Raw genomic sequence first — 72,089 nt, 5'->3', positions numbered from 1 at the left:
CCATCTCAATTCAGACAGCCACATTTCAGGTGCTCAACAGCCACATGCGACCAGTGGCACCATACTAAATGACACATAGCTAAACAGTCAATGAGGATATTTATCCTTTTTTATAATTTCCAAGGGAGAGACTGGAAAGATTTACTAGTGACTATTCTAATGCAAAATAATCTAAAATGCCCAAAAGTTCTCTCTTAGAATTTGTCTAAGAATGTGTCAATAGTTTTCAGAAAATTTTCTTTTTGCTGCTCTCTGTGGAACTCCACCTCCCATTTTGTCTTTTCCAACATTTCTTCTGCAATCTCATACTGTATCCTTGAAGAGTTTTTTGGCTGTGTGGCCTCATTGAGACTTTTTGGTATCCTATACCTTTCTCCGATATGTGGAATAGGCTAACTTCAAATCTGTAAACTGAATAGCCCCATTCCTTGGACTACATCTTGACTTTCTTCTCTCACTGTATAACCCTATTAGTTTCCTGAGTTGGCCGATGTCAGCCTTTCTACAATATGTCCTCCTTTTAATTTGGTTCATCAGAGGTAAAAGGAAATATAAACAATTGATAATGTAGGAAATGCATTAATGTCTTTGAAAATGTTACTGTCCTTTACTTAATTTTTTTAAGTATCTTTTATTTCAAAATGATTATTCTCTGTAGTTTTCTCCAGTGGGAGTTTTCATATTTCACGTGTAATATTATACACTGAGGTATTATTTCAGTCATCGCTCAGTGGCCAAAAGCAGTATTTTAGAAGTTTACCTTTTCTTTATTTCCAAAATATGCACCAAAAAATGTTAGTGGTACTGAAATTCCAAACCAAATTGTAAGGATATCTAGCAGAGTAGCAAAGGAGATGACAGCTGATGACCCTTCCATCCAGAGAATTTTCATCATAATAAAGAGATCAGCAAATACAATTCTGAAGGGAGAAAAAAGTCATTAGAAAACAAGGGGTAGGGAGAGATTTGTTAAAGGCCACAAAATTACAGCTAGATAAGAAAAATAAGTTCTAGCATTCTCTAACGCTGTAGGATGACAACAACTAATAATAGTATGTCATATAGTCTCAAATAGCTAGCTAGAAGGATATTGAATGTTCCCAACACAAAGAAATAATAAATTTTGAGATGATGGATATGCTAATTACCCTGATTTGATCACTATACTTTATACGCATTGAAATATCACTATGTACCCCAAGAATATGTACAAATATTATATGTCCATTAAATTTTTAAATTTTTAATTTAAAAATGTGTACAACAAAAGAAAACAATGTACTTTCAGGAAAATGTTATAAACATAACTTTTTTTTGAGATAATATCTTGCTCTGTCACCCAGGCTGGAGTGCAGCAGCACAATCATAGCTTACATGTAGCTTCAACCTCCTGGACTCAAGCAACCATCCCACTAAAGCTTCCTGAGCAGCTAGAACTACAGGTGTGTGCCACCAGGACTGGCTAACTTTTTTTGTAGAGAGGAAGTCTCACTACCTTGCCCAAGTTGTTCTCAAATTCCTGGGCTCAAGTGATCCTCCCATCTCAGCCTCTCAAAGCACTGGACTGGTGGGCAAGAGCCACCACACCTATGAATATCCAGACATTCTTTTCATAAGAAGGGTATAATAAATTACAATGTTAAATCCTAGAAGAATATTAAATCACAATGTGTATACCCAGTCATTGAGCTATGGCTTAAACTTAATACCATATAAGAAAGAAGATGGAAGTTTCTTATAGGATGTAATTTCCACAGCCTACTCATCCTTGCACCTTCAAAGTCTAGCAGAAGGTAAATAAGGTGTGAGTAATAGACTATGGAAAAAACTCGATATGCTATATAGTGAACACAATCAAGAAATAGCATACATGGAAAATAGATTTTCAAATCCTAGGCTGAAAGGGGCCATAAGATGCCTTCAAGTTAGACAGGTATTCACTTAAGGAGTTTTAAATTGGTTGCTCAAAATCAACAGGCCAACTTCTAAGTCTACTGGATACATTACCAAGCAAGCCTAGCTGCTGTGTCCCTACTTATTTGGTACACCAGACAAGTTTGACCAAAGCTACAAGTGGGGATGGGTATGGAGATGGATATGAGTGTTTCGGAAAGCCTAAAAAATAAGGTTGAAACAGTAGACAGAGGCTAGACTGTGGAAGACTTTGATTTTCTCCTTTTGGCATTAAGAAGCAACAGAAGAGTTTTTTACAATCAAAACTCTGATACACAGTGCAGTTGTTTGGGAAGATGAATCCACAACATTGTGGAAAACAGAGCTAAGGGACGAGATGATAGAGGAAAGGAGCCCAGATAGGAAGAGGTAAGAAGCTGCATAATGTGGTGATGGGTAAAATGAAAAGAGATGGATATAAAAGACATGAAGAGTTAAGAATACCCATGAAACAAGTGTGCACGTGTACCCCTGAAGGGAAAATAAAATAATTTTAAAAAACAAAAAAAGAATTAAGAGACTTTTGGTTAAAGATGGCAGATAATTTAACTCACACATTTAGCTCTCCTCCTTCCTCAAAACCCTGATAAAATTACAGTAAGGGAATTATAAAACGGCATAAACACACAAGGTAGGAGAATAGGGAGAGAAGACACTAGCAACAAATTTTGGAAACTAGATATAGCAGCTGAACAAATAGTAACTGAATTACCAGAACTGAGAAACATGCATCCCAAGTCATCAGTAGGGAAAGCTGAAACGCAAATCCACTTATACCACAGAATTCCAAAAGGGCTCAGGAACTTGTAGTACCAGGTACTCCTGTAAGTAGGCATGAAAGAGAGGTAATAACCAGGAGGACTGCTTGAAAGTCAGCCTAGGAAGCTGACTTGCAGATTCCTTGCCCTATTCTGCAGGGCCAAATAACTTCCCTTCCCCAAAACCAGCAGAAAACTGGAGGTCTGTTCTCTTGGGGAAGATCCCTGAAGCTCAGAAGGAAACTTTTAAAAAGAAAATCTATCATTGACATCCTCGGAGGGATTAGATGAGATATTGTGACCATAAAACAAGAACAAGAAATTTTAAAGTCTACTGAGAAAACAAAAGAGCTCTTGGGAATTAAAAATATGACAAGAGGAATTAAAACCTCAATAAAAGGGCTAGAAGATAGAGATGATAAAATGTCTTAGAAAGCAGCATTTAAAAAAATTGAAAACAGGCAAAAAATTATACGAAAATTAGATGAACAACCCAGACATCCGAAGAACAGGAGTTATGGAAGGGGACAGAGTTCCTTATTAATGTCTTTTAGGGATATTAAGTACTTTGCTCAAGGTCAAACAACTAAAAGAGGCAGAGCTGGGATTCTAAGTCAGGTGTGTCTGATTTTTTAAGTGCAAGTTTTTTCTCATTCCACTATGCTATAATAAAGCCTCTATGATGATAACTCTAGAATGTTAATATGTGTGCAACAAATCTGTAACTGTCCTCCAACTTCATGTTTTTACAGTCGAAATATTTCTTCCTGGGTGCAGTAGCTCATGCCTATGATCCTAGCACTTTAGGAAGCCAAAGTAGGCAGGTCACATGAGACCAGGAGTTCAAGACCAGCCTGACCAACATGGCGAAACCCAATCTCTACTAAAACTACAAAAATTAGCCAGGAGTGGTGGTGCATACCTGTAATCCCAGCTACTCGGGAGGCTGAGGCTAGAGAATCACTTGAACCCAGGAGACGGAGGTTGCAGTGAGCAGAGATTGCGCCACTGCACTCCAGCTTGGGCAATGTAGAGAGACTCTGTCTCAAAAACAAATAAATAAATAAGCCTCTATGATGAGAAAATTATCCCTGAACCCACTCCACCAATTACATCTGTCTTCTCCCCTCCTGGACATTTTGTCAGAGACCAGAGAGAGAGAATGTATTAATAGCCACTCTATGATATTACCAGTTTAGTCTTTGAGGTCTACTGTTCAGGGAATCTCTGGTTAGCTCTTTCGTTGTAAGTTCTCCCAAGGTCCGTTCCAAGTCTATCGTTTTAATTATGCCATCATATTTGTCATCTCTTCTCAATTTCTTATTTACGATCATTGTTTTGGATGGTTTTTCATCTCTCATTACAAGTGATTTGGCCTTTACTCAATCAACTTCAGTCATTTGTTCTTTCATTTTACTATTTCTACAATGTTTACATTGTAAATTGTGTTTATAATTTCTTCTGTCTACTAACAACTTTTTCAGTAGGTATAGCTATTCTGCTCTCCAAAGGCTCATACTTTGCTCCTGTTGGAGATGTAGCTTCAAGCTCTTTCAAACAAAACAAAACCTCCACCTTATGTCTCATCAGTTTCTGGCACCTTAATAAGGAAGCCTGGTTTTCCATGATTTAACTCCACTTCTCAAAATGTTTTTAATACCTTTCTGCTCTAATGAATTTGTTTAGCCACAATATTCCTCTGCCAAATTTCCTAGCTTTTAAGAGATTCGTTTCAGCTGTTATCATTCCTTGGCCAGAAAAATTACTTCTCACTTGACAAATCATAACCTCCCTTTTTATATATAAACTCAATTAACCCGTCTCAACAATTTCCCTTTTGAAAGTACACTCTAGAATGTTAATATGTGTTTAACAAATCTGTAACTGTCCTCCAAGTTCATATTTTCACATTCTAAATATTTCTTCCTATGTCAATCTCTAATTATTTCTAGACCTCTTCATGGAATCTTAAACAGCAAAACTAGAAGGAAACTTAATAGGTCATCTGAGTTCATCTCCGATGTGAAACATTTATTCACACATTCATCAAACATTTATTGAGTACCAGTGTGTTAGGCCCTGGTGTCCAAAGATAAATAAAAGAAAAATCTTAGCTCTGAAAAAAGCTCAATCTAGTGGGAGACAGATATAAACAAATAAATTACAATACAACATGGGAAGTGCTATAGCAGAATGATGAACACAGAGCAGTAAGAACCCAGAAGAAAAGAGTGACCAAAAATGCTTTGTAACTCACAAAACAATTTCACAATCCATTAGTTCATTTACTTCTCTAAATACCTCTGTGACATAGGCATTACATGCAAGGAAATGGGCAATCAGAAATGTTATAGGACATTCCCAAAGTCACTCACCTAATATTGAGTGCTGAAATTCAAACTTTCTTCTTTGTATTTTAAAGTTTCGATGCATACCCATCAAACTCTGCTGCCTCTTCCCTTCCCTACCTACCACTTTGGGGGTTACATGGAGGAAAAGTACATTGTTTAACAAACTTTACTGTCTTCACATTCTTGTAGGGAATATATATGTTCATTAGTCTAATCGCGTCTCCATCTGTAAGTTGGTGCGAAAGTAATTGCGATTTTGTAGCTGAAAAGAATTGCAAAAACCAAAATTACTTTTGCACCAACCTAATAAATCCAAATCCATTTATATGCTGTGAGGCACTGAAATTCTCTTTTAATCTACCACATTTTGAGAAATAAGAATCCAGTATCTTATGACTCTCTCTCCTATTCACCTGAGAAAGTCCATAAACCACTTAAGGGAAGTACATCCTTTGTATCATTCTTGGTTTATCGCTTTAAAATTGCATTCAGATCTACTAACAGAACTAGAAAACTCAATCTGTTTTGCATTTTTAAATTATTCACTTTATTCAGTGATACAGTAAACATTTACTGAGCACTTACTCCATTACAAGGCACTGAGTTACACACTGAAAAATACTGAGGTGAAGAAGACATAGTATTCACCCTCATGAGTTTTAAAATACAGAATGGGAGACAAGACATGTTACAAATAACTACAATCTAAGGAAGACTGTGATAAGTGTTGTAATAGTGATAATAGACACTGTACAAGTTAAGAGCATGGAAGTGGTGGTATTTGAGAATGAAAAAAAATTGTCATAGGGAAATTCGAAAGAAGAAATTACAAACAGGCCAGGCACCATGGCTCACGCCTGTAATCCCAACACTTTGGGAGGCCAAGGCAGGTGGATCACTTGAGGTCAGGAGTTTGAGACCAGCCTGGCCAACATGGTGAAACCTCGTTTGTACTAAAAATACAAAAATTAGCGGGGAATGATGGCGAACGCCTGTAATCCCAGCTACTCAGAATACTGAGGCATGAGAATCGCTTGAACCCAGGAGCCGGAGGTTGCAGTGAACTGAGATCACACCACTGAACTCCAGCCTGGGCAACAGAGTGAGACTCTGTCAAAAAAAAAAAAAAACCCGAAATTACAAATAGATGGAACATCATGAGCAAAGGCACGATGGTAAAAGAAAATAGTAACTAATAACCACAGCTACCATTTATGGAGTACTTATTCTGTGTTAGGCACTGTTCTAAATGCTTTACATACATTATCCCACTTAATCCTTGCAGCAACCATACAAGGTAAATAATATCATTATTTCCATACTGCAGATGAAGAAATCTAAGTTTAGAGAAGTTAAAGAACTTGCCCAAAGTTCCATGATTAGTAAACATTATTTGTTTGAAACTCCTTTGCTGCCTATCTAATTTAAAAGACAATTGCATAATGCAATAATTATGTATCCATATTGATGGGCATATGAAGTATAAAGATATAGTTTGTATGACAATGACAGCACAATGGAGGGGGAGGGAAAGGAGCTGTAGAGGAGCAAAGCTTTTGTATAATATTGAAATCAAATTGGTATTAATATGAGCTACATTGTTATAAATTAAGATATTAGCAATCCATAAAACAACCACTAAGAAAATAACTAAAAAAAAAAGTAAAAGAAATGACAAGGGAATAAAAATGGTACACTAGAAAATACCTACTTAACACAAAAAAAGGCAGTAATGAAGGAACAAAGGAACAGAAAAGACATAAAATATATAGAAAAAATAGCAAAATGACAGATGCAAATTCTACTTTATTGATAACTACATTAAATGTAAATTGATGAAATAACTACATTAAATGTAAATTGATAAAAATTAAAAAGAAGAGATTGGAAAAAGTGTTCAAAATATTATCCAAATATATGATGTCTACAAGAGGTATAATTTTGATTCAAAGGCACAAATTAAGTTGAAAGTAAAAGTATAAAATGTGTGTGTGTGTGTGTGTGTGTGTAGCAAACAGTAACCAAAAGAGAGCTGGAGTAGCTACACTTCTATCATGTAAAATAGACTTAAAGACAAAAAGTGTTATGAGAGAGAAAGGACATTCTGTGACAATATAAAAGTCAATACATCAAGAATAAATAGCAATTTATAAACATATGTGTACCTAACCACAAAGCCCCCAAATTATATGAAGCAAAAACTGACAGAATTGAAGGAAGAAACAGACAACTCTACAATAATAGTTGGCGATTTCAGTACCCCACTTTCAATAATGGATACAACAACTAGACAGAAGATCAACAAGAGAATGAAAGACTTGAACAACACTATAAACCTACTAGATCTAACAGACATCTACAGAACACTCCATCCAACAAGAGCAGAATATACATTCTGCTCAAGTACATATGGAACATTCTCCAGGGTAGACCACGTGTTAGGCCATAAAAAAGTCTCAATAAATTGAAAACAACTGAAATCATACAAAGTATAATGTCATTGAAATAAATTAAACAAGGCCAAACAAGTGGAAAGATACCCTGTGTGCACGAACTAGAAGACTTAATATTGCTAAGATGGCAATATTCTCCAAATTAATCCACAGATTCCATGCAATACCTATCAAAGTCACAGCTGGCTTTTTTGTTTTATTCTGTTTGGCTTTTATTTTTTTGAGATGGGGTCTTGCTGTTTTGCCCAGGCTGGCCTTAAACTTCCTGGGCTCAAGGGATTCTCCTGCCTCAGCCTTCTGTGTAGCTGGGACTACAGGCACATACCACTGCACCCAGCTTACAGTTGACTTTCTGAAGAAATTGAAAAGTTCTTCCTAAAATACATATGAAAATGCAAAATTCTAGCCAAAACAATCCTGAAAAGAAAAATGTTGGAGAACTCACACTTCCTAATTTGAAAATTTAATACAAAGCTACAGTAATCAAGATGTTGTGGTACTGGCATAAGGATTAACATATAAGGATAGGCCAATAAAATAGGATTGAGAGTCCAGAAAGAAACCCATAGATTTATGACCATTCGATTTTCACCAAGGAACTCCAGACAATTAAATAGGGGAAGAATAGTCTTTTCAGCGAATGGTGTCAAGACAAACTGGATATCCACATGCAAAGAATGAAATTAGACTCATCTTGTGCCATATACAAAAGTTAACTTGAAATGGATCAAACACTTAAATTTAAGACATAAAAATATAAAACTGTAAAACATAGAAATAAATTTTAGTGACGTTAGATTAGGCAATGGTTTCTTAAATGTGACACGAAATCCGCAAGCAACCAATGACAGACTTTATCAAAATTTAAATTTTGTGCTTCAAAGAATTCAGTCAAGAAACTGAGAAGACAGTCCATGGGATGCAAGAAAACATTTGCAAGTCACATACCTGATAAGGATTTAGTATCCAGAATATATTTTTAAAACTCTTAAAACTCAACAATAAAAAGAAAAATAATCCAGTTTTCAAATGGGGATTTTAATAGACATACTTCCAAAGAAGACATGAAAATGGTCAATAAGCACATGAAAAGATGCTCAATATCATTAGTCATCAGGGAAATGCAAATTAAAACTATAAAATAGGCGGTGCACCCTGGGATAGGGAGCGATCTCCAAGCGAGGCGGCAAGATGGACGCAGGATTCTTCCACCGATCAAGTGCAGAACAGTATAATCAGTTCAGCAACAAACAGAAGAAACTATTGAAGCAGCTGAAATTTGCAGAATGCCTAGAAAAAAAGGTGAACACGAGCAAAGTAAATTTGGAAGTTATAAAGCCCTGGATAACAAAAAGAGTAACGAAAATCCTTGGGTTTGAAGATGATGTTGTGATTGAGTTTATATTCAACCAGCTGTAAGTGAAGAATCCAGACTCCAAAATGATGTAAATCAACCTGACTGGATTTTCTAATGGAAAAAATGCTCGAGAATTTACGGGAGAACTGTGGCCCCTGCTGCTAAGTGCACAAGAAAACATCTCAGGAATGTCTTCTGCTTTCCTAGAACTGAAGAAAGAAGAAATAAAACAAAGACAGATTGAACAAGAAAAATTGGCATCTATGAAAAAGCAAGATGAAGACAAAGACAAAAGGCATAAGGAAGAAAAAGAAAGCAGCAGAGAAAAAAGGGAGAGGTCTCGTAGCCCAAGAAGATGCAAATCTCCTTCCCCTAAAAGACAATCTTCCCCTATTAGAAGAGAGAAAGTGCAGTCATTCTCATCTCCCCATCAAAGAACCAAGAGCCAGAGTCCTTTTCCTGCTCCAGAAAAGAAGGAAAAAACTCCAGAGCTCCCAGAACCTTCAGTGAAAGTAAAAGAACCTTCAGTACAACAGGCCACTTCTACTAGTGACATTCTGAAAGTTCCCAAACCTGAACCTGTACCAGAGCCTAAAGAACCTTCTCCAGAAAAAAGATTCCAAAAATGAAAAGCAGAAGGAGAAGACCCGACCACGATCTCGGTCACACTCCAAATCAAGATCTCAGACGCAGTCCCGCTCTCCTTCTCACACTCCACCTAGACAGCGCCATAGATCCCAATCAAGATCGTATTCACCTAGAAGGTGGCCAAGCCCAAGGTGGCGGCCATCTCCTTGAAGAAGAACTCCACCAAGAAGAATGCCCCCTCCACCAAAGCATAGAAGGAGTAGATCTCCAGTAAGATGAAGACGTTCATCAGCATCCTTGTCTGGGAGTAGCTCATCATCCTCTTCATCTCATTCCTGGTCACCACCAAAGAAGCCTCCCAAGAGGACATCCAGCCCCCCTCAAAAAACTCATAGGTTATCTCCTTCAGCAAGTCCTCCAAGGCAAAGGTACAGGCCATCTCCTCCTGCAACTCCACCACCCAAAACTCAGCATTCCCCAACACCCCAGCAGTCAAACTGTACAAGAAAAAGTCGTGTTTCCATGTCTCCAGGGAGAACTTCAGGTAGTAACAAAACATAAAGGTACTGAAAAAAGGGAGTGCCCTTCACCAGCACCGAAGCCTAGAAAAGTAGTTATCTGAATCGGAAGAAGATAAACGTGGTAAAATGGCTGCAGCAGATTCTGTGCAGCAGAGACACCAATACAGACAACAAAACCAGCAGTCTTCATCTAACTCTGGCTTCTCTTCCTCCTCAGAAGATGAACGATCCATGAGATCCCATGTGAAGAATGGTGAGGTTGGCAGGCGGCGGAGACATTTCCCTTCCCGGAGTGCCTCTCCATAACCACAGAAGCGCCAAAAAGAGACTTACCCTCATGGTAGACAGAGGAGAACTCCATCCCAACCACACACCAGAAGGCTATGATCTCCTTCTCCTGCCCCTCCTCCTCAAGGGCACAGTTCTCCCACGCCACCACCACGAAAACGAACTCCTTCTCCTCCCTCACATCGGTGCTCACCTTCTCCTAGAAGATACTCTCCTCCAATACAGAGGAGATACTCTCCTTCTCCACCTCCGAAGAGAAGAACGGCTTCTTCTCCTCCCCTTCCTGAACAAAGAGCATCACCATCTCCACCACCAAAGCATTGGATCTCCCATTCTCCACCTCCCAAACAAAGAAGCTCCTCAGTCACCAAGAGACGTTCACCTTCATTATCATCCAAGCATAGGAAAGGGTCTTCCCCAAGCCGCTCTACCCACGAGGCCTGATCACCACAACCAAACAAATGACATTCACCCTCACCATGGCCTCGAGCTCCTCAGACCTCAAGTCCTCCACCTGTTCGAAGAGCAGGGTCGTCATCACCCCAAAGAAGGCAGTCCCTGTCTCCAAATACTAGGCCCTTTAGGAGAGTCTCCAGGACTCTGGAACCTAAAAAGATAAAAAAGGCTGCTTCACCAAGCCCACAGTCTATAATGAGGGTCTCCTCATCCTGATCTGTCTCCGGGTCTCCAGAGCCAGCAGCTTAAAAGCTCCCAGCACCTCCATCCCCCGTCCAGTCTCAGTGACCATCTACAAACTGGACACCAGCTGTACCGGTCAAAAAAGCCAAAATCCCAACACCAAGAGCATCACTGCCAAGAAATCCAGATCAAGAAGGAGGTGGGAAGAAAAAGAAGAAAAAGAAGGACAAGAGGGGGCGGTTCCAAGATAGCCAAATAAGAACAGCTCCAGTCTACAGCTCCCAGCGTGAGCGACGCAGAAGACAGGTGATTTCTGCATTTCCAACTGAGGTACCGGGTTCATCTCACTGCGGATTGTCAGACAGTGGGTGCAGGATAGTGGGTGCAGTGCACCGAGCGTGAGCCGAAGCAGGGCGAGGCATCGCCTCACCTGGGAAGCACAAGGGGTCAGGGAATTTCCTTTCCTAGCCAAGGGAAGGGGGGACAAGCGGCACCTGGAAAATCGGGTCACTCCCACTCTAATACTGTGCTTTTCTGACAGTCTTAGCAAACGGCACACCAGGAGATTATATCCTGTGCCTGGCTTGGAGGGTCCTACGTCCACGGAGCCTCACTCATTGCTAGCACAGCAGTCTGAGATCGAACTGCAACGCAGCAGCAAGGCTGGGGGAGGGGCACCCGCCATTGCTGAGGCTTGAGTAGGTAAACAAAGCAGCCAGGAAGCTCGAACTCAGTGGAGCCTACCACAGCTCAAGGAGACCTGCCTGCCTCTGTAGACTCCACCACTGGGGGCAGGGCATAGCCAAACAAAAGGCAGCAGAAACCTCTGCAAACTTAAATGTCCGTGTCTGATAGCTTGGAAGAGAGTAGTGGTTCTCCCTGCACGGAGCTTGAGATCTGAGAACGGACAGACTGGCTCCTCAAGTGGTTCCCTGACCCCCGAGTAGCCTAACTGGGAGGCACCCCCAAACAGGGGCAGACTGACACCTCACACGGTCGGGTACCCCTCTGAGACAAAACTTCCAGAGGAACGATCAGGCAGCAACATTTGCTGTTCAGCAATATTCGCTGTTCTACAGCCTCCGCTGCTGATACCCAGGCAAACAGGGTCTGGAGTGGACCTCCAGCAAACTCCAACAGACCTGCAGCTGAGGGCCCTGACTGTTAGAAGGAAAACTAACAAACAGAAAGGACATCCACACCAAAACCCCATCTGTACGTCACCATCATCAAAGACCAAAGGTAGATAAAACCACAAAGATGGGGAAAAAACAGAGCAGAAAAACTGAAAATTCTAAAAATCAGAGCACCTCTCCTCCTTCACAGGAATACAGTTCCTCACCAGCAACAGAACAAAGGTGGAGAGAGAATGACTTTGACAAGTTGAGGGAAGAAGGCTACAGACAATCAAACTTCTCCGAGCTAAAGGAGGAAGTTCAAACCCATGGCAAAGAAGCTAAAAACCTTAAAAAAAGATTACACAAATGGCTAACTAGAATAACGAATGCAGAGAAGTCCTTAAAGGACCTGATGGAGCTGAAAACCATGGCACGAGAGCTACGTGATGAATGCACAAGCCTCAGTAGCCGATTAGATCAACTGGAAGAAAGGTTATCAGTGATGGAAGATCAAATGAATGAAATGAAGAGAGAAGAGAAGTTTAGAGAAAAAAGAATAAAAAGAAACGAACAAAGCCTCCAAGAAATATGGGACTATGTGAAAAGACCAAATCTACATCTGACTGGTGTACCTGAAAGTGACGGAGAGAATGGAACCAAGTTGGAAAACACTCTGCAGGATATTATCCAGGAGAACTTCCCGAACCTAGCAAGGCAGGCAAACATTCAAATTCAGGAAATACCGAGAACGCCACAAAGATACTCCTCGAGAAGAGCAACTCCAAGACACATAACTGTCAGATTCACCAAAGTTGAAATGAAGGAAAAAATGTTAAGGGCAGCCAGAGAGAAAGGTTGGTTTACCCACAAAGGGAAGCCCATCAGACTAACAGCAGATCTCTCAGCAGAAACTCTACAAGCCAGAAGAGAGTGGGGGCCAATATTCAACATTCTTAAAGAAAATAATTTTCAACCCAGAATTTCATATCCAGCCAAACTAAGCTTCATAAGTGAAAGAGAAATAAAATCCTTTACAGACAAGCAAATGCTGAGAGACTTTGTCACCACCAGACCTGCCCCAAAAGAGCTCCTGAAGGAAGCATTAAACATGGAAAGGAACAACCGGTACCAGCCACTGCAAAAACATACCAAATTGTAAAGACCATTGAGGCTAGGAAGAAACTGCATCAACTAACGAGGAAAATAACCAGCTAACATCATAATGACAGGATCAAATTCACACATAACAATATTAACCTTAAATGTAAATGGGCTAAATGCTCCAATTAAAAGACACAGACTGGCAAATTGGATAAAGAGTCAAGAACCATCAGTGTGCTGTATTCAGGAAACCCATCTCACGTGCAGAGACACACAGGCTCAAAATAAAGGGATGGAGGAAGATCAAGCAAATGGAAAACAAAAAAAGACAGGGGTTGCAATCCTGTTCTCTGATAGACATTAAACCAACAAAGATCAAAAGAGACAAAGAAGGCCATTACATAATGGTAAAGGGATCAATTCGACAAGAAGAGCTAACTACCTTAAATATATATGCACGCAATACAGGAGCACCCAGATTCAAAAAGCAAGTCCTTAGAGACCTACAAACAGACTTAGACTCCCACACAATAATAATGGGAGACTTTAACACCCCATTGTCAACATTAGACAGATCAATGAGACAGAAAGTTAAAAAGGATATCCAGGAATTGAACTCAGCTCTGCACCAAGCAGACCTAATAGACATCTACAGAACTCTCCACACCAAATCAACAGAATATACATTCTTCTCAGCACCACATCACACTTACTCCAAAATTGACCACATAGTTGGAAGTAAAGCACTCCTCAGCAAATGTAAAAGAACAGAAATTATAACAAACTGTCTCTCAGACCACAGTGCAATCAAACTAGAACTCAGGATTAAGAAACTCACTGAAAACCACACAACTACATGGAAACTGAACAGCCTGCTCCTGAATGACTACTGGGTACATAATGAAATGAAGGCAGAAATAAAGATGTTCTTTGAAACCAACAAGAACAAAGACACAACATACCAGAACCTCTGGGACACATTCAAAGCAGTGTGTAGAGGGAAATTTATAGCACTAAATGCCCACAAGAGAAAGCAGGAAAGATCTAAAATTGACACCCTAACATCACAATTAAAATAACTAGAGAAGCAAGAGCAAACACATTCAAAAGCTAGCAGAAGGCAAGAAATAACTTAGATCAGAGCAGAACTGAAGGAGATAGAGACAAAAAGAACCCTTCAAAAAATCAATGAATCCAGGAGCTGGTTTTTTGAAAAGATTAACAAAATTGATAGACCGCTAGCAAGATAACAAAGAAGAAAAGAGAGAAGAATCAAATAGACACAATAAAAAATGATAAAGGGGATATCACCACCAATCCCACAGAAATACAAACTACAATCAGAGAATACAATAAACACCTCTATGCAAATAAACTAGAAAATCTAGAAGAAATGGATAAATTCCTCGACACATACACTCTCCCAAGACTAAACCAGGAAGAAGTTGAATCTCTTAGTAGACCAATAACAGGCTCTGAAATTGAGGCAATAATTAATAGCTTACCAACCAAAAAAAGTCCAGGACCAGACGGATTCACAGCCAAATTCTACCAGAGGTACAAGGAGGAGCTGGTATCATTCCTTCTGAAACTATTCCAATCAATAGAAAAAGAGGGAATCCTCCCTAACTCATTTTATGAGGCCAGCATCATCCTGATACCAAAGCCTGGCAGAGACACAACAAAAAAAGAGAATTTTAGACCAATATCCCTGATGAACATTGATGCAAAAATCCTCAATACTGGCAAACCGAATCCAGCAGCACATCAAAAAGCTTACCCACCATGATCAAGTGGGCTTCATCCCTGGGATGCAAGGCTGGTTCAACATATGCAAATCAATAATCCAGCATATAAACAGAACCAAAGACAAAAACCACATGATTATCTCAATAGATGCAGAAAAGGCCTTTGACAAAATTCAACAGCTCTTCATGCTAAAAACTCTCAATAAATTAGGTATTGATGGGACGTATCTCAAAATAATAAGAGCTATCTACGACAAACCCACAGCCAATATCATACTGAATGGGCAAAAACTGGAAGCATTCCCTTTGAAAACTGGCACAAGACAGGGATGCCCTCTCTCACCACTCCTATTCAACATAGTGTTGGAAGTTCTGGCCAGGGCAATCAGGCAGGAGAAAGAAATAAAGGGTATTCAATTAGGAAAAGAGGAAGTCAAATTGTCCGTTTGCAGATGACATGATTGTATATCTAGAAAACCCCATCGTCTCAGCCCAAAATCTCCTTAAGCTGATAAGCAACTTCAGCAAAGTCTCAGGATACAAAATCAATGTGCAAAAATCATAAGTATTCTTATACATCAATAACAGACAAACAGAGAGCCAAATCATGAGTGAACTCCCATTCACAATTGCTTCAAAGAGAATAAAATACCTAGGAATCCAACTTACAAGGGATGTGAAGGACCTCTTCAAGGAGAACTACAAACCACTGCTCAAGGAAATAAAAGAGGATACAAACAAATGGAAGAACATTCCATGCTCATGGATAGGAAGAATCAATATCGTGAAAATGGCCATACTGCCCAAGGTAATTTATAGAGAAATGCAAATCAAAACCACAATGAGATACCATCTCATACCAGTCAGAATGGCGATCATTAAAAAGTCAGGAAACAACAAGTGCTGGAGAGGATGTGGAGAAATAGGAACACTTTTACACTGTTGGTGGGACTGTGAACTAGTTCAACCATTGTGGAAGACAGTGTGGCGATTCCACAGGGATCTAGAACTAGAAATACCATTTCACCCAGCCTTCCCATTACTGGGTATATACCCAAAGGACTATAAATCATGCTGCTATAAAGACACATGCACACGTATGTTTATTGCGGCACTATTCACAATAGCAAAGACTTGGAACCAACCCAAATGTCCAACAATGATAGACTGGATTAAGAAAATGTGGCACATATACACCATGGAATACTATGCAGCCATAAAAAATGATGAGTTCATGTCCTTTGTAGGGACATGGATGAAGCTGGAAACCATCATTCTCAGCAAACTATCACCAAGGACAAAAAACCAAACATCACATGTTCTCACTCATAGGTGGGAATTGAACAATGAGAACACATGGACACAGGAAGGGGGACATCACACACTGGGGACTGTTGTGGGGTGGTGGGAGGGGGGAGGGATAGCATTAGGAGATATACCTAATGTAAATGACGAGTTAATGGGTGCAGCACACCAACATGGCACATGTATACATATGTAACAAACCTGCACATTGTGCACATGTACCCTAGAACTTAAACAATTAAAAAAAAAAACTCCGATATCAAGCAGTTTAGCTCTTCCCAGCTCAGCTCAGCTGTTGAAATTTCATGGAAGAAATTGTTTTTATTGTTCTAAATTTTGTGTCATTTATATAGAGAAAAAGGTAATAAAATTGCATCATATATTAAAAAAAAAAAAAAGACAAGAAACACAAAAAGGATAAGCACAAGAAGCACAAAAAACACAAGGAAAAGGCTGTGGCTGCAGCCGCTGCGACCTCTGCAGCCACTGCAGCTGTCACAACCACATTAGCACAGGAAGAACCAGTGGCAGCGCCAGAGCTGAAGGAGGAGACTGAAAGTGAAGCTGAAGATAACCTTGATGACTTAGAAAAGCACCTGCGTTGGCCAGGCACGGTGGCTCATGCCTGTAATCCCAGTACTTTGGGAGGCCAAGGCGGGTGGATCACGAGGTCAGGAGATCGACACCATCCTGTCTAACACGGTGAAACCCCGTCTCTACTAAAAATACAAAAAAATTAGCCAGGCATGCTGGCGGGCACCTGTAGCCCCAGCTACTCAGGAGGCTGAGGCAGGAGAATGGCGTGAATCCCGGAGGCGAAGGTTGCAGTAAGCCGAGATCGCGCCACTGCCCTCCAGCCTGGGTGACAGAGTGAGACTCCGTCTCCGAAAAATAAAAATAAAAAAGAAAAGCACCTGCGTGAAAAGGCCCTGAGATCAATGAGGAAGGCCCAAGTGTCCCCACAGTCTTAGGCGGAAATGTTTGTTGTGATGTAAATTTTATTTGGTTTGTAGGCAATTCAATTTCAAAATTGCTAAAATGTGTTTGAGCTTTAGACTCTAACATTTGTTGTAATAATTGCTAGGTTGAAGTTCACCATGTAAAAACAAGGGGCATGTATTTACATTGCAAAAGTTGTCCACACTGTATTAGTGACATTCTTTCATTGACAGTTGACATAATTCATTTAGAGTGAAATATTTTAAGCCAAAAAAAATCCCCTTTTTAAAAAGGGAGGTTTAAATATTATTAGCATTTTTATGGTTCCTTTAAATACCCTGGCTATTCCCAGAGGGTTTTTTTTGTTTGTTTGGTTTGGTTTTGGTTTTCTTTTTGTTTTTTTCTTTACATTTTTTTCATTTGAGTCTTAGCACCCATTTAAGTTATGCTTCTGACCTGGTATGGTCTGTAAGCTTGCCCAGAAATAAGACCACCATTTTGAACTACCATAAAAGTATAAATGAATATTTCAATGCCATAATCTTTCCTGTTGCCTGTGGAGTCTCTGCTGAAATGAATCAGGATTCGAGCTCTAGGATGAGACAGAAAATGAAAGCATGCTGTTTGCCAGGACACTGTGGATTTATACTGATGTGTATCAAGTTCATTTGGAACACTGGACTCTCATTTTATTCTTCTGGTTTTGTGTTTTTGTTTTCTTTTATCTTTTGTAAAGGCAATGAGCTAGTCCCAGGAAGGATCCTTCAGTTACATACAATTTTGTTTAATGAAATGTCATGGCTCTGTTCATATTTTTCTCTTGTTCTTCCACAATCAGTATATACAACTTTCAGAGTTCTTGTATTTGGAAGGCTGGAAGGGTCCAGACTTTGGAATAGTGTCTTGGTTTCACTGTTTTTGTTTTGATTTTTTTTTCATTTTTTTTTTTAAACTAAAGCTATATAAAGTTTGTGGATTAAACAGAATAAATTTCTAAATTTTTTAAAAAACTAAAAACACTTCATACCCACTAGGTGGCTATAATAAAAAAAAGAAAGAAAAGAAAGGATAGTAACATGTGTTGGTGAGGGTACGGAGAAACTGGAACCCTAATACATTACTGATAGGGATTTAAATGGTGCAGCCAGGTTTGAAAACAGGCTGATAGTTTCTCAAAATAATAAACATAAAGTTACCATATGACCCAGTGATTTCACTCGTAGGTATATATGCAGTACAACTGAAAGCATATATTCACTCAAAACATTGTACAAAAATGTTTATAGGCTGGGCGCAGTGGCTCACTACTGTAATCCCAGCACTTTGAGAGGACAAGGTGGGCAGATCACGAGGTCAGGAGTTTGAGACCAGCCTGGCCAACATAGTGAATCCCTGTCTCTACTAAAAATACAAAAATTAGCCAGACATGATGGCATGTGCCTATAGTCCCAGCTATTCAGGAGGCTGAGGCAGGAGAATCACTTGAACCCAGGAGGCGGAGGTTGTGGTGAGCCGAGATTGCACCACTGCTCTCCAGCCTAGGCAAGAGCGAGACTCCGTCTCAAAAAAAAAAAAAAATGTTTATAGCAGTATAATTCAAAATATCCAAAACGTAAAAATAGCCCAGATGTCCATCAAACAAAAGGTGGTACATCCATACAAAGGAATATTATTCAATCATAAAAAGGAATGAAGTACTGATACATGCTACAGTATGAATGAACTTTGAAAACATTATCCTAAGTGAAAGAAGTCAGACACAAAATATCACATGCTTCATGATTCATTTATATTAAGTGTCCAGAATAGGCAAGTCCATAAAGATAGAAAATAGATTAGTAAATTCATAGCCAAGGGGATGGGAGAACGGGGAGTGTCTGCTAGTAAGAACAGGGTTTCTTTTTTTATTTTTATTTCAAGTTCCAGGGTATATGTGCAGGTTTGTTACATAAGTAAACCTGTGCCATGGTGGTTTGATGCACCTATCAGCCCATCACCTAGGTTTTAAACCCAGCATGCATTAGCTATTTTTCCTAATGCTCTCCCTCCCCCCACCCCACCCCCAACAGGCCCCAGTGTGTGTTGCTCCTTTTCCTGTGTCCATGTGTTCTCATGAACAGGGTTTCTTTTGAGGGTCATGAAATGTTCTCGAATTAGGATACTGGTGACAGTTTCGTAACTTTGTGACTATACTAAAAACCAATGAACTGTAGGCTTTTAAAGGGTGAATTTTATGGTATGTGAATGATATATAAATGTTCTAGAAGAATAAAGAGTAAGGGTAAAACTAAGAATGAATACGGTTTTTAGCCTACGTGACCAAAACAGTGGTGATAATATGAACAAAAACAAGAACTTCATGTGAGAGAACTTGTTTGATAAATAGAAATAAATAAATTCAGTTATAAAGACATAGTACTTGAAACTGATCATGAAAATGGATGCCATCACTCAAGGAGAGAGAATGCAGAAATCAAGAAAAAGAGGAAGAGGAGAGAGGAAGAAGGTGGAGGAAGAGAAGGAGAAAGAGAGGGAGAGGAAGGAAAGAGAAGAACCCACAGGTGAGGATATAACTAGGAAGAAGGTTCACATTTGATAGGAGGATGACAGAAGGGAGTTAACAGAAGGAAAAAAGAGGTAGAAGAACTAGAAGAGTACAATGACAAGAATAGCGAAAGAGAAGAACTTCTCATAAAGATGAGTGTAGCTGGCCAGGCACGGTGGCTCACGCCTGTAATCCCAGCACTTTGGGAGGCCAAGGCAGGCAGATCACCCGAGGTCAGGAATTCAAGACCAGCCTGACCAACATGGTGAAACCTCATCTCTACTAAAAATACAAAATTAGCCAGGCGTGGTGGTACATGCCTGTAATCCCAGCTACTCGGGAGACTGAGGCAGGAGAATCTCTTGAACCCGAGAGGCGGAGATTGCAGTGAACCAAAATCCCACCATTGCACTCCAGCCTGGGCAACAAGAGCAAAACTCCATCTCAAAAGAAAAAAAAAAATGAGTGTAGCTAATAGTCTGTCAAATGTTACAGACTGATCAAGGAGACTAGGAACGCATGCAATGAATTTGACAAGAAGAAAGGTCATCTGTCAACTTTCAGGAATGCTTTTCAAAAGAGAGATCCAAACCGCCAGTATTAAGAAGAATGGGTCATAAAAATAGAGAGAGATGATTGGGAAACGAAGAGATATGGGAGAGGAACACGAAAGGATGTAGAAGGACAATAGCAAATAAACTGAAGTGCACAAAACCTGACACAAAAAGACACTTGTCCAAGCATAATCTATAATTAACGTAAAATACAAACAACCTAAATTTCCTAACAATGCATAAAAAATAAATGATTGCACAAATATAGAAGCATTGTCTGGTATCATGATTAAGAGAACAGACACTCAAGCCAGACTGCTTAAATTTGAATTCTTATTTATTTATTTATTTATCTGAGACAAGGTCTCGCTCTTTCGCCCAAGCTGGAGTGCAGTGGCGCAGTCTCAGCTCACTGCAACCTCCCCCTCCTGTGCTCGAGCGACTGTCTTGCCTCAGCATCTCAAGTAGCTGGGACTATAGGCGCATGCCACCACACTCGGCTAATTTTTTTGTATTTTTTGTAAAGACAGGGTTTTGCCATGTTGCCCAGGCTGGTTTGAAACTTCTGGGCTCAATCCCTGATCCACCCACCTCAGCCTACCAAACTGCTGGGATTACAGGTGTGAGCCACCACGCCCAGCCGAATCTGAATTCTGACTCTACCACTTACTAGCTGAGTGACCATGGGCAAGTTACTATACTATTCTATGCCTTATTTCCTCATCTGCAAAATGGGATAATAACAATAATATCTACCTCATAGTGTTGATGGGAAGATTAAATATGTTAGTATTTGCAAAGCATTTAGAACAATATCTGACATATAGTTAAGTACTATATAAGGGTGAATTATTATTATCAATAAAATAGAATACATGTGGTTGTTAAAAATGATATCAGAGAATTTCCAATGATTACCTAAAATATTGAGACTTAACATTTAACAACACATTAAGTGAATAAAGCTGGAAAAAAAATGTATACATTATGTGACATCATAATTTACACACACAGAAAAAAAGACTGGAAACATAACAGAAGGTCAACACCAGTTCACTCAAAAAGATGGGACTGTAGGGGATTATTATTTTAATCTTTATGCTTTTCTGCATCTCTAAATGTTCTATCACAACAATTTATTATTATAGGTGGAAAAAATAATAGTGAATTCTAGGCTAACATGGCTGACTGAATACACATATCTTTAATCTTTCTTCTGAAACCAGAGGAAAATTATAAAAAGTATTTTTTTAAACAATCTTCAGACAGGGAGAACAGGAGAGCAGATAGCAGAAAAAAATAAAAGGAAGCCAGAAACTATTGCAGGCAGTGGAGAAAGCTGAGAGGCAACCCAATTTACACTAAAGAATCCACAAAAAGCTCAGAAACTGGCAGCAACAGGTAATCTGTGAGTAAAGTGTGGTGGGGTGACTAATGGAAGAGAATTCTGTGAAAGCTTTCTGAGAAGTAGATACATCTATCATCTCCCTCACTCTATAGCATATATCTGGAGGTTTATTCTCCAGGTTGGAGAACATCAGACATGATTAAGGGCTTGGGTACTATATGCAGCTACATGGCACATGTCAAGACACTTGGCTCCTTTCCCCTAGACACCTCCCAGAATGCTGACAGCCAGACATTAACCCTTCAGCCAGGAGATTAGAATTTCCAGGTTTTCTCTGGGAAAAGTTACTATCTCAAGGCTTAAACCCTAAAGATATTGACAGAAGAGGGTCCACTAAAAACAGTGCACCTAGATCAGCAAACAGTGAAGCTCCAAGTCTATAAACTTCCCTACACACTCATAACATTCATTTAGTATTTTATTCTCACACTTTTCATCATATGCGTACATATAACCAGCCATTGCCAGACCTTTGAGGAAATCCTGTAGCATGAAAGATAGAAATGAAAACAAAAAGGGAAAGTCAGTCTGAAGAAAATGATACTATTCATTGAGAAAAAATACTTATCATTAGTAACCCAAGAGAGGTATAATATGATACTACACTCATGGAACACTGACAAGATGCTTTTTTAAAGGAACATTAAGAAAACAAGGCCAGGCGCAGTGGCTCATGCCTGTAATCCCAGCACTTTGGGAGGCCGAGGTGGGCAGATCACTGGAGGCCAAGAGTTCGAGATCAGCCTGGACAACATAGTAAGACCCTGTCTCTATTAAAAATACAAAAAACTTAGCCAGGCATGGCGGCACAAGCCTGTAATCCCAGCTACTCCGGAGGCTGAGGCACAAGAATATCTTTAACCTGGGAGGTGGAGGTTTCAGTGAGCACAAATCACAACACTGCACTCCAGCCTGGGTGATGGGGCCAGACTCTGAAAATAAAAAAAAAAAAAAAAAAAAGAAGAAAGAAAGAAAGAAAGAGAGAGAGAGAGAAAGGAAGGAAGGAAGGAAGGAAGGAAGGAGGGAGGAAGGGAGGGAGAGAGGGAGGGAGGGAAGAAAGGAGATTTAAAAAGAGCTCTAGGGAGCTAAAATCTAATGGCAATAATGACAAAAATCAATATAAAAATTCAAAATCTAGAAAGTAGAGCAAAAATACAGAGATAAAAATTACAAGAGAAAAAAATTAGAAATTTAGAGGACAGGTCAGGAGTCCTCAACAAATACAGATGTTCCTTGATTTACAACTATGTTACATCCCAGTAAAGCCACTGTAAGTTGAAAATATCGTTAAGTTGAAAATGCATCTAATACACCTAACCTACCAAACATCATAGCTTTGACTAGCATAGGCATTTTGTAGACGTGATGGGATGCAAAAACACAAAACACAACATCCAAAAATGCTAGCAACACAGTACACTGTAGAGTGTCTGTTGCTTGCCCTCATGTTGTGTGGCTGACTGGAAGCCGCAGCTCGCTGCTATTGCCCAGCATTACAAGAGAGTATCATACAGCTTATTGCTAGCCCAGGAAAAGATCAAAATTCAAAACTCAAAGTACAATTTCTACTGTAAGCATATTGCTTTCACAATTTCTATTGTAAGCATATTGCTTTCACAGCATCATAATATTGAAAAACCGTAAGTCAAACCATCATAAGTCAGGGACTATGTGCATTAGCAAACCGTATCTAGCCATATATATAAAGAATAAAAACCATGACAAGGCTACTCAGAGCATTTTACTTGTATTTATATTATATTACATACCTTCAAGTACCACTTCTTGTAATATTAACTTTAGAGTTTTCTTGAAAATTTAATGATAACCAGCATTGAAATTAATCCTGGGAATGCACAACTGGTCAAAAATAGAAATCAAATCAATGTAATTCACCATATTAATAAACTAAAAAAAAAGAAAACCATATGATCATCTCAATAAATGCAGAAAAAGCATCTGACAAAATCCAAAATCTATTACTGATAAAAAGTTCTCAGCAAAGGAAGGATAGAAAGAAACATCCTCAACCTGACAGAGTTCATATATAAAAAACCCTCAGCTAACATACTTAGTTGTAAAAGACAAGATGCTTTCCCTCTGAGATCAGGAACAAGGCAAAGATATCCATTCTTACCACTTTTCAACATCATATTGGAGGTCTAGTCAGTGCTATATGGCAACATCAACAAAGGCATCCAGATTGGAAAGGATGAAATACAACAGTCTCCATTCACAGCTGACATAATTACATACACAGAAAATCACAAAGACTCTACAACAAAGCTCCTAGAACAAATCAGTGAGTTTAGCAAGGTGAGAAGATACAAGGGCAACATGTTGAAATCAATTATATTTCTATATGCCTGCAATGAATAACTGGAATTCGTTTTGTAAAATACCACTTACAGCACCAAAAAAACAAAAGAATGAAAAGGAAGAAAAAAATATGTAGGTATAAATCTAACAAAATATGTGCTGGAGCTACAAAACGCTGATGAAAGACACTAAAGAGGACCTAAATAAATGGAGAGAAATACTGTACTCATTGATTGGAAGACTTCATATTATGAAGCTATCAATAGTCCACAAATTGATCTATAGATTCAATGCAATCATAATCAAAATCCCAGCAGAACTTTTTGTACATATTAATAAGCTGATGCTAAAATTTATATGGAAAGGAAAATAAACAAGAATAGCCAAAACAATCTTAAAGAAAAATCAACAGAGTTAGAGGACTCACACCACCTAATTTCAAATTTTGTTACAAAAATTTAGTAATTAGTCTGGGCGCAGTGGCTCACACCTGTAATCCCAGCACTTTGGGAGGCCAAGGCGGGCAGATCACTTGAGGTCAGAAGTTTGAGACCAGCTTGGACAACATGGTGAAACCTCGTCTCTACTAAAAATACAAAAATTAGCCAGGTGTAGTAGTGGGCACCTGTAATCCCAGCTACTCGGGAGGCTGAGGCAGGAGAATGGCTTGAATCCGGGAGGTGGAGGTTGCAGTGAGCTGAGATCATGGCACTGCACTCCAGCCTGGGTGACAGAGTAAGACTCTGTCTCAAAAAACAAACAAAAAAAATTCAGCAATCAAGACACTCTGATATTTGTGAGCTGATAGACACATAGATCAATGTAACACAACAGAGTCCAGAAACTGGCCAAACATATATGGGCAATCGATTTTGACAATGTTGCCAAGGTAATTCAATGGAAAAAGAACAGTCTTTTCTACAATTAGTACTGAAACCACACGGCACCCATAAACAAAATAAAAAAAAACTTTGAGCCACAACTCACATATATCCAATAATTAAGTGAAAATGGATCAGAGGCCTAGACATAAAACATGAAACTATGCATCTTTTACAAGAAAACATAGAAAATTCTGTGATCTTGGATGAGGCAGCATTCTTAAATACAATACAAAAAGCATATCCATAAATGAAAAAAATTGATAAATAGGACTCATCCAAATTAAATCCCTTCATTCTGCAAAAGACCCTGTTAAGATATTAAGAAGATAAGCACTGAGAAAATATTTGCAAATCACATATCTCACAAAGGACTTGTCTAGAATATATAAAGAACTCTCAAAACTCAATAAGAAAACAAACTACCCAATTTAAAAACAAGCAAAAGATCTGAACAGACACTTCACCAAAGAAGAGACATGGATAGCAAATAAAAACATGCAAAGATGTTAAGCATCATTAGTCATTACAGAAATACAAATTCAAACCACAATTAAATAGCAGTACACACCTATTCGAATGAGTAAAAGAAAAACAAAACTGACAATACCAAGTGCTGACAATGATGTGAACAAACTAGCATTCTCATACATTGCTGGTAGAAATGTAAAATGGTAACCACTTTGAAAAACAATTGGACAGTTTGTTTCTTTCTTTCTTTCTTTTTTTAGATGGAGTTTTGCTCTTATCACCCAGGCTGGAGCACACAGTGGCACCATCTCAGTTCACTGCAATCTCCGCCTCTTGGATTCAAGCGATTCTTCTGCCACAGCCTCCCGAGTAGCTGGGATTACAGGCATGAGTCATCACGCCCAGCTAGTTTTTGTATTTTTAGTAGAGACAGGGTTTCACCATGTTGGCCAGGCTGGTCTGGAACTTCTGACTTCAGGTGATCCACCCGCCTCGGCCTCCCAAAGTGCTGGGATTACAGGCATGAGCCACCACGCTCAGCCTAGGCAATTTCTTATAAAGTCAAACATACTTTTCATATGACCGAGCAATTCCACTCCTAAGTATTTACCCAAGAGAAATGAAAACTTATGTTCACATAACAACCTGTTTTATAAATGTTTTACAGCAGTTATGGCATAACCATCAAAAACCATCAAAAACTGGAAATAACCATCAAAAACTGGTTATTTATTCATAACCATCAAAAACTGGAAATAACCTAAATGTTCTTCATCTGGTGAATACATAAACTGTGGCACATCCCATACAATGGAATACTACTCAGTAATTAAAAAGTAAGAAGTGAAATAAACCAGATCCAAAGGGCTCTATTTGACTCACTCTATGGCTTATTTATATGACATACTAAAAAAGGCAAAACTCCAGGGGTCGAGAACAGACTCATAGCTGCCAGGGTTTCAGGTCGGGGAAGGGGTTGACTACAAAGGGTTAGCACGAGGGAAGTTTTAGACTGATGGAATCTTTCAGCATCTGGATTGTGGTAGTGCTTCCACGACTCTATGCATTTGTCAAAACTCAAAGCATTGTACACTAAAAAGAATGAATTTTTGAAATAAGTATATATTTAAATAGCATGTCTGCGTGTGGTTCTTTGCATTATGTGATAACTGCAACATTATCTCAGGAATAAAATATATAATCATTTTTAAATTTACAAAAAAATTTCTAAAAAGCGTAAGTGGTGGGCCCAAGGGGTAGAAAAGGAAGAGCCAAATATATTTATAAGCAGAAAAAAGGGGCCTCAGTGGAGAGATAAAGTAGATATGCAAGAAAGGAGCAGTAATGAATTCAACAAGACTGTGAAAGAAATGGAAGGGAATAGAATCAAGCACAGAAGCGGCCAAGTTCTAAGTATCTTTCAAATCATAAATTAAGCATTATTACCTCCACAAAGCCTTCCCAGGAGCCCCAAAGTAGAAATTACCTTTTCCTCCCCTGAAACTCTACATCATTTTAAACATACTGTCTGATAACTCTTCCTAATTACTATGAAATAGAATTATTACTATTTTACATGTCTTATCTCCTGTTCCTGCCCCAACAACCCACTAGATTATAAATTATTTGAAAGCAAAGTTTCAGGAGCAATTTATACTTCTTTCCTCCACAGTGCTTTGGATTGTGCTTTAAATATAGTAAAAATAAAAACAAAACAAAACCGCAAAACCCACAATAAGGATGTTGAGTAAATAATGCAGACAGTAGTAGATGGTTTACTGATTGATTCTTGCATGTGATATTCTTTGTATTACAATCCAGTATAATGACTTTTGCACAATGGCACTCTTGTTGTCAAACGTATTCAGTTACGGATTCATCTGAGTCTTGAATTTGAAGCAATAAACGTTTGAAAAAATGTCAAGGACATCAGTTACTTACATAAATACATTAAAAAGTTCACCTCGGCTGGGCGCAGTGGCTCATGCCTGTAATCCCAGCACTTTGGGAGGCCGAGGCGAGTGGATCACCTGAGGCCAGGAGTTCAAGACCAGCCTGGCCAACATGGCAAAACCCCGCCTCTGCTAAAAACACAAAATTTTTATTAGCCAGGCGTGGTGGCACGCACCTGTAATCCCAGCTACTCGGGAGGCTGAGGTAGAAGAATCACTTGAACCTGGGAGGTGGATGTTGCAGTGAGCCGAGATTGCACCATTGCACTCCAGCCTGGGTGACAGAGCAAGACTCCGTCTCAAAAAAAAAAAAAAAAAAAAATCACCTCAGGTAAGACCACCTATTCTAATTCCCTTGAAAAGTTATAGAAAAAGCAGATGGCTCTACAAGATTGGGGGTGGTGGGTGCATTAGGTGCATTTTAAGTTAAGTCAAAAGCATAATTTTAAAAAAAAGGCCGGGTGCAGTGGCTCATGCCTGTAATCCCAGCACTTTGAGAGGCTGAGGCAGGTGGATCACGAGGTCAGGAGATCGAGACCACCCTGGCTAACACGGTGAAACCCCGTCTCTACTGAAAATACAAAAAAAAAAAAATAGCTGGGCGTGGTGGTGGGTGCCTGTAGTCCCAGCTACTTGGGAGGCTGAGGGAGGAGAACGGCATGAACCCGGGAGGTGGAGCTTGCAGTGAGCCGAGATTGTGCCACTGCGCTCCAGCCTGGGCAACAGAGCGAGACTCCATCACAAAAAAAAAAAAAATTCTGGCCAGGCATGGTGGTGTCATGTCTGTAATCCCAATATTTTGGAAGGCCAAGGCAGGAGAAGCACTTGAGGCCAGGAGTTCAAGACCAGCCTGGACAACACTGCAAGATGCTTTCTCTACAAAAACTTAAAAAATTAGCCAGGCATGGTGGTACACACCTGTAGTCTCAGCTATTTGGAAGGTTGAGATGGGAGGACCGCTTGAGCCCAGGAGGTCGAGGCTGCAATGAGCCATGGTTGGGCCACTGCTCTTCAGCCTGGGCAACAGTGAGACCCTGTCTCAAAAAAAATAAAAATTCTGAGGTACGTGTATTTAATGTGCAAGTTTGTAATGTTCAATTCTATCAATGACCTGTTTTTTTCTTTCTGTACATATGCTTACTCATCTTTCAATGATCTTATTTCCATGGAGTTTAGGGATAAATAAGCCACATGTAGATAAAATATTATCAGGTTACTGAATGTATCACTGAATTGCATCATTGATGGCATTATACTCAGTTACAGAGCATTATGAATTCATCTACTCTCATTTTGTCACTAATCAGTATATCATGTCCATGTAACTGAATTTACTCTGTAAAATTTTTAGTGTAGGACCTCTTTTCCTATTATGATACACTTCCATCATTAAGGACGTGGAAATTTTGTTACAAATAGTAAGTTAAGTACCACATAACAGTTAAGATATAATTCATTACTACTTCCTTAAAAACAAAACAAAAAGACGGTCCTTCAGAACATATCAAGGAGACAATTTTTTTCTTTCTATGAATGAATGAAACATGCTATGGAATGAATTGTGCACATCCCTCCCCCCCGCCGCAAATTCATATGTTGAAGCCCTAACCTCCAATGTGATTATACTTGGAGATGGGGCTTTTCAGACCTAAGTCGGTCCCTATGATGGGATAGTGCCCTTATAAGTAGAGACAGCTCTATCTCTATCTCTCTTCTCTTCTCTCTCTCTCTCTCTGTCTCTCTCTCCACCCTGCCATGTGAGGACACAGGGATAAAGGCAACCATCTGCAAGCCAGGAAGAGAGCTCTGACCAGAAGCCAACTATGCTAGCATCCTGTTTTTAAGCCACTCCGTCTATGGTGTTTTGTTATGGCAATCCAAGCTGACTAAGACAAAAACATATCAAGGAATTTGGAGACAAAACCCTAAGCAATTCAGCACTTTATCAGTCAAGTATTGCTGGAAGAGGAATGGATAGGATGCAGGAGAGGGGACACTGAGTTACATACAGCCTGGCCCTTTTACTGACTTCAAGTGAGACCCAGAACAAGTTGCTCTTTAGTTCGTAGTTTGGCTACAGATTCTGCATCTATATAATTACGACACTAGATAAGCTACTCTCACAGCCACTGCACAGCATCACTCCCACCCTCACTTTGACTATGACTGTACCTTGCAACTGCAGTCACTAACGACGCTGCAGTAACTAGGTGAGACAGGAAGAAATAATCACTGAAGGCAGCAACAAGGAGAATAACAAATGTCATGCATAAATTGCAAGTCTAGCATGACAGAATGCAAAATGTATAACTGAGATAAACATTTATAAAATCTGCTTCAAAAACAAAGATCAAAATTGAATACTGGCCAGGAGTGGTGGCTCATGTCTGTAAATCCCAGCACTTTGGGAGGCTGAAGCAGGTGAATCACCTGAGGTCAGGAGTTCGAGATCAGCCTGGGCCAACATGGCGAAACCGCATCTCTACCAAAAATACAAAAGTTAGTTGGGCATGGTGGTGTGCACCTGTAGTCCCAGCTACTAGGGAGGCTGAGGTGGGAGGACCACTTGAGACTGTGAGGCAGAGATTGCAGTGAACCGAGATTGTGCCACTGCACTCCAGCCTGGGTGACAGAGTGAGACCCTGTCTCAAAAAAAAAAAAAAAAATTGAATACTGCACCACCATCACCATCTCTTTGTACTAAAGCTTAAGACGTACAAAAAAATAAAAAGAATGCAGATACAACAGAAAGGGAATGCTGTGACTACACAAAGCACAATGGTCATTCATGTCCTTCCTACTTTTTGTTATAGTATACAACGATGTTTTTTTCCAAGATGAAGTATAAGGAAGCATATAATTGCACAAGGAAAAGAGAACGTGAGATACTAACCCCAGACATAATAGTGCTGTCAGCAAGGCATTTGTCTTCCACTTAACACCCCTAAATGCTAAGGAAGTAAAAAACAGAATAGTTACTTTACCAACTTGATTTAGTCCACTTTACAAATACTTTAGAGTAATCAAGGCACAATTAAATTTTCATAAGTCGGCTAAAATTCCCCCATGCAATTTTTTTTATTTTTTACTTCACAGCCTTTTAATTTCTACATTTCACACGACAACTTCCTGGAATAATAACAGTTGTAATGTTTACTCTTATACATTATAGCAGACACATATCTGGCAGGGGTTCCCAGAAGGACCCATAACACAATGGCACAGGTCATTAAAGCTCCTCCATTGGCAGGAGAAGGAAAACCAAGGCAGGCCAGACTTAAAGGCACAAAAATGAAATAGAAAACCAGCAACAATAATAGTCTCAAAAGTACATAGGACTTCATAAGAAATTAAGCACAACCTTATTAAGACATTATATGAAACAGCACACAAGGCAATTATCTAATGGGAGTACTACAAGCAAGGGATGCTACAAGCAAATGTTATTTGCTTGGCTAAGTACTTGACACTTTTTCTTAATGAAAAAGTCTGATTTTCCATTCAAGGTAAGTGGAAGTAAGTTTTCATAAGTTGAATTAGCCTTAATTTCACTGTCTAAATCAAAATTACACAAAGTATCTCCCCCTTTCCCACTTCGGTAGTCACTCCAAAAACAGCACTTCTTTTTTTCCCCAAAGAAATTTCCTTCTGTTTCCTTTTATTCAAGCTGAGGAATGAAAAAAAAATCAAAGTGAGAATTGGTCTCAGGAAAATATAACCCTAAAAGCTGATTTTTGAAATTATCATTGACATCTGAAACATCTAATGAGCCATTTTTTACAGCAGCTTTGTTTACGAAAATCACTACTCTGGCTATCAAAAACTGACAAGCTCAATTTTTAGTTTATAAATGAAGGCACTAGGGTTCATCAGCCATTGTGAGCCCACTACAGATGCCATTCCATTTATGCACTTAAAGACCAGCACTTAGGCTTGCTATAGCATTTCAAAATGTTAGCTTTTAAATCATGAACTCCCTTAGCCCACTTAAAATATGATTCTGCTCACGTACTGATTTTAAGAATGCGTTTATTTTGCAAAGCAAGGAATATACATATTGGAGTTTACAATAAACTATTCAGAACTAAAGAAGCTACGGAAGGTGCTTGATATAGGAAGATACTTAGACTAATATCCTTAATTTGAGAAGACAGAAATGTAAATATTATAAAACACAGATTTCCTTTAACTTTAGGGTATAATTTTCCAAGTCCCTTTGTACAAAGGAATCAAAGTTTAACATATGCCGGCAGCTTACTATGAATGTTTAAGACATATCTGAGTGTACTCATTTAAAGTAATAAAGGTAACAAACAAAATTTGTGTTCCTTGACCCAGGAAGGCTGACAGCAACATTGCGTTCTTTGGGGGCCTGAAAACAACTGCATGAATCATCTTCCAGCCAAACTCCTGCTGGGCATCCTCCCACACATAAGAAAGTCTCTAACAAACATACAAGATACTATGACAGAAAGTTACAAGAGCTCTGAAAGTTAGTTGAAACAGAATTTTCCTTTAAAGGCAGACTAACTGGAAACCAATGGCTCATTATGAATTTAGCAGGTCTCTGAAAGGTACATGATCCTGCCACACAAATGAATCACTCCCTTACTCGAAGTTTTGCATCCGAGGGAGTGTGTTAATTACATAAAACACACAACTGATTTACTTTTCATGAAGAAAGCAAAATGATTTAACCTACATAAGGAACTTGACCAATGTTATAGCAATTAAAAACTGACCAATACACAAGTGGTCACAAGAGTCAAAACAGTATAAACAGTATAACCTAAATTATAGTATTTTGCAATGTTTGATATTGCTATCTCATACTTCTAATCAATGAAAATCTTTAATAATGATATTTTGAGAGTTCAGAAACACATAAAAAGGGGTATAACCAAAAAGTTGATAACAAACAACTCTCTAATAAACCTCCCTGTTCTTTTAAAAAAATTTACTCAACTCTGTACTTTCTGATTTGGTATAACATACAAAATCACTAGGCATAAAAAATGTGTTGTATTCAAGGTGCAATACTCTAAGTAGAAATATAACATTGATGAAGACTGGGCAGAATAGGCACTTAAGTATTTGCTGAATCAAACATATGCATTTTTACTTATGGGAGAATTCATCTTATTATATCTGATAATATCTTTATGGAGAATCCTTAATATGATGATAGCCACCATTCCAGATAAGAAAAGAATAACAACAAAGGAATTCACAATACTAGAAAATTTAAGAAAGAAAAAAAGAGAAGTTAAATCTCAAAACTTCCTAATTGAGCACTGAAAAAAATGCACGTACATATAAAAGAAAGACATTCAAATTATCATTATGTAAATCAGTTTTCTAACGTTAAATTTAGATCAATGACTGAATGCATCAATATATTCAGTGAACTTAAAGTTATGTTACAAAAGAGTATTATAAATAAAGTAATAAAAGCAACACTATTCTTAAGGTTATTTTTAGAAAACTTTAAGAGTACCTTTCCAAAGAGAAATAAGTAAATAAGATCTGTAACACAAACTTAGTTTGGGAGCATGGAACTGACAACCTAAGTTCAGGAGACACAGGTTGAACTAATGGCTGACTGGCTTCTTAGCCAATGGATCAAGGCCATAGTCTTTAACTCTATTACTCTATCAGCTTCAGGGCAAAGATCCCAAGGACCACTTATCTACCAGCTCTTACTTACTGTTTCTAAAACTAAAACTTAAAAACTATCCCCAAAGCAAAGCCAATGCCTTCTGCCATCCCATCTCCCCAGCCAAACCCATACACACACAAAAAGTTTCACCAGAATCTATGAAAGGTCCAGCACTGTTTTAGTGAGATGCCAATAAGGCTACTGACGTCTAAATGTCTGTTAAATGTTGTAAGTAAATTAAGTCATGACAGAAACTAAAATACAGTACATTTGTTGTTACATTACTACTACTAGAAATTAGCCCTCATAATCTATCTAGAGGTCCTTCACTTTCACAACCCCTTTGGAGAAACCATTTAAAATAAATTGTATCTGAGGAGACTTCTGGGCCGTGACAAAATGGGATTGGAACTGTTGCCCAAACAGAAGCCTCTCTGAAAAAGCTACCATAGGAAGAAGCAAGAGGACAAGGAGCAGGAGGAGGAGGAGGAATAATAGGAACAAGGAAAGGAGAGGAAGGGTATTTTCATTTTAAAGTCAATGGGAGTATAAGGAGAATCATCACTCCAGAAGACCATACTCCTAGTATCACACCATTCCTTACTTTCACTTTTTGAATTTTTAATTTTAATTTTATTTTTAGAGACAGGGTCTCTCCATGTTGCCCAGGCTGGTCTTGAACTACTGTCCTTAAGTGATCCTCCCACTTTGGCCTCCCAAAGCCCTGGGATTACAGGTACGAGCCACCACACTGGGCCCTTACTTTCATTTTTACTTTTGTAATCTCCTTTGACCCATGATTGCTTTATTACAGGATATAAAGACAACAAGGAATAAAATACAATACAGATAAATTCACTTCTTTTTGACCAGCTTCTCTGTTCAGTCTCCTAAGTTACTAACTTCACATCCTACTCCCACTCTCAGCACTTTATCACAGCCCCAATCCATTATTATGTTCTCAGTCGGTCCATCCCTCACTGAGTCCATCCCATGTGAAACTACTCTTTCCATAGTCACAGGCTTCTAACTCTGTGGTTTCATCCTGTTGAAGATTCCTGAGGAATCAAGTCCTTTCACTCTGGATCCACTAGCATGTCCTCTGCCTTATTCACTGTTGAGCTCAGAGCCTACCATAGCATCACGATAGGGACTAAAAAGAGTAAATGGTCCTTCACTGGCAGACATTATCTCCATACGATCCTCTCCTCTATATGACCTGCCTTGATTACACAGCCACTTGAAGTTGTGGGTTTGTCATATGAAATCCTTTCACCCTTTTCTCATCCCTTCCCAGATTTTTATGACATCCCTACCTTCCTCTACACCAGCTGGTTACTATTTTTCCTAACTCTCTACTGTGCCTGAACTTTTTGAACTCACAAACAGAAGCTTCCATTCCATTTTATTTTTCATCTCTTGCACAGTGTCAACTTCCACAGTCATATCTCGCTGACTCCCCACCCCAATATTCATTCCATGCAGATGTAGTATCTCCATGACATTTCAGATTGCTCTTTCCCTTCAGCATAAATATTAACATATTTAAAACACATTTATCTTTTTTTTCATTGTGTATGTGGGGAGTGGAAGGGAGAAGAGGAGAGAGGAAACTACAGTCAAAGGAGAAGGAAAAAGATGTAACCCAAGATCATCTGTGATAACAAAATACGTTAATTTAAATATATATATTTACATTTCTACCTCAAAACTACTTACTTTTTACTTCATGAAGTGCTTACCTAAACCACTGAATATTAGTATGAGGCAGAGACTCCAAAATCTAATCCCACTTAGAAGCCCACTTGACAGTTTTGCTTTCCTAAAACAGGAATATAAAATCATATGACCAAATGTTAGTTGAGTTTTTGCTGGTTATAATCCTGAAACCAATGGAAAAACGATTCTGCATGTACTTTCTCCATTTCTTTACTTTTAACTTCATGGAATTATATATGATCTACTTTGACATTTTTTAATTTTCTTTTTTCTTTTTTGTTTTTGTTTTTGTTTTTGTTTTGAGATGGAGTCTCACTCTGTCACCCAGGCAGGAGTGCAGTGACACGATCTCAGCTCACTGCAGCCTCCGCCTCCCAGGTTCAAGCGATTCTCCTGCTTCAGCCTTCTGAGTAGCTAGGATTACAGACATGAGCCACACCTGGCTAATTTTTGTATTTTTAGTAGAAATGGGGTCTCGCCATGTTGGCCAGGTTGGTCTCGAACTCCTGACCTCAGGTGATCCACCCGCCTCGGCCTCCCAAGTGCTGGGATTACAGGCATGAGCCAACATGCCCAGCCTTCTTATTTTCATTTCCTAATATTCTACCTCATTTAAAAGAGACTAGGAGGAAATAATTTTAGCTTGCTGCTATTCACCAATAATACCATCTCTTTGCTACTACTTTTCTGTAACCCTAAATCCACCCCATACTTCATTTCATTTTGTCCCTTTTGTCCTGATCATATTTCCATCTGCAAAGGTACACAAAAGTATATATAATGAGAGTCACTGTAGCTTTGTCTGTAAATTTAAAAACCTAGAAACAACCAAATATGCCCATCACAATGAGAATAAACTATGGTAATCCATGCAAATAATATGCAACCATTAAAAAGAATGATGTGCATCTATAAGTGACAATATCTCTATGAAATAGCATTAAGTGAAAAAGAAAGGTGAAAAGTATGTGTGGCAAGATTCCACTTTTTCCCAAGAATATGATATACATATCTTGTAGGTACAAATATTTTTCTGGAAGGATAAATAAGAAAAAATAATGCTTATACTGTTAGATAGAGAGAGTAGGAATTGGAGGGTAAAGGAAGGGAGAGATTTACTTATACCTTGTCTATTTGGTTTGAAGTCTTCACCATATACAAATATACAAATGTTATTGATATTACTTAAATTCAACTAAAAGACAACTTGCTTCACTGCAACCCACCAACTCCACCCTCTGCAAATAGGTTTGTTATTAGAGTATTTTGTTTGATTATAAAACCTTGTTTAACTACTTAATCCATCATTTGTTTTTTGTTGTTGTTTTTTGGTTTTGGGTTGTTTTTGTTTCTGTTTTTGAGACAGAGTCTTGCTCTGTCGCCCAGGCTGGAGTGCAGTGGCATGATCACGGCTCACTGCAACCTCGACTTCCCTGGCTCAAGTGATCCTCCCACCTCAGACTCTCAAGTAGCTGGGACCACAGGTGTGCGCCACAATGCCCAGCTAATTTTTTAGTTTTTCGTAGAGATGAGATCTCACTATGTTGCCATGGCTGGTCTTAAATTCCTGGGCGCCGCCACACCTGTATAATTTTTTTTTTTTTTTTGTATTTTTAGTAGAGACGGGGTTTCACCATGTTGAGCAGGCTGGTCTCAAACCCCTGACTTCAAGTGATCCACTCGCCTCGGCCTCCCAAAGTGCTGGGATTACAGGCGTGAGCCACCGCTCCCAGACACAAGTTATTTTTAAGCCTATTTCCTCATTTTAAAAAAAGTGATAATGTCTGCTTCATAAAACTGTTATAAAGACTAAATGAGATAGTGGTACATAAAACACCTAGCAGAGTAATTGGCACATAGCAAAGTTCAATAAATGTTAGAATCCATCTCCTTTGCAAGTTACAATGAGATGTGGGAGCCAAAAAAGCCAGGTGTATTAGTCAGGGTTCTCTAGAGGGACAGAACTAATAGGAGATATATATACATACATATATTTGAGGGTTTATTAAGTAGTATTAACTCACATGATCACAAGGTCCCACAATAGGCCAAGGTAGTCAGTCCGAGTCCCAAAAGCTGAAGAACCTGGAGTCCGATGTTCTAGGGCAGGAAGCATCCAGCATGGGAGAAAGATGTAAGGCTAGGAGGTTAAGCCAGTCTAGCCTTTTCACGTTTTTCTGCCTGCTTTATATTCTGGAAGTGCTGGCAGCTGATTAGATGGCGCCCACCCAGATTAAGGGTGGGTCTGCCCAGCCCACTGTCTCAAATGTTAATCTGCTTTGGCAACACCCTCACAGACACACCCAGGATCAATACTTTGCATTGTTCAATCCGATCAAGTTGACACTCAGTATTAACCATCACGGCAGGTCTTATATATTATGTAGAAGGCTAAATGTTTATTTGAAGTCTCATGTTGCAGATTAATACTTTGCCATCTGACACTTAAGGGGTGGGTATCACTTGTCAGAAATCCAAATACTTTTTAATGCAATATGCCTTTGATAAGAAATAAAGCTCTATACACTAAAAAAAAAAAAAAAAAAAATTCCTGGGCGCAAGCAATTTGTCTACCTCAGCCTCCCAAAGTGCTGGGATTACAGGCACAAGTTATCACACCCTGCCCATTTCTTGTATTTTACATTTTTTGCATGTTAATTATTTTGGTGGTGAGTGCCTATTGTCCTAGACACCCAGGAAGCTGAGGTTGGAGGATCACCTGAGCCACGGAGTTTGTGGCTGCAGTGAGCTGTGACTGTGCCACTGAACTCCAGCCTGGGCAACAGAGTGAGACTTTGTTTCAAGAAAAAAAAAAAAGATTTTCTTTTATGTTGTAGTTTTCAGTACTGAATAAAACATGAGAAAACACAATTATGAATGAAGTTGTTTCTGCTGATGTGTGATCAAATTCAACTTGTCAAGAGCTTTAAGATATTGCCAATATATTATGATCTTAAATGATAATCCCCGGCCGGACACGGTGGCTCATGCCTGTAATCCCAGCACTTTGGGAGGCAGAGGCGGGCAGATCACCTGAGGTCAGGAGTTCAAGACCAGCCTGACCAACATGGAGAAACCCTGTCTCTACTAAAAATACAAAATTAGCCAGATGTGGTGGCACATGCCTGTAATCCCAGCTACTCGGGAGGCTCAGGCAGGAGAATAGCTTGAACCCAAGAGGCAAAGGTTGCAGTGAGCCAAGATCGCTCCATTGCACTCCAGCTTGGTCAACAAGAGCGAAACTCCATCTCAGAAAAAAAAAATTATAACCCCCAATAAATACTTAAGCCATTATTGCAGTGTTATTACCCCTCAAGTCCATGGCATGATCTTAGCAAAAGAAAAATACAGGCACAGATTGGCCAAGCTATGCTTGAAATATCTTTGGATTTTTTTTTATGAAGTTTGGGGCATATGAAGAAAGTCACTATATGTTGTTTTTTTAAAAAATAAAAACCCAAATGAAAGATTTTAATTAAAATGAGTTTTATATGAACGAAAAATAAGCCAGAAAAAAAAGATTAAAGAAACAAAAATTTGGAAAAAAATTACTACGAATGTTTTTATCTTTTTATTTTTCTTTTTTGTGACAGCGTCTTGGCTCTGTCACCCAGGCTGGAGTGCAGCAGCTCGACTTCCCCTGGCTCAAGTGGTCCTCCCACCTCAGCCTCCCAAGTAGCTGGGACTACAGCCATGTACCACCACTACTCTTAGATAATTTTTATATTGCCAGCGCTGGTCTTGAACTCTTGGCTCAAGCCATCCTCCCACCTCAGCCTCCCAAAGTGCTGGGATTACAGGCGGGAGCCATCGCACCCAGCCTAAACAAAAAAAAATAAAAACATAAGAAAAAGCTTTTTTAAAATGGGCTTTAATCCTACAATAGATTTGAGGTAAATCCTGATGACCACATGACCATTGTTAACACTACCAGTGACGGGACAGGTTAGCATCATGTGCCTCCTCAGGTATTCCTACCAAGAATGCAGATATCTGGTCATGAGGAAACATCCTTAAGACTCAAGATGATAGTCATCATACAGAACGTAATGTCTGTACCCTTTAAAAATTTCAAGGGTATGAAAGACTAACGAACTTAGTCTAGATCGCAGGAGACCAAAACCATAATCCTGGATAGGACTGTGAACCAGAAAGGGAAAGAGTGACACTGTTGACCACCTGGTAGAATCTGCATGGATGGATATGGATTGGACAGTATTGATTCCTGATTCAGAGGGTTGTATGCTGGTAGGAGAGTGACCTCGTTTTGAGGAAGTACCCTCTGGAGTGTTTAGGGGTGATTAGACAACCTCTAGCTCTCAGATTCAAAGACTAATGATAACAGACACCCACCCAGAAGAGTGAACAATGAAGCAAATGAGGTACAGTGTTAACAGTCGGGATATCTGGCTAAAGGGACTACTGGAATTCTTTGTACTATTCTGGCAATTCTTCTGTAAGTCTGAAACTGTTTCAAAATAAATTATTTTTTAAAAAATCCTATAAGAAAATCATAATTTATAGAACTGATAAATCAAAAGGTAAATACTTCATGAACGAACTTAGCCTTCTATTAAAATATTGTTGCATTTTTCTAGGAACTCCTTTAAAAAATATTTTTGCAACAGTAAAATGTAAGTTATTTTGTGAAAATTTGAATTACATGCATCTCTTTACCAGCCTATCCATTGGTTTAACTCAGTTAATTCGTATCATTTAAAAAAAAAAAAAAAAAGAGCAGTACTTTCAAACACGCACTATGAAGTTTGGATTTTAAGTACAAAGAGAGCCAGGGCAATCTGCAATTGCTATACAGTCATTTTTTGCACCAAACATTGCCATCTACTGGAAATAACAGACCACAACACACATTACTTTTCCGTAGGAAAGTAAAAAATTATTTAAAAATCCTAAGGCATATTTGAGAACAAAATGACAAATGCGAAAAGATAACTAAGTGGTAGAAACTATTTTTAACCCATTTAAAATGAATGAATTATCCTATATTCTTTACATTCTAGAGTTTCAAAATCTTTTATAAGACAGCAATTCTCATAGTATCATATGAGGTAAACAGGTCTCTAACGTTGGTAATAATGGAGGCACAAGAAGCAAATGTAGAAACATACAAGACTTCTTGATCCATGACACAGTACCCTATGATAGGTCTCATTCAATAAAAATTCATGAAGGGGCCGGACGCGGTGGCTCACGCCTGTAGTCCCAGCACTTTTGGAGGCCGAGGCGGGTGGATCACTCGAGTTTAGGAGTTCGAGACCAGCCTGGGAAACATGGCGAAACCCCGTTTCTACAAAAAATACAAAAATTAGCGGGGCATGGTGGCGCGTGCCTGTGCTCCCAGCTACTTGGGGGGCTGAGGTGGGAGGATGGCGTGAACTGGGAGGTCGAAGCTACAGTGAGCCGAGATCGCACCACTGCATTCCAGCCTGGGCGACAGAGTGAGACCCCGTCTAAAAAAATAAACAATAAAAATGTAAATTAAAAAAAAAATCATGCAGGGACTCAAAAAAGAAATCAAGCCGGCCGGCAATTCGATCTTCTAGTCCAGTTGTTCTCAACAAGAGGAGCAGCACCCTCTAGGGGGCACAATGAGAATGTGCAGCGACGCTGCTGGTATTGAGTAACAGAGATGTCCTGCAAGGCACAGGGAGATCCACACAATGGAGAACTGAGAACTGTACAGTGTCTTACAACTCTTTCAAATGCCCCACTCAACTTTCATGTGGGTGCAAAACTGCTTATGATTACCTGAGCCTAGATTCTAACTCAGCCACACCTTTATTTTATTTTATTTTGAGACAAGGCCTCTGTCTGTTGCCCAGGCTGGAGTGCAGTGGTGCAATCACTGCTCACTGCAGCCTCGACCTTCCAAGCTCAAACGATCCTCAAACCTCAGCCTCCTCAGTAGCTGGGACCACAGGCGTGCCACTACGCCTGGCTTTTTTTTTTTTTTTTTAATAGACAGGGTGTCACTCTGTTACCCAGGCTGGTCTTGAACTCCTGGGCTCAAGTAATCCTCCCACCTCAGCTTCCCAAAGTGCTGGGATTATAGGCGTGAGCCACTGCACCCAGCCCTAACTCCCTTTTACAGATAAAGTATTTTTACACGGTTTCAATATTCGCTGATATTTTTTCCCAAGAACACAACTACCATGTCAGTTGAAGGAAAATGGTACATGTTTGGCTTGGAATTTTGCCAAAATTAATCATTTCAGAAAATCATGGCATCATTTAGAGTTATGTGGTATTAGAGCCACCAGTGCATACTATTTTTATATGCATGTGTTGCCACATTTACAATAATTATACCCATGGGTGCAAGCATCTGACAACGACTGAAATATATACCTAAATACATATTTTATTAAAGGTTACCTCCCTTTTGTTTCTACTTTATATTGTAGTTAGGATGTTATATTGATGTTTATTGAAACTATGTATATAGAAAAGTTTCATTATCTCTTACATATTAGCATCATTTTAAAATAGTAAAAGGAGAGTTATAAACTACTTGTTAAACGAGGACATCGGCTGAGCGCGGTGGCTTACGCCTGTAATCCCAGCACTTTGGAGGCTGAGGAGGGTGGATCACGAGGTCAGGAGTTTGAGACCAGCCTGGCCAACATAGTAAACCCCATCTCTACTAAAAATACAAAAAAATTTGCTGGGCATGGTGGCAGGCGCCTGTAATCCCAGCTACTTGGGAGGCTGAAGCAAGAAGAATCACTTGAACCTGGGAGGCGGAGGTTGCAGTGAGCAGAGATCGCGCCACTGCACTCCAATCCAGGTGACAGGTGACAGTACGAGACTCTATCTCAAAAAAAAAAAAAAAAAAGAGGACATCACTGTGAAAGAGGACATCACTTTGATTTGGGTTGAAAATTACAAATCGAGTTCAACTCCCTCAATTTATTATGGTGAAACTGAGATCCAGAGGGGAAATTTTGGAATTCTCAATTCAGTTAATGGTCCATGCTTCCTGAAAATCAAAGCAATGCCATATATATATACACATATATATACATATACATACACATATATACATATATACATATATACACATATATACATATATACACATATATACATATATACACATATATACATATATACATATATACACATATATATACATATATACACATATATACATATATACATATATACACATATATATACATATATACACACACACACACACATTTTTTTTTTTTTTGAGACACAGTCTCACTCTGTCACCCGGGCTGGAGTGCAGTAGTGCAATCTTGGCTCACTGCAACCTCCACCTCCTGGGTTCAAGAGATTCTCCACCCTCAGCCTCCCGAGTAGCTGGGATTACAGGACCCTACCACCATGCTGGGCTAATTTTTGTATTTTTAGTAGAGATGGGGTTTTGCCATGTTGTACAGGCTGGTCTTGAACTCCTGACCTCAGGTGACCGTACCTGGACACAATGCTTTAAATTTAGCTAGGGTCCTAGGCTAGCCAACAAATGGAGCTTATGTAACTCAAATATATAGCTAACATTAATGTGATTACAACGAAACCAAAAAGCCTTTGTTTGGTGATATAAAAACAGTACATTTTTGGCCGGGCGCAGTGGCTCATGCCTGTAATCCCAGCACTTTGGGAGGCCCAGGCATGTGGATCACCTGAGGTCAGGAGTTCAAAACCAGCCTGGCCAACATGGTGAAACCCCACCTGTACTAAAAATACAAAATTAGCCGGGCATGGTGGTGCATGCCTGTAATCCCAGCTATTCGGGAGGCTGAGGCAGGAGAACCGCTTGAACCCAGGAGGCAGAGGATGCAGTGAGCCAAGATTGTGCCATTGCACTCCAGCCTGGGCAACAAGAGCAAAACTCTGTTTCAAAAAAAAAAAAAAAAAAGACAGTACATTTTTAAAGCAAAGTATTATGAATAGAAACACCTTATCATGGCATTCAATAATTCATAATAGGCCCTCAATGTTCATAATTCATAATAGGCATTCAATAAATTCATAATAGGAACTCAGTTCATAATAGGCACTCAAGAAACATACAAATTGATAAACAAAAGGTCTTCACTCAAACGTTAACCTTTATGACTCATCTCTCCTGAACAAATGTATTATAAATCCCAAATTTTACACCGGTTTGGGAACCTGTATTATTTTCTGAAAACATTAAAGTGCATTTTCATGACAGTTAATTAAAAAACAAAATAGGGCCGGGCGTGGTCGCTCACACCTGTAATCCCAACACTTTGGGAGGCCAAGGTGGGTGGATCACTTGAGGTCAGGAATTCGAGAGCAGCCTGGGATAGTGAAACCCTGTCTCTACTAAAAATACAAAAATTAGCTGGGTGTGGCAGACGGTACCTGTAATCCCAGCTACTCGGGAGGCTGAGGCAGAATTGCTTGAATCCGGGAGGCAGAGGTTGCAGTGAGTCAAGATCACGCCACTGCACTCCAGCCTGGGCAACACAGAGAGCCTCTATCTCAAAGAAAAGAAAAAAAAAAACAGGCCAGGTGCAGTGGTTCACACCTATAATCTCAGCACTTTGGGAGGCCAAGGCAGATGGATCACTTGAGGTCAGGAGCTCGAGACCATCATGGCCAACACGGTGAAACTCCGTCTCTACTAAAAATACAAAAATTAGCCAGGCATGGTGGCCCGTGCCTGTAGTCCCAGGTACTCGGGTGGCTAGGGCACAAGAATCACTTGAACCTGGGAGGCGGAGGTTGCAGTGAGCTGAGATCGTGCCACTGCACTCCAGTCTGGGTGACAGAGCAAGACACTGTCTCAGGAAAAAAAAAAAAAAAAAATTCAAACTAAAAATTATTATATTGCCTTTGAACTTCTCTGTGTCTAGGCTTGATCAGGGGCTCAGACCCACAAGCTCAGCTGATGATTACAGGCTCTGGGTCCAAACAGCAGTTTGCAGGTGGCTGCAGCAAGGTGGTAAGACAAGTACAGGAGAATGGAGATCGTGATCCAGGTGACTGAGGAGCCACAACTGTTGCATGGCTCTGACATCTGGAAGTGCTTCATCATGTGCATGGAGTTTAGCTTCCTGTCCATGTTCCCCAACCCCAACCCTGTGTCAGGATTGCATCTCCCCTCTCCAGTGGCCACATGAATGTCTTTGTGTGCCATAGCCGGGCATGGTGGTACATGCCTATAATCCCAGCTACTTGGGAGGCTGAGGCACCAGAATCACTTGAACCCGCGATGCGGAGGCTGCAGTGAGCCAAGATCACACCACTGCACTCCAGTCTAGGCGACAGAGTGAGACTCTGTCTCAAAAAAAATAAAATAAAAAGATGTCTTTGTGCACCAGACACATCTAAGACAGTGTGTTTCTCCCAGTCAAGGGCCTAGAATCAAACAGGATCTGGTGAAATTTTCTGTATTGCAAATGAGAAGCAGCAAAAGGGAGCGGGGGGGAAAGCATGTAGAAGCACAGAGGAAAGGAAACAGATGCTACACATGAGGTGGTTTAGATCCGTGCCAATATGGCAGCCACTGGTCCTATGTGGCTCTTCAGCACTTGAAATGTGTCTGGTCCTAAGGGGATGAGCTGTAAGTGTAAAATATACACCAGATAAGATATTTCTGTGCCCCCAAAATGCTATATAAACACTGTACTCCAGTGAATGAATACGTTTCTCACAAGGATATGTGTTAGCAGTTTTGAAACTACATGTACGCTAGGGTTGAATAAATAAGTCAGTGCATCATAGATGATGAGAGCCAGGTTTCTCACTTTCAGGTAAAGAAATTACAACTAAACCAGGGGGAAAAGGCTAGAAGAAATGCTGTGGTGCTGGATGAGGGTCTGAGATATCATATGAACTCATGTTTATTTACTTATTTGCCTTTATATTTTTCCATTAGCAGTTAGCAAGTAGTCTGTAGGGTGATACTATAGGCTGTAGGGTGTACAGTCTATAGAGTGATACCTTGCCACTGTTAAGAATAACCAGTTTCCCCAACACTCATTCACCTACAATTTTAACATTCATTGATCACATTGACCTGAATCAATATTTAATTGGAGGTTGAAAAACTAGTGATTTTCAAATTCTATCATTCCCTCTGAAACAATTCAATAAGTGATGACTAGGTAACTCAGCTAGTTGACAAAATCCTTCATAGCCCATAATGCAGGTTAAGTTCTTTTATACTTACAGTTACCAAGATATGAAGCTTTGCTTCTAATTTGAACACTGAAAGTTTCAGGTATGTTGCAGGTTCTGAGGATTTTGTGAGCTACTCTAAGACACAACCACCATGGGTACCTGGGGTAGCCAAAATGGCATCCATAGTGGGATCTAAATGCTACCCTAACCTAAGAGAGTACTCCAGGCAGGGCACAGTGGCTCACACCTGTAATCCCAACACTTTGGGAAACTGGGGTAGGTGGATCACTTTAGACCAGGAGTTTGAGACCAGCCTAGCCAAAATGGCAAAACCCCATCTCTACTAAAAATACGGGGGGGAAAAAAAAGCCAGGCGATCCCAACTACTTGGGAGGCTGAGGTGGGTGGATCACCAGAGGTCAGGAGTTTGAGACCAGCCTGGTCAACATAGTGAAACCCCATCTCTACTAAAAATACAAAAATTAGCCAGGCATGTTGGATCACGCCTGTAATCCTAGCCAGCTACTCAGGAGGCTGAGGCAGGAGAATCGCTGGAACCCAGGAGGCAGAGGTTGCAACCAGGCGAGATCCCATCACTGTGCTCCAGCGTGGGCAAGAGAGCGATACTCTGTCAAAAAAAAAAAAAAAAAAAAAGGAAGGGAAGGAAGAGAAGGAAGAGAAGGAAGGGAAGGAAAGGAAGGAAGGGAACTCCAGAGTCGAACACATTTGTAAAATGCTAAGTTAGGCTCAGTCAAGACATTTCTTTACTATGAATGAGATTAGGAGACTTTTAAACACTTTAATAATGTGTTTTGTAAAGCTGAGAAAGGAGGCAGTAGAAAGTAGCATTTTCCAAACTTATTTGACTAGACTAGTGTTCTACATAATGCACTTTGGGAAATGTTGATATGCACTATTATAATTTTTTTTTAATAAAAAAAAAAGCATTTCTCCGGCCTGCATAGTTCACCCACCTCCCTTTCTTTCTGCCTCTGCTGCCGCCACGGTGCCCATAAAGAAGCTTATGGCAAAGGAGGGTTTAAACAACAACAAAAAAAAAGCAGGTTCTGAAGTTCCCTCTTCATTGCATCCACTCTGTAGAAGATGGAATCATGATGCTGCCAATTTTGGGCAATTTTTGCAGGAAAGGATCAAAGTGAGCAGAAAAGCTGAGAGTCTCGGTGAAGGGGGTATGACCATCAAAATGAGCAAGAGCAAGATTACTGTGACTTCTGAGGTGCTTTTTACCAAAAGATATTTGAAATATCTCACCAAAAAATATCTGAAGAAGAATCACCTACTTGATTAGTTGCACATAGTTGCTAACAGCAGACAGTCAGGAATTACATTACTCCCAAATTAACCAGGATGCAGAAGAGGAGGAAGATGAGAATTAAAGTTCACTTATCTGGAATATTTTATATGACTTCTTGAATAAAACTTGGGAATCAAAAACAAAAATAAAGCATTTTTCAACCCAAGACAAGAAAATAAAGAAAGAGCACTATTAGAGATAAATGTCATTACTCTCCCTTGCACCCTCCCCCTAACTAGAACAGCCACGTTTTGGCACTCAGATAGAGAATATCGTGGCTTAGTATGTTCTCACTGCATAATCGTCTCTCTGCATGCATGAGCTATTGTTGTATGAGACATTTATAAATCAACTGCTCCCTAGGTCTGGGAGAACCTATATTGGAGAGAAGGAGGAATAGGAAACATAAAATGTGTACTACTTGCTAGGCACTGTGCTAAATATTTCATGTTAGCTCACTTCACCCTGATAGCAATCAAATGGGGTTAATATTTTATCTCCATTTTACAAATTCAGAAATACAGGCGCAAAGTAACTTAACCAAGTTCATACAGCAGTAAATGGCAGAGCCAAGATTCTAATTCAACTGTGTCTGGTTCTTTCCAGTGTAACACCTCTGGAAGCCAAGGGCCTTCTAGGTACACTAAATAAGTTTCAATGGGAAAAGAAAATTCCCTCTTCTGGAATTGCTTCCAGGATTAGACTTGACTGTTGAGGAACAAGGGGTTGAGACCTAACCTGAAATAATGGGATTTTCCAAATTTTCCCATTTGGTATGGCTTTTTTTATTTTTTGAGACGGAGTCTCGCTCTGTTGCCCAAGCTGGAGTGCAGTGGTACGATCTGGGCTCACTGCAACCTCCACCTCCTGGATTCAAGTGATTCTCCTGCCTCAGCCTCCCAAGTAGCTGGGATTACAGTCATGCGCCACCATGCCCGACTAATTTTTGTATGTTTAGTAGAGACGGGGTTTCGCCATGTCGGCCAGGCTGGTCTCAGGTGATCTGCCTGCCTCAGCCTCCCAAAGTGCTAGGATTACAAGCGTCAGCCACCACGCCCGGCCTGGTATGGCTTTTTTACAGTTGCTTCCTGACAGACCACTAGCACCATATTATGTAGGTTCCTGATATGAATCTGAACTTCAATTTAGATGTGCTTTCCTGTGGCTTTTACTATAAGAATAAAAGTCCTTACATTTAAATGTTTAATAACTCATTGATAACTGACAAAATTATATAAGGACCTCAGTTTTCAATCAACTTATGATAATAGCTTAGACTTTGAATAGTATTCTATTCTCAGTAGCTGAAAAAAGGTTTATTAAATGTCTTCAGAGTACATTTCACTTTTTTTTTTTTTTTTTTTTTTTGAGACAGAGTCTCACTCTGTCACCCAGGCTGGAGTACAATGGCATGATCTCGGCTCACTGCAACCTCTGTCTCCAAGGTTCAAGCGATTCTCCTGCCTCAACCTCCCGAGTAGCTGGGACTACAGGCACGTGCCACCATGCCTGGCTAAATTTTGTATTTTAAGTAGAGATGGGGTTTCACCATGTTGGTCAGGCTGGTCTCAAACCCCTGACCTCAGGTGATCCACCCGCCTCTGCCTCCCAAAGTGCTGGGATTACAGGTATGAGCCACAATGCCTGGCCCCTTCAGAGTGCATTTCATTCCTTTCCTCAGATTACACTTCTGTATTTCATCCAAAGATTAGAAGACTGGACTATATTTATTGGACTAGTAAATTGCCTGTTTTCACCAATTGTACTTTGGGTAAACTACAGGATGTAGGATCAAGTAATCCTGACCTCTAGCTAGATGATTCAAGGCACACACACACATTTCTAACACAAATGGTTCTCATTTTCTTTACAGTGACTCTGAGGCAGAAAATATAATAGACGCTTAAGAAAGAAAGCCAGAATGGTATAGTAGAAAAACTGAGTTTGGGGGCCAGACAGACATGGTTTTGAATATCACTTGCACCCCCTGCTAGCTGTGATCCTGAGAAAATTACTTCAGCTTGCTGGGCTTCAGTAGCCTCATTTATAAAATGGAGATAACCACTAAAGGTGATACATAGGGACAAAAGCGAGGTATTCCTAATGTGGAATTGCTTTCAGAATAAGATTAGGAAGAATCATTTTATAATGGCTGTCAGGCCATCTACAGAAATGACACAAACCAAGCACAATTTGTAAATGTTCGAGATTTGAGACTTAGCCCCAAATACAGTGATTAGGGTTTGGTCTCAGGAAAGAATATCTGAAGCTATAAAAAATAAGCCTTAGATGAAACTGAGTATAACAAAACCTGAATCAAAAATATGATATACAGCTGGGCACAACAGCTCACGCCTGTAATCCCAGCACTTTGGGAGGCTGAGGCGGGCGGATCCCCTGAAGTCAGGAGTTTGAGACCAGCCTGGCCAGCATGGTGAAACCCCATCTCTACTAAAAAAAAATACAAAAATTAGCCGGGCATGGTGGCAGGTGCCTGTAATCCCAGCTACTTGGGAAGCTGAGGCAGGATAATCATTTGAACCCAGAAGGCAGAGGTTGCACTGAGCTGAGATTATGCCATTGCACTCCAGCCTGGGCAACAGAGCGAGACTCCGTCTCAAAAAAAAAAAAATATATATATATATATACACATATATATATACACACACACATATATATACATATATATGATACACAGTCTAAAAAAGACTAAAAATGGAAATACATAGATCTACATAGTCACAAAACGTTTTCCCTATTAAAAGAATAGCCTGAAATCAGTCCTTTGGTGAAGCACCACTAATACAGTCCGGAGCTAAGAGTCACTGACCCATGAACACAAACATCTGGTCCAAGGGCAAGTAAAGCACTAGAGTGTCATGAATATCATCTTTTAATATGTCATTTCTGGTCGGGTGCAGTGGCTCATGCCTGTAATCCCAGCAGTTTGGGAGCCCGAGGGGGGCGGATCACCTAAGGTCAGGAGTTCAAGACCAGCCTGGCCAACTTGGTGAAACCCTGTCTCTACTAAAAATAGAAAAATTAGCCGGGTGTGGTGGTGCATGCCTGCAATCCCAGCTACTTGGGAGGCTGAGGCAGGATCGCTTGAATGGAGGCGGAGGTTGCAGTGAACCAAGATCTCGCCACTGCACTCCAGCCTGGGGGACAGAGCAAGACTTCGTCTCAAAAATAAAAAATAAAAATGAAATACCAAGCAAAAATAAAATAAGAGACAACTGGTTAACGGAAAACCCTTTGTGAAACACAGCCATCACAGAATATTCACTAGAATGTTTATAGTATATCTATCTATATCTATTTTTTTAACCAAAAATACACACCATCTTTGTAAAAAGAAAAACTATTTGTGAAAGAAAAAAGTCTAGACATACAAACAATGATGACTGCCACGTATTGGGAACCTACTCTGTGTCAGGTACCATGCTAAGGCCTTTACATATTCTGAAAATGAGAAGTAAATGACATGAGAAGAAACCGAGACTCAGACATCATGTGACTTACCTAAGCTCACGCAGCTAGTAAGTGGCAAAGGTGCAATTTGAATCACAGGTCAGTCTGCCATTGTCTGTGTTATTTTCTCTACATTATACTGTGTCTCTTCCATGTGATATTCTTCCTTTAAGGTCCCACTTGAGCAGCCAGCCAGCCTACCAACCCCAGAAGATGCCCCTCTGGCTCCCCATGTACCTCTTTCAAACCTCAAACCTTTAATATGAAGTAAGAGAAAGTAAAGTAGCTGGTACAGTATCTGAAATGTAGTAGATTTAGTACAGTAATTCCTGTAGTGACTGTCCACTAAATTGTTGGAACAGAAAGAATTTATGTGCTTTCTTGGGTTCTTAGCTGTGTTATACAACTTTAAATCAAGGAAAATTTATTATTTAATATTACGTACATGATATTTATATACTTGCTTTGGAAAAAAATTAAGATGATGGCAAGAAGTACTTACTTCAATCTCACAGAATAAGTGTAAGTCACATTCAACTTATCTGTATATTCTCCAGGAATTTCCACAGGGGGTCCATTACAAGTGACATGGTTTTCATCTGAATGCTTATAGCTAATAAAAGAAAAAAGAGAAGGGAAGAGAATTTTTACATGAAACTGACATTGTAAAATTTCCAATTCGTGGCTATTCAGGCATGTAATAGGCCAAAAAAATAGGCTTTCCATTATATTCTACATTTAAAACTCTTTAGGATTTAAAATTCTTTTGTATCCAAATGTCCTCAACACTCAAATGAGACTGAATATACTACCCCAAATTCAAAACTTAGGAACTTTCCCTGTGCCTAAAGGTAGAAAGAGGAAAAAAAAAAAAAAAAAAAAAACCTTCTGTCAGCAAATGGCTTTGTTTTTCATATTTCATATCATTCTTTTTCAATATACTAAGTAACCCATCCTGTAATCTTAACTGCATGTCTAGAGAATTAGATGAAGCAAAAATCATATTTATAAGCACCCAAAGATTTGAGGGCCTACTGTGTATAAAGCAGCATGCTTAGAAATGAAAGATACTGAAAATATAATCTACATGACCTTTTTGCCTGAAAAAAAGTATTAAAAATAGAAGATGGAAACAAACTAGAGAAGTTTGAAATTAGAGAGGAGTGATGCAGCTAGCAAATGCCTGGTCAGGGATGTGGAGACTTACTATTCAAAATGTAAAGAGGAATAAAGGAAAAATAGGAAAAAAATCAAAAGGAGAAACAGTGACGCTTCCCTTTTGATTTACTTACTCAGCATACAATTTATCCCTTGGCTTCTGTGTAATGAATAATAGGTAATCTTTATGGAATTGTCTATACATGTGTATGCATAATAAAACCATTCACTCACAGTTGGGAAAATTACTGATGTGCATCTCTTTCTATTCATTTTTGTAACCCTAGTGCCTGGTATATAATATGCCCCTATAAGTGTTTCTAGAATGAACAAATTCTATTTAAAGCCGAAAAACATTTTTTATTATTTTATTTTATTTTAAGACAGAGTCTCTTATTTTGAGATGGAGTCTCACTCTTTCGCCCAGGCTGGAGTGCAGTGGTGTGATCTCGGCTCACTGCAACCTCCACCTCCCAGGTTCAAGCGATTCCCATGCCTCAGCCTCCCGAGTAGCTGGGATTATAGGCGTCCACCACCACGCCCAACTGATTTTTGTATTTTTAGTAGAGATAGGGCTTCACCATGTTGGCCAGGCTGGTCTGGAACTCCTGACCTCAGGTGATCCGCCCGCCTCGGCCTCCCAAAGTCCTGGGGTTATGGGCATGAGCCACAGTGCCCGGCCCAGAACACATTTTAAAACAACTATAAATTTTTAAAGTTATGATTTTTTTGTTTTTTATTGTTTGTTTTTAATTCTCTTTAGCTTTATAACCATGAAAAAAAATAATGATTCTTAAGGCTACAGATCAAAATGTAACACTAAAGAGAACAATTAAATTACTAAGTGATAATCCACATTAAGGTTTACTGTGTAAGTATGAACCCAGTACAGAAAATATCTTCATTTGATATAAGAAAGATTATGCAGCAAAGATTATGTTAAGAGCTCTCACCGAAGTAGAAGCACTATTTTATTATAAACCTCTGGCCTTATATATGGGCTACATAAGGCTTTACAGGCCAGTTTCAGAATTTTGGCTTTTACTCTAAGTAAGATGAGAAGTCAATGGAAGATTCTGAGCAGAGGATTGAAAAGAGCTGACATTTCCAAAGGAATGCTCTGAATACTGTATTGAGAACAGATCCCTAGAAGATAAGGGTAGAAGCAGAGAGAATGGCTAGGTTTTTGCAATAATCCAAGTGAGGTAAAATGATATCTCGGACCAGATGATAGTGGTAGAGGGGTTGAGAAGTGGTGGATTCTGAAATATTTCAAAGGGAGAGAGCCACATCGTCTGTCAAAGGATTGGACTGAATAGGGGGTATGTGTGAAGAGTGAAAAAGAGGAATTAAGGGTGATGCCATGATTTGAGGCCCAAGCAACTGGAAAGATGGAGTTGCCACTTACTGAGATGGGAAAAACAACAGGGGAAGCACATCCAAGTGGTCATGTCCTGGCCAGGCGTGGTGGCTCATGCCTGTAGTCCCAACACTTTGAGAGGCCAAGGCGGGCAGATCATTTGAGGTCAGGAGTTCAGAACCAGCCTGGCCAACATGGTGAAACCCCATCTCTACTAAGAATACAAAAATTAGCCAGGTACGGTGGTGTGCACCTGTAATCCTAGCTACTCAGTAGGTTGAGGCAGGAGAATCGCTTGAGCCTGAGGCAGGAGAATTACTTGAGCCCGGGAGGCAGAGGTTGCAATGAGCAGAGATCACGCCACTGCACTCCAGCCTGGTCACCAGAGCTAGACTCCGTCTAAAAAAAAAAAAAAGGCAAACAAACAAACAAAAAAAAAAACAAGTAGACATGTCAAATAGACAGCTAAATATAAAAGTCTAGAAATCTAACAGTCATCATGGTAACACCATGAGACAGGTAAGACTACCAAAGTATAACTAAAGAAGATAAAAAGTTCAAAGACTTGAGTCTAAGAGCTCTCCCACATTAGGAGTTTACAAAAATGAGGAGGAGATTAAGAAGTGACCAGTGAGACAGGAAACCAAGAAAGCTTGGTAACCTAAAACTCAAATGAAGCAAATATTTAAGAATAAGAGGTCGGGTGTAGCAGCTCACACTTATAATCCCCACACTTTGGGAGGCCGAGGTGGAAAGATCAGTTGAGGCCAGGAGTTCAAGACCAGCCTGGGCAACATAGCGAGACCCCATCTCTAAAAATAAAAATAAAAATACAGCCAGACACTGTGGTGCATGCCTGTAGTCCCTGCTACTCAGGAGGCTGAGGTGGGAGGATCACTTGAGCCCAGGAGTTCAAGGCTACAGTGAGCTATGATGGAACCACTGCACTCCATCCTGGGTGACAGAGTGAGATCCTGTCTCTTAAAAAAAAAAGAAAGAAAAGAAAAAGAGATGATTAACTATGGTAAAAGTCAGGGAAATTATTAGCCAGCCACAGTGCCTAAAATAAAACACAAGACTGTAGACCTAGCAAACAGCTAGGTCTAACTCACTTCCATGGCCTTGGGCAGCTTGTTTAATTCTGAAAAAGATAAATTATAACACAGTCCTTGCCCTCGGGGGCCTATATAAATGACCTGTACAGCGATTAGATGAAAGTTTGATTGTATGTACACATAAACTATTTCTGTAGGCAGTGTAGAATAAATACAACTGTAGAAGATTATTTTCTTGGCTTTTTTCCTCTGAATCTGAGAATATGAGATGTGACTACAAAGCATTAAGTTTGATTTCCACATAGCTGGTGAGATTAGCTTCCTGTACGATCACACTTTGTTTACTACCCTTTTAACCAAATCCATTCAAATATGAGCAAGCAGCCTGAGTCAGACCTCACAGTCCATCACCTTAAAATTCTGTTTCCAAATATCAGAAGTGACATAAACAAAAAAGCATGAGTGATTGTCCTCGACATTGGTAAGGCATTTCCTGGCATCTCTTAGAAGCTATGTTTACTCCTGTTATTTATAAATATGCCCTAAACCTTTTAATTCCTCTTTTATTTCTCGTTGGCAACACCTTGTGGAGATAAATAAGCTTCAATTATTTTTAATTTTTTTTTTTTTTGAAACAGAGTCTCACTCTGTTGCGCAAGCTGGAGTGCAGTGGCTTGATCTCAGCTCACTGCAACCTCCGCCTCCCATGTTCAAGCGATTGGCATGAATCCTGCCTCAGCCTCCCGAGTAGCTGGGACTACAGGCGCACGCCACCATGCCCAGCTAATTTTTGTATTTTTAGTAGAGACGAGGTTTCACCATGTTGGCCAGGATGGTCTCGATCTCTTAACCTCGTAATCCACCCGCCTCAGCCTCCCAAAGTGCTGGGATTACAGGCGTGAGCCACCGCGCCTAGCCAAGCTTCAAAATTTTTAACACAGCCACTAATTTCAAAAGAATTTCCAGCTGACCACGGTGGCTCACGCCTGTAATCCCAGCAAGCTTGGGAGGTCGAGGCAGGCAGATCACCTGAGGTCGGGAGTTCAAAACCAGCCTGGCCAACACGGAGAAACCCTGTCTCTACCGAAAAATACAAAATACAAAATTAGCCAGGCGTGGTGGCGCATGCCTGTAATCCCAGCTACTCGGGAGGCTGAGGCAGGAGAATCACTTGAACCTGGGAGGTGGAGGTTGCAGTGAGTGGAGATCACGCCATTGCACTCCAGCCTGGGCAAAAAGAACAAAATTCCATCTCAAAAAAAAAAAAAAGAATTTCCTTTTACTAAATCAGACAAAATTGGAAATCTCTAATCATCAGGGAAATGCAAATCAAAACTACAATGAGATATCACCTCACACCTGTTAGAATGGCTGTTATTAAAAATCAAGAGCTAGGCCGGGTGCGGTGGCTCACGCCTGTAATCCCAGCACTTTGGGTGGCTGAGGCGGGCGAATCACTTGAGGTCAGGAGTTCGAGACTGGCCTGGCCAACATCGTGAAACCCCATCTTTACCAAAAACACAAAAAAATTAGCGAGGCGTGGTGGCACGCGCCTGTATCCCAGCTACTCAGGAAGCTGAGGCAGGAGAATCCCTTGAACCCGGGAGGCGGAGGTTGCAGTAAGCCAAGATCGTGCCACTGCACTCCAGCCTGGGCTAAAGATTGAGACTCCATCTCAAAAAAAAAAAAAAAAAAAAAAAAAACAATCAAGAGATAACAGTGTTGATGAGGGTGTGGAGAAAAGGGATCCCTTGTGCACTGTTGTTGGAAATGTAAGTCAGTACAACCATTATGGAAAACAGAATGTAAGTTCTTCAAAAAGTTAAAAAATAGAGCTACCATATGATCCAGCAATCCCACTTCCAGATATATATCTGGAAACCAGTAGCTATTGTGAATAATAACTAAGATATGAAAACAACCTAAGTCTTCGTTGAGGGATAAATGGATAAAGCAATTGTGGTACACACAAACACACACATGTACACACAGACAATGAAATATTATTTAGCGTTTTAAATGTTTTAAAAAAGAAAGATACTGTCATTACCAACAATAGGGATGAAGGCAGGAGAATCTCTTGAACCCTAGAGGACATTGTTAAGTGAAATAAGCCAGCCACAGAAAGAAAATACTGCATAATCTCACTAATCTATGGAATCTTTACAAAGTTAATACATAGAAACACAGTAAAACAGTGGTTATCAGGGATGGAGAGGGAAAGGAAATGGGAAGATGTACGTCAAAAGGTACAAACTTGAAGTTATGTAGGGAGAATAAGTCTAGAGATCTAATATACAGCATGAGGAGTATAGTTAATAATACTGTATTATATACTGAAAATTTGCTATGAGAATAGATTTTAAGTGTTCTCATCACTGAAAAAAAAGGGTAACCATGTGAGAAGACGGATAAGTTAATTGGCTTGACTAGTAATTTCACTATGTGTATGCATATCAAAACATCATATTGTAAACCTTAAATGTATACAATTTTTTCAAGTTTTACTGAGAAAAAAAAATTATGACATAAAAAAGGAGTTGGAAAGTACCAGTGTTCTTAACTATCATGGGACTGTTTATGTAATGAAATCTATGGACTCTTTTCCTCAGGAAACTACACGAATAAAAATTCCCAGGAGTTGATCCAGGTTCCACATTAAAAACTCCTAATTCAGCCTTCTCATTTTACAGATGAGAAAATTAAGTCTATGAAGATCCACACAGGCTGGGCACAGTGGCTCACACCTGTAATCCCAGCACTTTGGGAGGCTGAGCAGATGGGTCACCTGAGTTCAGGAGTTCAAGACCAGCCTGGCCAATATGGCAAAACCCCGTCACTACTAAAAATACAAAAATTAGCCAGGCATGTTGGCAGGCACCTGTAATCCCAGCTACTTGGGAGGCTGAGGCAGGAGAATCACTTGAACACGGGAAGCAGAGGTTACAGTGAACCGAGATCGTGACACTACACACCAGCCTGGGCAACAGAGCAAGACACCCCATCTCAAAAAAAAAAAAAAAAAAAAAAAATTCCGCACAATACATTCTCTAACTGTTCTTTCCCTTTGTCCATCAGCTGTTATGCAATGTAACAACTTTGGCTAAAGTAAAACAGCCTAAAAACAATGAAGTTGGATTCATTTTTATAAATTCAGGATTGCTTTCCAAAATGGAACCAGCAGAGATGAGACTAAACTCCAGACTTCCTAAGTCCTTGTTCTGTGTTAAGAAAACACACCTGGCCAGGCGCCAGTGGCTCACGCCTGTAATCCCAGCACTTTGGGAGGCCGAGGCAGGCGGATCACGAAGTCAAGAGATTGAGACCATCCTGGCCAACATTGTGAAACCCCGTCTCTACTAAAAATACAAAAATCAGCTGGGCGTGGTGGTGCGTGCCTGTAGTCCCAGCTACACGGGAGGCTGAGGCAGGAGAATCCCTTGAACCCAGGAGGCAGAGGTTGCAGTGAGGCAAGATCACGCCACTGCACTCCAGCGCCTGGGCGACAGTGCGAGACTCTGTCTCAAAAAAAAAAAAAAAAAGAAAGAAAGAAAAGAAAACATACCTGCCTCATTTAATATATTAACCCACTTCACTTAAGTTTCAAGGGATAATTCTCTCCATTCTAATATTTCAGGTTTTGTAATACCTTGCCCATAGTGGATCATGATTTTATACATTGTGTGATATAGTCCCCTCTTTACCTTTCTTAACTGAAGAATAGGGCCAGGCATGGTGGCTCACACCTGTAATCCCAGCACTCTGGGAGGCCAAGCCAGGCAGATTATTTGAGATATTTGAGATCAGGAGTTCGAGACCAGCCTGGCCAACATGGTAAAATCCCGTCTCTACTAAAAATACAAAAAGTAGCTGAGCGTGGTGGCATGCACCTAAAGTCCCAGCTACTTGGGAGGCTGAGGCAGCAGAATCACTTGAACCTGGGAGGCGGAGGTTGCAGTGAGCCAAGATCATGCCACTGCACTCCAGTCTGGGCGAAATAGGGAGGCTCTGTTTAAAAAAAAAAAAAAAAAAAAAAAAGGAGGTAGTAATTTTATCTTACAGTTTAAAGAATCCTAGAATTGGAATGTTAAAGGCCACCTGTCTGATCTCCATCTCATACCCAATGCAGAATTGCCCTTTACAATTCCTTGCTTAATAGGTACTATGCTGAATGCCTAATTGTGTTATCTCTAAGAGCTGTCTCGTCCAGGCTCTTCCTACATATGTCCAGGGATAAAGTACTCACTAATTCTTGAGGTTGCTTGTCAACTGCTAGAAGGCTCTAATCATTAGCAGACTCAGCTGATACCTTCCTAATAGACTCCACTGGTACTAGATCTGTCCTCTGAAGAAACACTAATCTAAATCTAACCCGTGTCATATGACAGCAGCTAAATGAAGAGAGTTAGGATACCCTCAATAAGTCTATTCTCTTCCAGACCTGTCAGTTCTTCCTCACATTGCATGGTATCCAGATACTTACTATAGGTAGAAGGAGTAAAATTGCCTGTTTGATTTTTCAAAATGTATGCCTAAAGTTATATAACACAGATACACCAAAAGTGAAGATTCTAGTTGAGAATTGCTATATTTTGAATTAATTTTTAAATCATTGGAGCTAATTAAAAAGAAACTATAACTACCTTTGGAGTCAAGTTTAGCAATAACCAATCTTACAATACCCCAATATGTACCACTTTCCGAAACTGTGATATGTAATAGTAATGTCAGCATGGTTGAATAGGTAGAAAGTATTATTTTTGTTGAATACAGACTGCAAAAAAAATACAGAAATGTTAAAGTTTGAACTTTTCTTAGAAACTAAAAAATATAAAATCTGGTAATAGAATAAAGACAAGATACACTACTTCTAAGAAAATTAAGCTACAAATTAAGCATAGTGAAGAGTAAATATATTTTTATCAGATTGAAACTGCAGCCATGATCATCTGGCCTAAAATTAAGGTGTTAGTTGATTCTATAGTCTTAGTTGTTACAAAGGAATAATATTGCAAAATTGTAAAATTCATAAATACACATATTTTCCTGGGTTTTAACCACACAAAACTGTGAAGTAATACAAATTAACTAATAAAATCGTACCAGTATGTAAAATTCAAGCATATTAAGAATTTGGGCTTTATCTATGGTAAAAGTAAGGAAGCAATAAAAATAGGAAGAAATGTTTCAGAATGTTAGCAGTGGTATCTCTGGATGGTGAGATTATTGTCAATAATGATTCTGCTGTTTCTTTGTACTCTTCTGCACTTTCCAATTTTTCCACAATGAAGATACATTTACATTTCTAATTGGAAGCATAAAAGACAAAAAATGAATTTAACTCTCCCTACCAGGCATGCGTTCATCAGTTCACTCTGTAGTAGCCACAACCTAAAGATAACTATTCAAATTCCCTAGATCAATGCTTCTTAAACATCAAAGTGGAGAAGACCGGTCGGCCTGGGCAGCCTGCACTGAAGATGCCGGGAAAACTCCGTAGTAATGCTGGTTTGGAACCAGACACCACAATGAAAAAAGTGGAGACATTACGAAAGCAAACTGAGAAGAAAGAGAAAAAAGAGAAGTCAAAATCTAGTAAGACTGAAGAGACAGCAGAAGAGGAAGAAACTTTCCCCAAAGCTAAACAAGTTAAAAAGAAAACAGAGCCTTCTGAAGTTGACATGAATTATCCTAAATCCAAAAAGGCAAAAAAGAAAGAGGAGCCATCTCAAGATGACAGTTCTCCTAAAACCAAAAGTTTGAGAAAGAAAAAGGAGCCTATTGAAAAGAAAGTGGTTTCTTCTAAAACCAAAAGTGATAAAAAATGAGGAGCCTTCTGAGGAAGAAATAGATGCTCTTAAGCCCAAGAAGATGAAGAAAGAAAAGGAAATAAATGGAGAAACTGGAGAGAAAAGCCCCAAACTGAAGAATGGATTTCCTCATTCTGAACCTGACTGTGACCTCAATGAAGTTGCCAATGAAGAAAGTAACAGTGAGACAGAGTAGGAAATACGTGTGGAACAAAAAGAAGGCGCTTTCTCTAATTGTCCCATATCTGAAGAAACTTTATTAAGCTTCTCAAAGGCTGAGAAGTGACCTTCCTATTTCCTATACAAGCAAAGACATTCCATCATGTTTACAGCAGGAAGGACTTAATTGCACAGGCGTGGACAGGAAGAACTGGGAAAACATTCTCCTTTGCTATCCCTTTGATTGAGAAACTTCATGGGGAACTGTAAGACAGGAAGAGAGACCGTCCCCCTCAGGTACTGGTTCTTGCACCTACAAGAGAGTTGGCAAATCAAGTAAGCAAAGACTTCAGTGACATCACAAAAAGGCTATCAGTGGCTTGTTTTTATGGTGGAACTCCCTATGGAGGTCAATTCGAATGCATGAGGAATGGGATTGATGTCCTGGTTGGGACCCCAGGTCGTATCAAAGACCACATACAGAATGGCAAACTAGATCTCACCAAACTTAAGCATGTTGTCCTGGATGAAGTTGACCAGATGTTGGATATGGGATTGCTGATCAAGTGGAAGAGATTTTAAGTGTGGCATACAAGAAAGATTCTGAAGACAATCACCAAACATTGCTTTTTTTCTGCAACTGGCCCTCATTGGGTATTTAATGTTGCCAAGAAATACATGAAATCTGCATATGAACAGGTGGACCTGATTGGTGAAAAGACTCAGAAAATGGCAAAAACTATAGAGCATCTGGCTATTAAGTGCCACTGGACTCAGAGGGCAGCAGCTATTAGGTCATCCAAGTATATAGTGGTCATCAAGGACGCACTATCATCTTTTGTGAAACCAAGGAAGAAGCCCAGGAGCTGTCCCAGAATTCGGCTATAAAGCATGATGCCCAGTCATTGCATGGAGACATTCCACAGAAGCAAAGGGAAATCACCCTGAAAGGTTTTAGAAATGGTAGTTTTGGAGTTTTGGTAGCAACCAGTGTCGCTGCATGTGGGTTAGACATCCCTGAGGTTGATTTGGTTATACAAAGCTCTCCACCAAAGGATGTTGAGTTCTACATGCATGCGTCCAGATGGACGGGCAGCGCTGGAAGGACGGGGGTATGCATCTGCTTTTATCAGCACAAGGAAGAATATCAATTAGTACAAGTGGAGCAAAAAGCGAGAATTAAGTTCAAAAGAATACGTGTTCCTTCTGCAACAGAAATTATAAAAGTTTCCAGCAAAGATGCCATCAGGCTTTTGGATTCCATGCCTCCCACTGCCATTAGTCACTTTAAGCAATCAGCTGAGAAGCTGATAGAGGAGAAGGGAGCTGTAGAAGCTCTGGCAGCAGCACTGGCTCATATTTCAGGTGCCATGTCCGTAGACCGGCGCTCCTTGATCAACTCAAATGTGGGTTTTGTGACCATGATCTTGCAGTGCTCAACTGAAATACCAAATATTAGTTATGCTTGCAAAGAACTTAGAGCAGCTGGTCGAGGAAATTGATTCCAAAGTGAAGGGAATGGTTTTTCTCATAGGAAAGCTGGGCGTTTGCTTTGATGTACCTACCGCATCAGTAACAGAAATACAGGAAAAAATGGCATGATTTACCACGCTGGCAGCTGTCTGTGGCCACAGAGCAACTAGAGCTGGAAGGACCACGGGAAGGATATGGAGGCTTCAAGGGTCAGAAGGAAGGCAGTCGAGGCTTCAGGGAACAGCAGGACGGAAACAGAAGATTCAGAGGACAGCGGAAAGGCAATAGAGGCCAGAGAGGACAGCGATCAGGAGGTGGTAACAAAAGTGACACATCCCAAAACAAAGGCCAGAAGCGGAGTTTCAGCAAAGCATTTGGTCAATAATTAGAAATAGAAGATTTATATAGCAAAAAGAGAATGATGTTTGGCAATATAGAACTGAACATTATTTTTCGTACAAAGTTAAAAGCACATTGTGCTTCCTTTTGACCATTTGCTGAGTCCCTGTCTCTTTCAGACACAGACAAGCTTCATCTAAATTATTTCATCTGATCATTATCATTTGTAACTTCATTGCTGCTGCTTCATCAGTTTTTCTTTTTGAAAGGTGTATGAATTCATTACATTTTTATTCTAATGCATTATTTATAGATTAGAAGATAAAAATCAAGCATGTATCTGCCTATACTTTGTGAGTTCACCTGTCCTTATACTCAAAAGTATCCCTTAATAGTGTCCTTCCCTAAAGTAAATACCTAAGGGGGTGTAACAGTCCCTGGAGGATAACTTTGAGCCTTTGGAAGTTAAGGTTTTCTCAGCCACCTGCCGAACAGTTTCTCATGTGGCCCTATTATTTGTCTACTGAGACTTAATACTCAGCAATGTTCTGAAACAAGATCTCAAACTTAGCTGGGTTGTAATACAGTTTATACCAGTGTATGCTCTAGATTTGGAAGACGTAGTATGTTTGATATAGATTACCTATACTTATGTGCATTTTGATACATTTTTAGCTTCTCATTATAAGGTGATTCATGCTTCAGTGAATTCTTCACAGATAGTAAATATAAAAGTACATTTTAATAGAAAGCCAGGGTCTTTAAGGAATTTCAAATGTACAAGGTAGCTCCATAGCTTTCTTTGTAAGAAGGCTGGGTAACTGGTGCTTAAATGATAATGTACTCTGCTTCTTCCTATTGGAAGATTAACATTATTTATCAAGAAGGATTTAAGGGAGTAGGGGGCACAGATTTGCATTGCTGAAGAGTATGTAAAAAAAAATTGGAAATAACCAAATGCAAAAAGGTAACAAATTCATAACTGGAGAGCAAAGAGAAGAACAAGTATGATTTGCATGATAAAGCATTGTTTTAATGGTGAAAACTTCACAGATCACTAATGTTTCTAGAGGTTAACTTCAAGTGGGCAAGCTGGGGTTTTTAGGTAGTCAATGGCCTAGTTCCTAAAGCCACAGTATAGGATCTGTTTGTTAAACTGAATCTGTTGAAAGTTTGTTTTAGCTGCTTGGATGCTTCCTTTTAAGACAAATTATATGTGGTTAAGTTGTTTTGAGGGAACTGAAGAACTTGATGTACTCCCTGGCCAGATAACTCTGCCTGATTTCCCAGATATTATTTCTCTGGGAAACATTCTACATATCACAGGAACTTAAGAGTCGCATTATCTTCTCGCCTTAATTTCCAGAGATTCTTTCTGTACTGGGAATCTTGGAACATACTATGCTAGGAAATTTAAAGCCACATGGTCTGCCTTATTTTCATTTAATTATTGTGAACACCTAGAATCTTTCTAGGTCTTGGTTTCTCTTCCTTAATCCAGTCTTTATCTCTAACTGCCCCTTCTTTGATCACCACGTACTAGGGGCTCTGATAGCCAGCTCAGCTCCTGACCCTCGAGGCAACATCCTTTTTCTATTTGAACTTCAGTTCTGTCCTTGAATCCTGACTAGATGTTTCTTGCCCTCTGGTCTCAGAATTCTCTTGGCTTTTATTCCTTGATCCATTTGCCAGTTTTATCACTTTACCCTTGTTCCTCATGCTTCCCATGAAGCCATGGGTTATTAGGTGACAGTGTAATTTATTAGATTCTGGTTTTGCCCAAATACTGGGCATGCTTTAATAACAACCGAACCATTTCATGATTTGGATAGGCATGGGTACATTATCAAGCAAATTAAAAGGATACAGTACCTGTCCTTTAGAAAACAACAGCTAAAACCTTGTTGTGGACTATGGATTTAGCATAAAGAAAAATAATCAGGCATAAATTAAGAGTAAGAGGGAAGATTAATAGAAATTTCACTTCACATAACTTAAAATACGGCTGTTACAATAAATAAAACTAAAGTTCCTCCTGGATCCCAGAATTCAACCTTTATTTATAAGTGTATAATGCATTTAGCTACTATGTGGTTTAAATGAACTTGTTGGGCTACCTTGGTAAATGTTATAATTTTTACTATTTTCTACAGATAAAAAAAAAAGAAAAAAGAAACTATTTTTTTTTTTTGATGATGAAGTCTCGCTTTTGTCCCCCAGGCTGGAGTGCAATGGCGCGATCTCTGCTCATTGCAACCTCCACCTCCCGGGTTCAAGCAATTCTCTTGCCTCAGCCTCCCGAGTAGCTGGGATTACAGGCGCCTGCCACCATGCCCAGCTAATTTTTGTATTTTTAGTAGAGACGGGGTTTCACCATGTTGGCCAGGCTGGTCTCAAACTCCTGACCTCAGATGATCCACTGGCCTCGGACTCCCAAAGTGCTGGGATTACAGGTGTGAGCCACCACGCCCGGCAAAATATTTTCTAATTTAAGTTGTGTAGTGGTTTCTCTACAGTTGTACATAAATGTTTTTGCTATAAAATGAACTAACGTATAAAATACTACTCCATACCATAATAAAGATAGTAATACTTTGAAAAACAAACAAAAAATCAAAGTTCATACAAATCACTCAGGGGTCTTGCTACAATGTAGATTGATTCATTAGATCCGAAATGAGGCCTGAGATTCTGTATGCCAGATGATATCAATGCTGCTGATCTCAGAACACACTTTAAGAACTATTCCTCCAGGCCAGGCGCGGTGGCTCACACCTGTAATCCCATAACTTTGGAAGGCCGAGGCAGGCGGATCACCTGAGGTCAGGAGTTCGAGACCAGCCTGACCAATATGACGAAACCCCGTCTCTACCAAAAATACAAAAATTAGCCGGGCATGTTGGCACATGCTTGTAATCCTAGCTACTTGGGGGGCTGAGACAGGAGAATCGCTTGAACCTGGGAGGCAGAGGTTGCGGTCAGCCAAGATCACGTCGCTACACTCCAGCCTGGGCAACAAGAGCAAAACTCCGTCTAAAAAAAAAAAAACTTTGCTCCAGTTCAAAAGAACTCTTCGGCTGTTCTTTTTTGGTGGGAGTGGTTAAAGAAGAGTGAACAACTATTTTTCCATGGGGATTTGAGGATAGTTTTGCAATAAGAGTTGTTATGGGTTGTATTGTGTTCCCTAAAGAGATGTTGAAGTTTTAATTTCCAGTACCTATGAATGTGACCTTATTTGGAAATAGGATATTTGTAGATACAATCGTGTTAAGATGAAGCTGTTAGGGTTGGTCCTAATCCAATATTGTTGCTGCCTTTCTAAGAAGAGAAAAAGACCATGTGAAAATAGAGACATAAGGCCGGGCGTGGTGGCTTACATCTTTAATCCTAGCACTTTGGAAGGCTAAGGCGGGTGGATCACTTGAGGTAAAGAGTTCGACACCAGCCTGGCCAGCATGGTAAAACCTCGTCTCTACTAAAAATACAAAAATTAGCCAGGTGTGGCATCGGGCACCTATAATCCCAGCTACTCAGGAGGCTGAGGCAGGAGAATCACTTGAACCTGGGGGACGGAGGTTGCAGTGAGCCAAGATCACACCACTTCACTCCAGCCTGGGCGAAAGAGTGAAACTCCATCTCAAAAAAAAAAAAAAAAAAAAAAGAAAATAGAGACATACAGTGCCCACATGACAACAGAGGCAGAGTTTGGAATGATGCAGCTGCAAGCTGAGGAACACCAAGGATTGCTGGCCATCACCAGAAGCTAGGAAGGAGGCACTGAACAGTCTCCCTCAGAGCTCTCAGAAGGAATCAACCCTGCCAACACCTTGGTTTCAGACTTCTAGCCTCCAGAACTGCAAAGTGACAAATTCCCATTGTTTTTGGTTGTTTTGTTTTTTGTTTGTCTTTTGAGACGGAGTCTCGCTCTGTCGCCCAGACTGGAGTGCAGTGGCGTGATCTCGGCTCACTGCAACCTCTGCTTCCCAGGTTCAAGCAATTCTTCTGCCTCAGCCTCCCGAGTAGCTGGAACTACAGGCGCGTGCCACCACACCCAGCTAATTTTTGTATTTTTAGTAAAGACGGGGTTTCACCATATTGGCCAGGCTGGTCTTGAACTCCTGACTTCGTGATCCGCCCGCCTCTTCCTCCCAAAGTGCTGGAATTACAGGTGTAAGCCACCGTGCCCGGCCTTAAATTCCCATTGTTTAAGCCACCCAATTTGTGGTATTTTGTTATGGCAGCCCTAGCAAAATAATTAATACCAGGGTTAAAAATATAACCATTGGCCGGATACAGTGGCTTATGTCTGTAATCCCAACACTTTGGGAAGCTGAGGAGGGAGAACTGCTTCAGCCCAGGAGTCCAAGACCAGCCTAGGCAACAAAGCAAGACCCTATCTCCACAAAAAAATTAAAAATTAGCCAGGTGTGGTGATGCACACCTGTAGTCCCAGCTACTTGGGAGGATGAGGTAGGAGGATCGCTTAGAGCCAGGAGATAGAGGCTGCGGTGAGCTGTGATCGTGCCACACTGCACTCCAGCCTGGGTGACACAGTGAGACACTCTCTCTCTATATATATATATGACTTGCAATCAGTGAGCTATTTACTAGCTATATGACCATAAACACATCATTTAAGTCTCAGTCTCTTCATTTTATTTATTTATTTTTATTTATTTATTTATTTTTTTTTTTTTTTTTTTGAGACAGAGTCTCACTGTCTCCCAGGCTGGAGTGCAGTGGCGCGATCTCGGCTCACTGTAAGCTCCGCCTCCCGGGTTCACGCCATTCTCCTGCCTCAGCCTCCTGAGTAGCTGGGACTACAGGCACCTGCCACCACGCCCAGCTAATTTTTTCTATTTTTAGTAGAGACAGGGTTTCACCGCATTAGCCAGGATGGTTCTTGATCTCCTGACCTCGTGATCCGCCCGTCTCCGCCTCCCAAAGTGCCGGGATTACAGGCGTGAGCCACCGCGCCCAGCAGTTTCTTCATTTTAAAAAGAGGGACAATAAATATAATTGCTCACAGGATTGCTGAGACAATTAGAATAATGCATGTAAAGTACTTAGTAGAATGCTTGATATAGGAAACCTTCAATACATGTTAACTTATATGTCACCCAGGCCTTCAATCCTTAGAAAATGAGTACAGCTGAGTGTGGTGGCTCATGCCTGTAATCCCAGCACTTTGGGAGGCCGAGGAGTTCGAGACCAGCAAAACACCGTCTCTACTAAAAAATAAAAATAACAATAATAATAATACGAAAATTCGCTGGGTGCGGTGGCTCATGCCTGTAATCCCAGCACTTTGGGAGACCGAAGTGGGCAGATCACTTGAGGTCAGGCGTTCAAGACCAGCCTGGCCAACATGGTGAAACCCCTTCTCTACTAAAAATATAAAAATGACCTGGGCGCAGTGGCACGTGCCTGTAGTCCCAGCTACTCAGGAGGCTGATGCTGGAGAATTTCTTGAACCCAGGAGGCAGAGGTTGCAGTGAGCCAAGATCGTGCCACTGCCCTCCAGCCTGGGCAACAAAAGGAGACTCCATCTCAAAAAAAAAAAAAAAAAAAGTACAAACGAGCCTTGACAATTACCCACATTGAGTAATCTACAATATATAGAGCTCTTGAGATTAAGAATTATGGCTCTGCAAATAAATTTGCAGAAGTAAATTCTGCAAATCTCAGAATTTAGGGTGATAGCCCTGAAGGAATTTTGGAGATCATTTAATACAGTAATGATAAAGGAGAAGGGAAGAGTGATCATGTGAGAGTGTGTCCAAATCAGCTTGAAGTGGGAAGTAAATACTCCTCACTAAAGCACTATGTGTAACTGCTAAAAACTAGAAACAACCAACAAGCTCTATCAATCCAGTTAAATAAATTATTGTATAACCACACTGAGAAATAAAATACAACTAGTAGATTTGCATACACTAGTATGAAAGTATATCCATACTACTAGAGAGAAAAAGCACAGCATAGTGGTTAGAGATATAGATCCATAGTCAACCTACCTATATTTGGCTGGGCACAGTGGCTCACAGCTGTAATCCCAGCACTTTGGGAGGCCGAGGGGGGCAGATCACACGAGGTCAGGAGTTTGAGACCAGCCTGGCCAACATGGCAAAACCTTGTCTCCAATAAAAATACAAAAATTAGTCGGGCGTGGTGGCATCACCTGTAATCCCAGCTACTCAGAAGGCTGAGACGGGAGAATCGCTTCAACCTAGGAAGCAGAGGTTGCAGTGAGCCGAGATTGCGCCACTGCACTCCAGCCTGGGTGACAAAGCAAGACTCCATCTCAATTTTTTAAAAAAAGGCCAGGCGTGGTGGCTCACGCCTGTAATCCCAGCACGTTGGGAGGCTGAGGCGGGCAGATCACAAGGTCAGGAGTTCAAGACAAGCCTGACCAATATGGTGAAACCCTATCTCTACTAAAAATACAAAATAATAAGCCAAGCATGGTGGCACATGCCTGTAATCCTAGCTACTCGGGAGGCTGAGGCAGAAGAATCATTTGAACCCGGGAGGCAGAGGTTGCAGTGAGTGAGATCACACCACTGCACTCCAGCCTGGGTGACAGAGAGACTAGGTCTAAAAAAAAAACAAGAAAAAAATAAAACTACCTATATTCAAAGCTCAGGTATGTTCTTACTAGCTTGTGTGATCTTTGCCACGTTGTAACCTCTCAGTGTATCAGTTTCTGTACCTGTAATGTAAAGATGATAACAGTACCCACAGGATGCTGTGAGGATTAAATCAACTCAGGCAAAGTATATCAACCACTGCTCGGCATAAACTAAGTACTCAATGTAATAGGTAAAGGTCCTTCAGTATCTGGATCCCACCTATCTCTCCAGACTCATCGCACGCGACAGCCTCTGCTTCTAACCTGCTAAATTACTAAAGAGAATTCTGTACTGTGTTCTCACAGCACTCAGCTCATATCTCTATTGTCACTTACATCAAATTGTGGTTGGTGTATTTACACATTTATATCCCCTAGTAAACTGTGTTCCCCAGTACATCACAAAATTAAGAACTCTGTGTGGGTCATTCTAAGGAAGGAGACCACTACTACTCCTGCTGCCCTCCTCCCGCCACCTTGCCTAGTTCACAAGACAGGAGAAAAGAGAAAGCAAAAAGTTGGAAACAAACAAAAGTAAGATAAATAGCCAGACAACCTTGGCACCACCACCCGGCCCTAGGAGTTAAAAAAGTAATAATAATAACATCAACCCCTGACCTAAACTACTTGTGTTATCTGTAAATTCCTGACATTGTATGAAAAAGTATTGCAAAACTTTCTATTCTGTTAGCTGATGCATGTAGCCCCCAGTCACGTTCCCCACAATTGCTCAATTTATCATGACCTTTTCATGCAGACCTCTTAGAGTTGTAAGCTTTTAAAAAGGCCAAGAATTTATTTTTCAGGGAGCTTGGCTCTTAAGACACAAGTCTGCCGATGCTCCCGGCTGACTAAACCTCTTCCTTCTTTAATCTGGTGCCTGAGGGGTTTTGTCTGCAGCTTGTCCTGCTACATTTCTTGGTTCCCTGACCGGGAAGCGAGGTGATTAATGGTCGGTCGAGGCAGCCCCTTAGGCAGCTTATGCCTGCCCTGTAGAGCATCCCTGCGGGGGACTCCAGCCAGCTTGAGCGATGCAGATCCTGATGAGCGCTCCCAGGCAGGCATTTGCCCCGGTGGAACGCCTCGTCAGAGCAGTGCATGGCAGGCCCACACGAAGCATCAACGCAGTGGCTGAACACTGGGAAGGAACTGGCACTTTAAGTCTGGACATCTGAAACTTGGTAAGACTGGTCTTTGGAACTTGCCCACTCCATTTGAGCGGAAGCATGGCATGATCACCCACGGCGTGCCTATACCGGCACTTTGGGTTTTGTTTTTGACCTGACTTGGATTGCTTGATAATTTGGTTTTAATTTTGATTTTGACTTGACTTGAATTGCTTGATAAACAGGCGTGCCTTTATTGGCACTTTGGTTTTGGTTCTGATTTTGACTTGGCTTAAATTGCTTGATGAACAGAGGTGCCTTTAACGACACTTTGGTTTTAGTTTTGATTTTGATTTAGTGTGAATTAGAAGAGTGAGTGACCCTTTACCCTCTCCTTCTTGTAGTATGAATGTTGTTTTGTCTTGAGAGAAAAATAGGTCAGACACAAAGTAAGCCCACTCCGCTAGAAACTGTGTTAAAAAAAATTTCAAGAAAAGAAAAATAAAAGGAAAGTAATCAAATCATCAAAACTTACTCTATTAAAATGCATGTTACAGAACCTTAAGAAAGGTTTTGCAGGGGATTATAGAGTTAACCCCCCAGAGGTTAAGAACTCTGGGTGAATTAGAATTGCCCTCTTTTGGTGTTGGATGGCCCACCAAAGGAACTACAGACAGGCAACAATTGGCCATGTATTTAAGGTGGTGACAGGGGTTGGAGGACAGCCAGTGTACCTAGATCAATTCCTTTATATTGACTCATGGTTAAATATGATATAGACAAAATTGGCATAAATTTAGCCCTGTTTAACAGCTTATTGCAAAAAAAGCCAAAAGTAAAAGTAAGAGCAGCTTCGCCAGCAGACACAGAGTTAAAAAGGGAGTCCCAGAAACAGCAAGAGAAGCCAGTTTTGCAGAAGCCGCCAGAGGTAACAGAAATTCTTTCTCCATATGTCCCAGCCTACCCCCCTTTACCGAGGCCAACAGCCCCCTCAGAAACCAGATTCAGGAGCTAACACACCCCAGGTCTCACCTCGAAGGGGAGGATCGGAGCCTCGAGAGGCCAAGGAAGGAAGTCAAGATAGTCAAGTGGGCCGTCTCAGATCTGGTCTTGCTCGAGCTATGCAAATGCCTCTCAGGGAGAGGTGAGGACCTGTCTATTATAATGACTAGGCCCACATCCAGGGGGACAACAGACTTTCATCTATCAGCCCTTTTCAACCATTGATCTACTAAACTGGAAACACTGTGAACCCGCCACCTTGCTCTCGGCAACTAGAGCCCTGTTGAGCATAACTGTGTAGAGGTGTTGGACTCAAGTTTACTCTAGCAGACCTGACCTCCAGGACCAGCCTTGGGCATCAGTAGACTGGGAGCTATACGTGGATGGGAACAGCTTCATCAACCCACAAGGAGACAGATGTGCAGGATACAAGGTGATAACCCTGGACACTGTCACTAAGCTGAGCTCACTGCTTTAATTCAGACCTTAGAACTCAGTGAAGGTAAGACTGTAAACATTTACATGTGACTCTCCGTATGCCTGTTTAACCCTCCAAGTGCATGGATAATTATATAAATAAAAGAGCCTGTTAAACTCTAGGAAAAAGAGGAAAAAGACCCAGAGAATGCAACTCAGCTTCAGCGTTTGCAGAGATACTAAGAAGCACTTCTGCAGAGGCAAACAGTTGGTAGAAAAAAAGCAATTAATATAAAAAAGATTTCAGAAGTGCTTCAAGGAGCTGACAAGAGCCTAAATCAGTTTTATAAGAGACTCTATAAAGCATTCTGGCTTTATACCCCATTTAACCCTGAGGCTGCTGAAAAATCAGTATATAGTGAATACTTCATTTGTAAAGCAAGCCCAGGGTAACATCAAGCAGAAGCTGCAGGCATGAATACCACCCAGTCTATAAAAGTGGCTACCAAGGTGTATGTTAACTGGGACCAAGGAACAAAACGGGCAAGAGCAAAAGCAACAATCGCGGCAGCTAGGCACGCCAAGGATTAAGTCCCTCCCTCTCCCCAGCGCCCGGCTCTATCTAAAAAAGGAAGGAGCCAGGGACTGGCACTGGGAAAAGAGCAAAAGAAAAAGAAAGACTAAGACTAAGTGTGAAAAACAGAATCAGAAGTAAACAAGAGAGACAGACAGCACTGCGTGGGGGCAGGGCCCATGCTGTTGCCTGGCCCTGCCAGCTGGCCGTAGGAGCAGGAGAACTCAGGAAGGAAAAAATAAATAAATTAAAGACTTTAAAAAGCCAATCTGTTAGCAACAGCTCTTATAAAAAGAGAGATCAGCAATGTGAGAGAGGACGTGGATGTGGATGCAGACGTGGAAGAAGTCAAGTTAGGCAAGGATTCAAGAGCCGGACAAGGCTAGAGAGAGATTAATATACGAGATGCAAAAAGAAAGGACACTAGAAGGGTGAATGTTCAGAAGGCAATAAAGGAAATGGCCAAGGTGGCAAGACAAAGAGGCCATCGGCCAAGGACTGCCGTACCTTGGAGGAACCAAATACTGATCTGATCAGGCTGGCAGGAGCTGAAGAATGCGAAGACTAGGGCAGACTAGGCACCTTCTCATTAGGCTCCCAGGAGCCCATGGTCACATTAGAAGTTAAAAGCAGCAGGATTCTGCCGTATCTGGACTCCAATTTCTCACTGATGGCTAAGCCACTAGATAGAGTTACAAAGAGGGGGAAGAAAAAGAACCCCTCCAAGAAACTTAAACAGGAGAAAGAGTCATACCTTGTGAAAACTTGCTTATAGACTTTACAGAACTGACCCATGCTGGAGGCTATCGGTACATGCTAGTGCTTGTTTGCACCTTTTCAGGGTAAGTTAAAGTTTTCCCCACCAGGACAGAAAAAGTACAAGAAGTAACTAAAGTACTGTTAAAAGACATTATCCCCAGGTTTAGACTGCCTCTAACTTTAAAGTCAGACAATAGGCCGGCATTTGTAGCTGAAAATAGTGCAAGATTTAACAAGACTGTTAAAAATAAAATGGAAGTTAACACACAGCCTATTGGCCGCAAAGTTCAAGATAAGGTGGAATGCATGAACTGGACACTTGAGCAGCTACTGAAAAAATATTGCCAGAAAATACATTTAAGATAAAATCAGGTTTTTGCCTATGGTCCTCCTCCGAGTCAGGTGCACCCCCACCAAACAAACTAGGTATTTGCTCTGTAAGATTTTGTTCAGTCGGCCACCCCCAAATTACAGGTCAAATTAAAGGTGACCTCCAGCAACTAAAGGAATTAACCTTAAGAAAGCAAATGCAGTTTTCAGAAATAGTCATACAAAGTGTTCATAATTAAATACATACAAATGCCTATAAGCCTGACACCCCTTTAAATCTAGTGACTCTGTTTAAAGTAAAAAAGTAAAATCTAATTTTTCTAGGACCCATATAGGATGGGCCCTATACTATAATCT

The 72,089-nt window shown here is 40.2% G+C and overlaps 3 pseudogenes; all 3 read left to right on the top strand.

The window, feature by feature from the left end:
• The first annotated feature begins 8,706 nt into the window (after positions 1 to 8,706).
• On the top strand, positions 8,707 to 17,342 carry LOC129024995 (serine/arginine repetitive matrix protein 1-like; annotated as a pseudogene).
• Positions 17,343 to 38,538: 21,196 nt separating this feature from the next.
• Positions 38,539 to 46,170, top strand: LOC129025412 (large ribosomal subunit protein eL22-like; annotated as a pseudogene).
• Positions 46,171 to 58,597: 12,427 nt separating this feature from the next.
• LOC129024996 (nucleolar RNA helicase 2-like) lies at positions 58,598 to 61,011 on the top strand (annotated as a pseudogene).
• Positions 61,012 to 72,089: the final 11,078 nt, after the last annotated feature.

The sequence above is a fragment of the Pongo pygmaeus genome, chromosome X (genome assembly GCF_028885625.2).
Source record: "Pongo pygmaeus isolate AG05252 chromosome X, NHGRI_mPonPyg2-v2.0_pri, whole genome shotgun sequence".
In the NCBI taxonomy this organism is placed as follows: Eukaryota; Metazoa; Chordata; class Mammalia; order Primates; family Hominidae; genus Pongo; species Pongo pygmaeus.
The sequence above is the reverse complement of the archived record's forward strand: the minus strand, read 5'-3'. Positions and strand labels throughout refer to the sequence as shown.